At 38.8% G+C, this 72089-nt stretch overlaps 1 protein-coding gene across 1 annotated transcript; it reads right to left on the reverse strand.

The window, feature by feature from the left end:
- Positions 1-21329: 21329 nt before the first annotated feature.
- On the reverse strand, positions 21330-53955 carry znf507 (zinc finger protein 507). The gene is made up of 7 exons (XM_084722065.1): positions 53819-53955; positions 48003-50366; positions 40693-40810; positions 40408-40516; positions 32052-32156; positions 26573-26707; positions 21330-24129 (listed from the first exon to the last, which is right to left on the reverse strand). Exons 2-7 carry the CDS (start codon positions 50361-50363, stop codon positions 23697-23699), a joined length of 3261 nt encoding a protein of 1086 aa, XP_084578191.1. The 5' UTR covers positions 50364-50366; positions 53819-53955; the 3' UTR covers positions 21330-23696.
- Between the last annotated feature and the right edge of the window lie 18134 nt (positions 53956-72089).

A 72089-nucleotide genomic window follows, 5' to 3' on the forward strand; every position in this document is an offset into this window, starting at 1 on the left:
GTGCGTAGTTCACACACACGCACGAGCGTCTGTAGTTGTCATGGTAACAGACTGATGACCTCCTGGGTCAGGTATATAAAGAGCTGCAGATCATTCTAATTTCTCTGTTTTTGACTTTGATTCTGACAAGTTGATCTGTTGACCTACTGTAAATTCAGACTGTGGAAGAATAAAACTCTCCTGGAAAATCTCTCTCTGAGAAGGAATATAAGTGGAAAGCGGATCTCGTCACTGATCACTGACCACTGATCGACGAGAGACACCCAGCTCATGGTGACTCCTCTCAGCAGGTGTCTCTCGTCGATCAGTGATAGGAGTCACCATGAGCTGGGCGTTTACCATACAGATAAGACACCTTTTATACTTATTATTTTATTTATAATTGATTAATTGATGCGTCCATTCAAAACTAATTGCAAGCGTTATCAGCCCACCAGTCAGTGTATCTTCTTCAATTTAAAGTTGGACAGTTCACATCAGATTATTAGACCTGTTGGATTTTGTGAAAGCAGACTTTCGATGATTTCTCCATTTAAAATTAATATTTATGGACAGAATGTCTTAAATATCCCAGGGCAGGTGTGGAGTGTGTTAACAGTTAGTGTAGTGATTTGATAACAGTTATTTTGGTTTGAGGGCACCAAACTGTCTAAAATTTTCATCTAAATTACAGAAAAAAAGATGGTGACTGGGCAAAATTTCATAAAATGCTAAAAATACATTTTGCTCGCGCATCATGGAGACGATAGAACTGTTAGCTCCGAACGTCAGGACGTCACAACGTCAGGTAGAAACAAACCAGGGCACGTTCTCAGATATTAAACCAAGAAAAAAATGTTTATTGAGAATTATGCAGTTTAATGTGTCATTGTACTCTGAAATGAAAGCGTAGAACAAATAAACGATTGAAGTTAAAAAAGAAATCATGGAATCAATTCATAAACCAAAATGTATTCTAAACGTTTGACTCATCAAAGTAGCCACCTTTGGCAGATATAACAGCTGAACACTCTTGTGGCATTTTTTCTACAATGGAAATCAGATATTCTTCAGAAAGTTCCTCCCAACTCTGTTGCAGAACTTCCCATAAATGTGTGGCACTTGTAGGTTGCTTTGCTTTCACTCTTCTGTCCAGTTCATCCCAAACCAGCTGGATGGGGTTTAAGTCTGGAGACTGTGTTGGACACTCCATGTTTTCAAGCTTACCATCTTGTTGTTTTTTCCTAAGGTAGTTCTGGTATAGCTTGGACTTATGTTTTGGCTCATTATCTTGCTGTAGGATGAATTCCTGACCTATAAGGTACATACCAGAGGCTACTTCATGGTGCTGCAGAACGCTGTGGTTGCTGTTTTGGTTCAGGGTGCCTCTCTCTCTCTGTACAAGTCACCGACCCTGGATCCAGCAAAACAGCCCCAGTTTTGTCGTCAGTAGTCCATTGGCAGTGTTTCATGGCCCAGACAAGCCTCTTTTTCTTATTCTGACGTCTTAGCAATGGCTTTCTTGCTGCAACTTGACCTGTCAAACCTGCAACTCGAAGTCTTCTCCTCACAGTTGAACTGAGACTTGTTTACTACGACCACTATTAAGCTGTGCTTGAAGCTGTTGTCCTGTGAGCCGCCTATCACACAAGCTGTTTCTCTTAGAAACTTGTCTTGTGATTCTGTTGTGGCTTTGGGTCTGCCAGACCTCTCCCTGTCAGAATTTCCCCCAGTTTCTGAGTGCCTTTTGATGGTGAAGGAAACTGTACTCACTGACACCTTGACTTTCTTTGCTATTTCTCTGTAGGAAAGACCTACATTTTTAAGTGTTATGATGGTCTGCATCGCTTCTATTGTTAATTGCCTTTTTCTCACCATTTTATAGCAACACACTACTTTCTGCAGTACAATACTGTTCAAATAATGCTCATGAGGGTGTGCTACCATAGTGTGTTCCAACACTACTTTTATGCAGACAGAGGGGGTTGTAAGGAATCAAGAAAGGTTGGGACACCTGTAGGAATTGGTAGCACCAACTTTCAAGGCTTGATCAACCTCCATTGCTGCAGAACACCTTTAAGTTTTTAACCTATTTCTTGTTCCCTGAAAAAGGCCTTTTGTATAATTCTGAAATGTACATTATTTATCAGATTTGGGTAGCCTTACTGTTTTGTTTTGTTTTTTTTTACCTCTGGCAGTTCAACACTTACCTTTGTACCATTTCAAACTATTCATTGGACTTGAACTGCTTGAATTTCAATAAAAAACTGGAGAAACTGGGGTGTTCTAAAACTTTTGACCAGTGTACATGATTAATATGGCACTGAAAAGTAATAAAAGTAATATTGCATGTTACATTAAAAGTAATAAATATGAGACAAACTTTCTGAATATTTCTTTATATTATCAAACAGTATAATAACATTTAATAGATAATTCATATATAATTCAGAAATCTAACAATGTCTGACATGTTAAATCAAATAAATATTGTGGACCTTGCTGTTTTAAGTGTAACAGAACTTTGGGATTTTTAATCATTTGGTAAGTGTTTAAATATAAATATAATATAATTAAATATATTATAATAAATAATAAGTATTATATTCATTCTATTACATCTGGATATAAAAATGATGTAATGTTGATGAGAATGTTAATTTTATACAACCACATATTTTCCTTATTTTTTTATATTAGTTTTAATATATAACAGATATGCATACTTAAACATTGACCATAACAGCAAAAAATAGAAAAAATACTAAACAGAAAAATTCCGCCCCTAACCAACAAGAAGTACTGCAGTATTAAGGGGAATTAAATTAGAAAAACAAACATAGACATAAATTGTACTGGAATATGTCAGTATATGAATAAATAGCACAAACAGATGAAACAATCAGTCATTGCTTTCCAAGGACAAGTGAGTCAGAGTTTGTGTAGGAAAAAATTCAGGGGTTTCCAAAGTCTCCAGAATTTGTTTGAGTTATGATTGAGATAATAAGTCAGTTTCACCAGAGGGAGAAGGGACGATATCTGTGATAACCACATGTTGGCCGTAGGGACATGCAGAGTGGTCCGCTGCAGCAAGATACACTTTTTAACCAAAATTAAAATAAGTATTAACAGAAATCTGGTGTCTGCATCAAAAAGATAGTCTGAAATATGGTTTAACAGGTAAAATGAAGAAGACACTGTGAACCAATAATCACATAACCAAAACAAATGGATAAACGTACCTTTGTGTGTTTTTCATACAGAATATGACAGTGGTTTGAGATGTTGGGGAACATTTTCAGGGGGCAAATGGGACACGCATATATTTTAAAGGGATATTTCAGATATTTTGAGTATGAGATACTTACCATAGTCGGTGTATTTTCTACAGTACATGGAGAAGCAGCAGGAGCACCAGTATAGGAAGCTAAGCAATGTACTACTGTGGACAGGGTCAGCAACAAAACATATATAGATTATCTATTCATCAGTTCAAGCGTGCACTGTTCTCAAAATATTTTCACCACTGTGCCTCGCTGTCACAGCTCTGTTCACGCCACCCGGTCTTCCTGTCACGACACTCTGCAAAGCCCTGCAAAAAACACACATTGTTCATTTAAATTAAAACAAACGTAACATATTTGCCTTGTGTCATTTGTGTTTTTGCGTTGACTTTGTTCGTAAATACTGTTACGAACCCTCGCCTGCCTTTTGGACTCCTGCTCTCCAGGCAGATCCTCTCTTAGAGAAGTTTGTCTCATCTGCCAGTTTAGGACTTTGACCTCTTGTAAAACTTTGAGTTAACTTTTTATTTTACTGGCCTGGTCTTGGAAACGTGCTTTTGGGTTCAGCCCTGTTTTTACTGAACCTTTCTCATCTACATAGATATTACTTTACCTACCTTTACTTTAGCTCAGATCTTTTATTCGTATTTATTTGATGGTCTTTCTTAATCTCATTAGTCTTAAAGGACGAGGTCAGAACAACTAAAAGGATCAACTGTTTAGATTACCTGAGGTATAAAACCATACACGTAGATTTCTTTAAAGAAACCCACCTTAAAGGGAGTCATGTTCGTCATGTCAGACAATATAAAGTTATCTCATATTCCTGTGCCACACATAAATTCACAGGAGTTCTTAATTATAGAAAAACATATCTATTGTGAAGCTCAGTGTGCTGATAACAGTGTTAGATTCAACAAAATTCTGTCACATCTGTGTGCACTGCTTCCCTACTTACCGTTACACCACTAAGTAATAATCCCACCATTAAAGATTACAACACAACAAGTGCTATATTTGCTTTATGTCTGAACAGAAAACATAACCGAGGACTTCACATGCTTGAAGAAGAAATAGGCAAAGGTGAAACTTCTGAAAACACCCACTTTGTTTATGACAGGCAGAGGGAGCTAAATAAGAAAAGATCAGACTATAGAGATTTATCAAATGTTAGAGCTGAATTTCTATATTTCTATAATATCAGAGTGCACAGCAAATCTATGAGAATGCAGTGAGGCTAAGCTGATTACTTGCTTTGAATTTTAGTCAGAACATTTGGCATCATTCGGCACCATTGTGAATTAAATGGTGATCTCCCGTCCCAAGACCTCTGAGTAGCTCAATAAAGACCTACCATCTTTTTCATCTGAGCAGGTAGCACAATTAGACTCTTTCATTTCACAATAGAACTGAAGCATGCTCTTGATCTGATGTCTAAAAGCAAATCCCCTGGGCTCGATGGTATCCCTCTTGAACAGCTGTCAGCGCTTTGGGATTTAGTTGGCCCTACATTTCTTAATTTAATCAACTGCTCCTTATTCACTGGCTTTTTCCACAGAGATTAAAAAATAGCACTAATCACCCTTCATGCTGCTCCAGACCCTTGCAGTTCTTAACTCAGATTTTAAATAATTTGCTGGTTAGGTTAGACAAGTGCATATGTTCTTGAGTTCATCCAGACCAAGTGGCTTTTATTAAAGGTTGTCGAGCTTCAATCGATATCTATCTTACCACACATCATTATTTCTACTTCATTTTAAACACAACCTTGTGCAGTTGTTTCACAAGATGCAGAAAAAGCTTTTGACTACTTCAGCCTGGATATATACATACATACACACACACACACATATATATATATACATATACACTCACAAGCAGACCTAAAACTTTACCAGCTTTAGAGCGGGCAGTTATGAAATGCTTCAAGTACTGGTCTAGGTGTATATGGTCAAAACTATTAATTGTTCCTTGTCTGTGTGTCCATACTGGTCATGGTGGCTCATCTGACTTTGTATTATTTAGATCTACCAGACATGGCTGTTCTTTATCACCTGCCTCTGTCTTTAGAACCTCTTGCTCAAGCCGACAACATTCACATTTCAATTCATCAATCAAACCAAACATCACTTGTCCCTTTATGCTGATGATGTATTATTGTACTTGTTTTGATTCCTACTACTCTAACTTTAATTGAGTACTTTGAGTCTTTGTCAGGTTACAAAGTCAGCTCAGGGAAATCTGTGCCATTAATGCTGCAGCCTTGGTCATCACCATCCATCAATGCTCTTCTTCTCTTAGGTACAGGTGGTATGACAACAAACTAACCAAGGTCATCTGGACATTCTTCTCTCCAGAAATGTATTCCAGCTCCTCCTGGGGGATCCCAAGGCTTTCCCCAGGCCAGATGACATATATAATCTCTCCAGCGAGTTCTGGGTCTACCCCAGGATCTCCTGCCAGTTAGACATACCCAGAGTGTGAGGAGGCACACAGGATGCATCCTGATCAGATGGCCAAATCACCTTCACTGGCTCCTTTGAATGCGAAGTAGCAGCAACTACTCTGAGCTCCCTCCAGATGTCTGTGTGCTTCGCCCTGTCTCTAAGGGTGAGTCCAGCCACTATACAAAGTTAAATTCATTTTTTCAGCTTGTATCTGTCATCTTATTCTTTCTGTCACAACCCAAAGCTCATGACCATAGGTGAGGAATGGCTCAACTAGGAAATCTATATCTCTCCGACACAACAGTTTGGTACAATGCTCACTTTACTGATGATTCTACACCAATCCATCTGTCCATCCCATGCTCCATTCGCCCGCACTTGCAACAAGACCCAGAAATACTTAAAACTCATTCACTTGGGGCAATATCTCACTCCCAAGGGAGGGAGCAATCCACCATTGTCAAGCAGTGCTTACCTCAGGGGTGTCAAACTCATTTTAGTTCAGGGGCCACATACAGCCCAATTTGATGTCAAGACCAGTAAAATTAAAGCATAATCTATCAATTATTCTGGTGATAAATTGAGTAATCAGACAAGAAATAATGCATGTTCTGCATTTTTTTCTATTACATTACTTTTGCTTTATTTAAGAACAATGGTAATATACAAAAGAGAAGATAAGACAGGTCTATTAAATGAACAGCTATAAGTAAAAATACTCAGTAAAGTAACTTTACTTTTACTGTAGATTTACTTTTACTGTATTTACTTTACATTTTACTTTTTTTTTCCAAGCACTAAGGTAAAAGTAAAGGTAGTAATGTTTGCAGAAACTACAAACAGAAGATGGAAGTAACTCTTAACCCTCTGCCCTCCTCTCCTCCCTCACCTGTTCACTCTGCTGTGAGAAGGTCTGAAAGTTTCTCACAGAGAAACACAGACTCTCCTGTTTTACGTAAAGGCCTCTTTATACATTTGTTTAATTTTATAAGTGCATCTGGTTGGTGTTGAAGTCATTAACCATCACGTTAGTTTCGACTGTTGTAATGAATAAAAAACATAAAACATCCTGCTGATGAAGAAAGTCAACAGATCAGATACAGACAGTCAGAGAATCACACTGACCTCCTCTGTGTGTCTGTACTGTACGTGTGTGTATGGAGGAGCTGCATTGATGCAGAGACGAGAGATGCTGCAGCCATGTGATAATAAATTACATCAAAAATTTAAATGTCAGTGCTCATCAATAGTCTGGTCTTTAATAACCCACACATGCGAAACAGAGTGTGCTGTACAGTTGTTCGGATTTAACAGATTTTAGTAATTGAATTACTCGAATTACTTGAGGAATGGTTTCAACCCTAAAATTAATGTCTTCTCTGTAAGTTTCACACTTTGCAAAGTCCTTGCAAAACATGATAAAATGCCTTCTAGGCTTCCCCTCCAGTGGACGAAATGATGTGGTCAAGTGCCATCTAAGGTGCTCCTCTAGTGGACAAAACATGACAAAATGCCCATTAGGATGTTCCTCTGGTGGGCAAAATATAGTAAAGTGGCCTTCTTGTGGACAAAATGTGGTCAAGTGCCCTTCTAGTGGGCTAAATGTGATAAAATGCCCTTTACTTGAAGGGGTGTGTATAAGACTGATATAACATCGTAATAACCATGGCATAGTTGAGATGAGGTTTAGATGAAATGCTTCACATCAAACTGGTAAAGATAAAACACACTTTAAGAGACTTGGTGACAAAATATTTTGAAATATGGTCTCTAACATGGTCTCTCTAGCTTATTATGAGAAACTACAAATACCAGTTTAGGGCGAGGACTAGGCTGAGAGCATTAACACCATTACACTATTACATAAGTATGAGTTTGTGTTTTGACTTGGTTATACACAACAATACATGTGAACATAAAAAAAACCCTCCCTTGTTTTTTCTCTCCTTTTTTGTTTTACTTTATTTATTTATTTTTTTGTTTTGTTTTTGTGTGCGCAAATATGTTTTTGTATACATATGTGTATGTGTATATTTGTGTGTATGTATATTTATATAAAAAAGGGAAATATATTCTTGTATTTATTTTTATTTCTTTATTTTGAACCGGTAATCACTTTATCAGGACTTTAACCTCTGATATCTATGCCCTCCTGCCATCACTATTTTGCCTCTTAGGATGCTGCTAAAATTCAATTTTTAGAATTTTGTGGTATAATTTGGATATACATATGTATGTGTATGTAGGCATATGTACATGTAAGTTCCAATTGTTGTGGTTACCTAAATTTTCTAAGTATATACTATATCTAATTGACAATTTAATTTAACTAGGAGTTTTTTTAAATAATAGATTTTCTTTCTATTTATTCTCTTACATTACAAGCCTATGGCGTTATTTAATTCTTATTCTTATTATTAGCTTTTTATTTGTTTCCTACTTGTTTGTGGATGCTATGAACTGTCCCACAGTTGGTCGGGGATTATAAAGGCCATGATTGACTGTAATGTCTTTTTTAGGGTGATGTTATTGCTTTATCCTTGTACTGCTAAAAAAAAAAAAAAAAAAAAGAAAGAAAAGATTGTATAAAAAAAACAACATGACATGACACCTGTCATGAACATAATGGAGGCTTTATGAATGTTTATGACTGTTGTCATGAAGCTTCATTCTGCCAATTATGTAATTTTTCATGTTAAGTTGACATTGTTTGAGATGTCTTTCTTATGACAACTTGACATTAACCAAGACAACATTTGACAGTGTAGTAACATCTTAATGAAAGGTCTAAATTGTTCCACTGTAGCTGATGTCAAGGAAAATATTCATGACATTTAGAAAAGCCTTTGACATTGTCATAACCACTGTTGAAAAGTAGCTAGTTAGTTACTTTTTAAACTTAAAAACACAAGACATACTTATATGATCTAATGTAGTGCTCTGCTCAGGAGTAAAGTATCTACAACTGGCTCCACATTGATGAACTACAACATTAAAATGCTCTTACATGTATTTGTTGTGATAAAAACAGCATAATATAATAATCTGTAATATACTGATCAGCTGGACAGGACAGACATGATCACTGATAGAAGTTTCCACTGTATTTGCAAAAAAAAACATGTATAAAAATATGTCAGAGTATCCATATGCTGAACACAAGCTCTGTAATAATAAAGTGTGTGTGTGTGTATGTGTATGTGTGTGTGTGTGTGCATGTGCTTGCATATGTGTAAATCTACCATATATGGACATAGAACACTGACATTCCACAAGTACAATCTGAGTTCTGTTCCATTATGACAAGTCGTGTTCTCCAGTCAGTGAGTTTACTAACTGAGCAGAGCCAGAGGACAGATCTACTCTGACCTTCGCCCAGAAAACCACAGGACAGAAAAGCTACAAGGCTGAACGGACCTGGCTGACTGAAGCAGTCCACCTGCAGGACGGATCAACAGCCCGCTTCAGAGGAAAAAGGGGAGAACCGCCCACTCTTCATTTTGTCTATCAACACATCGATGATAAGTATTGACTGATCACCTTTGACTAAACTGTGACTCCTGGAAAAATACTGACAGCAAAATTTATAGCAACGAGAAAAAATAGTTGGCTTTTTCTGGAATAGACAAAGTTAGATGTCTGCAGGTAAATATCACTTATGTGAGTTGATTGTGTTGATAACTTTTTTTATTTGTAAATTCCCTTCTAGGAATACATTTATTGTCAGTTTAGCTTAAAGTTGTTTGTGCATTCAGGATTAAATTGTCTTGCTCCATTGACATACTGTTAAATTTAACAGAGCTGATATATGTATATGTATATGTTTATTTAAGGCTGTATGTACTTTCATTGGTTCGTATTAGACCCTCTGGCCTAAACCCTAAAAGGCAGCTGCAGGATAACTAGGTTGTTTTCAGTAGCAATGTTATAGATTTTTTTGTGCTATTTCTCTCTTTTTTGGGGGAGATCGTAAGTTCAAGTTGAAATATATGCTGGTTAAGTGCCCTCCTTCCTATAAGTCTTTCTAATTCTGTATATAACCAGTATCTACAATGAAATAACTGACTAAATAAATGACTAATAGACAGTTACACCAATATCTTAAGTATGAGGCACCAGACGGTTTGCCAGAATCTCCTCGAGGCCGACCGGTAGTCCTCCTCCATGGCCTCCCAGAACTTTTCCCATACCCGAGTTTTTGCTTCCACAACCACCCAGGCCGCAGCGCGCTTGGCCTGCTGGTACCTGTCGGCTGCCTCAGGAGTCCCACGAGCCAACCAAGCTCAATAAGACTCCTTCTTCAGCCTGATGGCATCCCTCACCTCCAGTGTCCACCACCGGGTTTGGGGATTGCCGCCGCGACAGGCACTGGAGACCTTACGGCCACAGCTCCGAATGGCTGCGTCAACAATGGAGGCAGAGAATATGGTCTATTCGGACTCGATGTCTCGATCCTAACCCTCTCCCGGAGGTGAGAGTTGAAGACCCCTCTGACAGATGGTTCCACCAGACGTTCCCAACAGACCCTCACAGTACGTTTGGGCCTGCCAAGTCTGTCCAGCTTCCTCCCCTGCCAGCGGATCCAACTCACCACCAGGTGGTGATCAGTTGACAGCTCAGCCCCTCTCTTCACCCGAGTGTCCAAGACACATGGCCGGAGGTCAGTTGACATGACCACAAAGTCGATCATTGACCTCCAACCTAGGGCGTCCCCGTGCCATGTGCACTGGTGGACACCCTTATGCTTGAACATGGTGTTCGTTATGGACAAACTGTGACTAGCACAGAAGTCCAATAACAGAACACCACTCGGGTTCAGATCGGGGGGGGGGCGTTCCTCCCAATCACGCCCCTCCAGGTAACACTGTCGCCACCCACGTGAGCGTTGAAATCCCCCAGTAGAACAGCGTAGTCCCCAGTCGGAGCACTTTCCAGCACCCCTCCCAAGGTCTCCAAGAAGGCCGGGTACTCTGCACTGCCGTTCGGCCCACAGGCCCACAGGCCCCTTCTGAACCCTCCCGCGGGTGATGGGCCTACGGGAAGGTGGGCCCACGTCACTCCTGGGCAAAGACCCAGCCACCAGGCACTTGCCTGTGAGCCCCAACCCCAGGCCTGGCTCCAGGGTGGGGCCCCGGTAACGCCAATCTGGGCGACATAAACAATCTTGGTGTTAAACTCTTCATTCGGGGCTTTGGAACCGCTCTTAGTCTGACCTATCACCTAGGACCTGTTTGCCATGGGAGACCCTACCAGGGGCAACAAGCCCCCGACAACATAGTTCCTAAGATCATTTAGGTTCTCAAACCCCTCCACCACGATAAGGTGGCGGTTCAAGGAGGGGTACATCCCTTAAGTTCTTATTTATTTCCTCTTCAGTTGCAACTTGATTTTTTCCTTGATGGGTTTTCCTACATCGACAATGACTGGAACCTGGTGTCTCATGTCCTACAGACTAGGGCAATTGAAACCAGCCACATGGCTTTGAATATTGCACGTGCTGTGGACACGATGGACCTGTTGCACGTCAGCTGTTTCGCACACCTACACAATACGGATGCAACGGCTCGCAGTTGATCCGTGTCCCGTACGGATCGCCCTCTATGGTTCGGCATGCATGTGATCCACAGACTACATGTGAGCATCATAGTTTTACTGTCACTGTTACTTTTGTATAAGTTATAATACCCGACATCTCAATGCAGGGTTGCAGTGAAAAGAGGACAGATGCTGCTGTGTGCAGCGCATCTCTGTGAAGAGCGACTGATTTAAAAGCCGTCACGTCGCCTTGAGTGAAATCCAGACTTCATCCATAACTTTTTTCACTGATGTAACTATGCTATCACAAAAGAAACAGATCATAAAACTGTGATGTTTATTGAAACTTTGGTGATATCAGCTGTCTTAACTTCTACACAGCTCCTCTCTGCTCACCGGTGCAGCTCTGTTTCACCCTGTCTGTGACACAGTGTGTCTGCTGATTGATCATGACTTCTAACCAATCAGATGTGCTGAGCTGTAGGCGGGACGAACCATGAGTTTTTCACCCCTACTATTTACAGCATTAGTTCTCTGAGAATCTCTTCCATATTCAAGTAAAATTGGTATTGTGACTAAAATATCCCTTATTGAATCGAAATCGAATCAAATCGAATCACGAATCGAATTGAATCAGGACCTTGTGAATCGAATCAAATCGATTTGGGAAATCTGAATCAATACCCAGCTCTAGTTTTGACTGTACAGACTGGGATGTGTTTAAGGAGTTTTGTTATGACATTGATGATCTTACTGATGTTGTCAGCTGTTATGTTTCCTACTGTGTGGACAGGGTAATTCCGGGTAAGGTTTTGAAAGTATACCCAAATTCTAACCCTTGGGTGTCTAAATCACTTAAGGTACTGTTAAATAGAAAAAGGCGAGCTTTTAGAGAGGGCGACCTCCCACAACTAAACAGACTGAAAAGGGAAGTAAAATCTGAGATAAGAAGAGCAAAGCAGTATTACAAAGTTAAATTTGAGCAGAAGCTTAGTAACAATAATCTGGGTTCTGCCTGGGATGGTATGAAGACCATTACTGGCACATGGAAGAGGAAAAACAAGAAGGTAGCACTGGAGGGTTTCAGATGTGACAAAGAGCTGGCTGATGTTTTTAATAAGTTTTATCTTAGGTTTGACTCCCAAGATTTTAGAAATGTGATTCAAGAGCAAAAAAAAAACCAATTTAACTGACACCGTTTCCATCCCCCTTGAAAAACGTGCTGTGGTTAGTGGTTTTAAACACTCTAGTGCTAAATAAGAGTCCTGGGCCTGATAATATAGACAGCAGGGTGCTTATCTCCTGTGCAGAGCAACTAGGTCACATCTTTCATTATATTTTCCAGTTGTCCCTCAGTCGGCAGAAAGTACCTAAACACAATAACCCCAAGGTGTTAAATGACTTCAGGCCAGTTACCCTGACCTCCTTGGTCATGAAGTGTTTCGGAAAGTTGCTGAAGAAAGAGCTCCTTACAAAAACTGAGCATCTTCTTGACCCGCTACAGTTTGCTTACAGGGCTAAGCGAAGTGTAGAGGATGCTACTGCCACTCTACTTAACCTGCCCCTTAAGCACCTTGAAGGCAGCAAAACACATACTAGGGTTTTATTTGTTGATTTTTCATCCGCTTTTAATAAAATCCAACCACACATTTTAGTTGAAAAGCTCTTAAAATATTTTAACCTTGATTTTAATATGGTGGGTTGGATTCCTGATTTTTTAACTGACAGAAGTCAGCGGGTAAGGGTGAATGGTTGCCTGTCTGAGATGTCGTCCTCTTCAGGGTCTCTCTGGTGGATCGTATGATCCACCACATCATGTTGCGCTCGATTGAAGTCTCAGGTCGTCTCCCCTTTTCAACCTTGTTGTTGTGTTCCGGCCAGTAAATTTCATCCGTTTGTCATGAGGTTCCATGACTTTGTTCACACATGGCATTTGAACACATATTTTGTTTGTTTTTTGGAACTTGTTTACACCCATGGTGTTCCCGGTCAAAAATGACCAGTCATTGGAAATGAATGGGTAAGACTACAATTAATGTATAAAACTATTTTCAAAAAAGTGACTTTGGTAAACATTTCAGTGAAGTACTCTGTGACAAATAGTACAATAGGTTTCATCTTAGTATTTGTTATAGTCAAAATATTATCTATATATAATGTTTTATTCCCTAAAAAAACGAGTAGTATGAGCTCAGGTAAATGAGGCCTACAGGACATACACAGCAAATACAAGTTCAAAACTTAATGCTTACAAGAGCTGAAGTTGATGAAAAGATCTAATACAACACTGGGTAATAATTTATGCATTACTGTGGATTTATAATGAAATAAAATGATCCTGGTCAAAAGTCACTGGGAATACAATGAGTTTTAACTGAATGAACACAACAGGAGGGTTAAGAGGGATGGGGGCAGCACAGGAGTCCACAGGAAAAACAATTGAAGATTGGCTTTGAGCCCTCGGGCTTTCCTGTGTGGAGTTTGCATGTTCTCCCCGTGCTGTCGTGGGTTTCCTCCGGGTCCTCCGGTTTCCTCCCACATTCAAAGACATGCCCCATTCAACTTTTGAATGGTTTGAATCTGGACTTTAATAAATGCTGATTGTTAAATGTCAATAATCTTTTCTGTCATCATTTACTCTCAGAGGTACAACAAGAGTCAGAACACTTTCTCTGGAAAGATTTGTCAAGTTGAAGGTAAAAGATGATAATCTGCATGAAAAATACAGAAAAACTAGAATCACAACCTACAGTTGTTTGTCTCCAAGTCCAGACTCATATAATGTCTGTAGAGAAGACTAAGTAAAGACATGCAGCCTTCACTTAGAGAGAGCTGAAGATTATGATGGCATGGTGAAGATGACCTTTTCATCACCTCATTATTTTGTCCTATTAGACATTGGTGTGATATTTTGTCATAATTATATTAATATTTTGTTCAACTTTGAGGGGTCATTTGTGCCAAGTCTGAAAAAAAAGTTCCATCAAGTAGTTCTTGAGAAATCATATTTACAAGAGTGGGATGATGAAAAGGACAATCCCAAAACATGAATGCTATAAGAGGTTTCCACTGTAATAACACTGGTCAAAGTGTTATTCTGTTGAAAAAAAAAAAAAAAATAACTTCTGATTCTTCAAGTACATTTTGCAATTAATACTTAAATACTTTTACTCAGGTAACATTTGAAAGCAAAACTTTACTTGTAATCAAACGTAAGACTAAAATAGTCCAAACTGTATCACTGTAGTCAAGGAACATATTCACATCACATTTATAATGGTGTCGTAACAGCTAGTGTCAAAACCAACCACATATGACAGTTTACTCTGATGTACCACATAAAGCTAAAGACTTTCATTAAGATTGTTAATTAGGGTTACTATGACATGCTTATGACACATTATGTTGTCTTGGTTAATGTCAAGTTGTCATAACAAAGACATGATGCTATTTATATTTTATAAAGTAATTATTTTACATGATACAAACTAATGATAAAATAACATAAAATATAGGATTACTAATAACTAGTAATTATTAGTTGATCATTTTATTGTTTGTTACCAGTAAAATAACTTTTAACTTAAGTTTAATTAACTATCAGTTTACTGTTATTTTCATTGTCAATTAATCTGTTGATTATTTTCTCAATTAATCAATTAATTAATCCTGTCACAATCTTATCAGTACGTCCATGTGCTCCACATGTTTGGACATATTTCTCAAGTCATTCCTTTTAAGTTTATCTTCATTATCTGTCAAGTCACTTTCTCCATTAATCCATTACTTGTTTGGTCCATGAAATGGTAAAAAATATTGATCAGTGTTTCCCAAAGCCCAAAACAAATGTCTTGTTTTGTCCAAAACTCAAAGATATTTCATTTAGTGTCAGAGAGGAGTAAAGAAACCAGAAAATATTACAAAACATTATAGAAAATAGTTGGCAATTAATTTTATACTTGATTAATAATCGATCCATCAGTCATTGCAGCTCTATAATTTACCATTTATTAATGATGGTTATTATAAACTCTTACAAAGTCATGTCATGGTTATGATGTGTCATGCCAGTCTAATGGAGAAACACAAATGAAAAGCTTTTTATTGGGTCATTATGTCATCTTTGCTAGTTTTATATGCTTCTTATGTGAAAACATGTTTTTGACAATTACTGTCCACTGCTTAAGAAATCAGTGCTTTCTATTCTGTTGCAATTTCCCCTTTTGGCCAGTTGTCTAGAAGATTATCTCAACAGTTTCAAACTCAGCTGCAAACTCGCTCCAGTGTGTGCTGAGTTTTATGGTCTGATGGAGGCAATAGATCCACCTCATCTGCAAACACCAGAGACGCAATTCTGAGGTCCCAAAACCAAATACACACCTTCCCCTGGCTGTACCCTGAGATCCTGTCAATGAATATCACAAATTGGTGACAAGAGACAACGATGGCAGAGGCCAACGCCCACCAGAAATGATTTCACACTTCTAAAAATATATAAAATCATAAAGTCTTTGGCACATTTTAAGAGCTAGAGGAAGATGACTCACCTCCAGGTTCAACCTGGTTCTTCTATGATGCTGCACTGCTTTAAAGAAATCTGCCAACTGTCTGTCTTCTAGTTACTCATCTTAATTCCAAATCCTGTGGGCGTGTTGCTCCTGTTATTTGTTTTTGTACTTGTCATTCATAATTTTTAATTTTTTCATTCCCATGTTCTATGTCCGACTGACTGTGATATAAAACTCAATAAATAATTGTTCACAAAAAAAGAAAAAAAACTCTGAACTGCTTTGAATTCTTTTCCTTATGTGACCAACAGATTTAATTAAATGTTAACCTTGCAAAGAGCCTTGTGTAACAGTGTAATGAACTGTTCTCTGCATTACTGTTAAAAGGGAAGTGGTTAAGGCCTTGTCAGAAGACAGAATATTCCCTCAGTCCTGCGGTTATGTTGTGTAAAGAAGTAACAAGGAGAAACATGTTTCACACTCTCATGCCATACAAGCCAGTTTTAAAACCTAAGTCTGTGTGCAACTTGTCTGGAGCACAGCTTGTAAGGGTTAACAGAAACACACAACGTGTCTCTGCCAGAGGCCAACAGTCTGCATGGCCTCTAACATAAGTGAGCTTCCTCCAGTGGCGGGAGGTAGCAGATGAGGAACAAACTGGGCTTGCTTTGAAAAAAATAGGGCATGCACGGATTATGAAACAATGGGCCCCTGACCCCTTCACCCCCTGGGCCTGGGTCCACAAGGACCATTCAGTAACTCACCCATGCAAGAAAAGTGTTCAGACTCATCCTCAGGTGGAATAATTGATGTTTGTCATTTTAAAACGTGACAGAACGTAGGACCGTTTCTTGTTCGTTAAGAGTTCATTGAGTTTTTAGGGAACAACATAATGAACAGTGTGAGTTTTTGCTCGCCACTGTTCATGGTGGGAACTGTTGGGTCTCTAAATAATATTAGAAAGTATGGTGTATACGTGTTGATGAGATGAGAATGACATAACTTCTGTTATAATTTGGTGCTACATAAATAAAACTGACTTGACTTGTTTTGCATGCATTCAGTCCACCACTATATGTGCATCAAACCTCCACTGGTCAAATATTATCCCTACTTATTCAGCATTCTTTGCATCCATGCACCCTTGCACCAACTGCAGCTATAAAGTAACAATTTGTTGCCGTACTGTAATCTGTATGTAACTATATGTTCACATTTGCATATTTGATCTGCAAAATTTCTTGTATGAATCAAAATACTAATAAAGTTGTTTCTGATTCTTATTATAAATCACCCATTCTTGAGAACTGGGACAAATCACGCCCTACAGCCCCAATAAATATGAATACAAACAAACTAATTACAATTCTTCTACTAATTTATATATATATGAAATATGTAATTTATGAAATTGTTTGGATTGCTTTAATTTATTTAATTTCTAAACTTGCTCTGTGCCAGAAGACACTCATCACACACAAAAAGTCAAAACGTCAAAGTTTAAAAATGTATTACAAGCCTTCAAAATCTAAAACTAACAATACCTACTGATAACGTGTAAAAATGTCCTTATGATCATTTCCATTTTAAAATAGGCTATATTTTCAATTAAAATGTTGGTCCTTTAAAGCTGTGTCCAAGATTTCTATTAACTCGGTCAGATTTTTACAAAACTATAATTTAATCAGGCATGAAAAAGTTTAGCTATACCCTAAAGACCCCTGTCTCACTTGTCGGTTTAAAAAAGGTGGGAATATTTCCTAAGCAATGGTAAGCTTTCTATTTTTTTTTTTTTGACAAATTCATTACATAATATTGCTATCAGATGTGTCTCAACCACAACATGTCAACTCTGTAGCCCTTAGCAACTTTAAAAAAAATAAAATGGCTACCCACTACGACTATGCTAAATGAAAAATGTAACATTCTGTCAACTCCATTTCATAGAAAATCTGACAGAATTGATGTCTCCATTTAGTAAAAAAATTGATCTTTTCAAATACATTTTCCCAGCATAATTGAAGAGTACAAATCAACTCCCCCTCAAAATACAGTATTGTTGTAATTCTTAAGAATGAGTGAGATGTAATCTATATATTAATATCTTTCTTTGATTCATAGTTAATTTTCCCATTTTCATGTCCATTTTAACTTTGAGACATATTACAAACATGATCCGGGACAAAAAGCAGTCATTTGTTTCAGTCTTTATTACCAAAAATACAATGGCAAAGTAGTGACATAATAAAGCCTATGATGTTCTAAAAATAAATAAACATAAAGCAAGCGTCACACTGCTGTCTGAAACAATTCCATGTTGAACATCCATTACAAAACGTGAGCAAAAATACACTGATCAGGACAGACGTTATCTCTTCTCCACCTCCTTTGGTTTAAATACACATAGCTCATTTAGCTGTATTTAGCTTAAAACTGTCAGTTCCCTCAAATAGACTGGGAGTAAATAAGAGCCAAAATTAAATCTATCTTTATTTTTTGTCTCAATTGTTTTTTTTTATAACAAGATCATTAAAAAATAGATTTTATCTTTTTAAAAAAATGTCAGTTTTAAGGTTCTGTAGTCTTCATCTACAATATGTACACACTCAAAATACAGTACCAAGTGTTTGAGCTCTAGTAATATAAGACAGAGCTGTTTCACATTCTTGGTTTGTTGCTGTTTCTGTCCCCAAAATTGCTAAATAAAACCAAAATGTGGATTTGCCTCCTTGGAAAATATACCGAGGTGTTCACATGATAATACCCATCACTGTCGTGATAATAAAGTTTTTTGCTTCCATTTTTTGTCAGAATCAAACTATGGATCTATTGCTAGAACATTTAGATAACTCACTGAAGTTTTGGCAGAAAGGTCAAAATTCGAGTTTCAACACAAACAACACGTTGAACCAAAAGGCACAATAAACTAAAACAAGACAATTCTTTGTTTTCACATATGGCACAAATTTCTAGTTATCTTGTGACGTAACTGAGGGAAATGTGTCTGCGGTGAACGGGGATGATCTGTATGCTCTGACAGGGGGAAACAGAAATGTTTTCATACTTTGCTGTGTCTGCTGCTTGTGTTGACACACTTTTGCAATTTGTGACACCAAATGGGATATTTAACTGCCTGCAAAATCCCACTTGACCTACATGCGTTTACCAGCAGGAGAATGACCCAAGATGCATTTCCCAGCTGTTGGCTGAACTGCACAGTAATTCCAACACAATGTCATGGAAAGCTGCGTTTTTGCTGTCACTCGTTAGCAATTATGATTTAGTTTTACTTGAAATATTATCGTTAGCTATTTTTAAATCAATCACAACTCAGCACAGAGAGGCCATGTTCCAAACTACTTGTTAAAATGTTCCAGGTCTTATTCTTTTATTCCCAATTAACACATACTGCATTCAGTGAGTTCACAGTTTATTACTGCTCAGCTACTATTTTTTGTAGCTTTGAACATTTTCTATTAGTTATGATAACACACCAAAGTTGAAGGATAAGTCTGGTGGTATTATATAGTTTTCCAAACTCTGATTATTTGTCTGCCACAGACATCCATTGTCAAAAAGCTACAAAAAAACACAACAATGAGCCATACACTGTGTATGACATACCTCTACATTACCATAAATACAATCATTGTAGTTTACTTTCAGTCAAACCCCAAATACAACGCCCTGCAGCCAGAAATATTTGCATGTATTAATGCAAAACGGAAAACAGTCCCAAACAAAAACACTAATTACAGCTTGTTTGAGTTTGACTTGCTAAAACCAACAGTGTCAAGGTTTCACCCTTTTTTTCTCTTAGAATTAAAGTTTATGACAATTCTGATGAATTTTTGTTTGCGATGACCAATGGGCTTGGGCCTAGTGCCATAGACACGGTAGAGAGGCTGGAAATTATCAAGGGTTGCTGTTTTTCTTTTTGTCTTTATGGGACTTGTTGACAATAATAAAATATATTGCAGGCCTTATCATTTAATTGCTACAATGCAAGAACATAGAGACATCGTCATGACAAAGCACAACGGGGCAAGACACGTTTTAAACTAAGTTTAACCAGACTATCTGGACCACTTTTTGTACCAAAAATAAGACCACAAAGGAGCACATATGAAATATTGCAAAAAAGGTATGCTCATACCTTTGCTTTCACTTTCATTTCAGTTTGTCTGACCCACACAAGACAAACAAAATCAGGACTAGGCTCTACATGAAGTTCCAGTGACATCATTTGTTCATTGTGCTTCGACACTTCAACGTGGAGTTGCAGACCAAAGCATGACAGATAAACCGCTGGCAATTGTTGTATCGTCAATCATTGCACAGAAGTGTTTATTCATATATTAGTGGACTAAATTTCTTAATTTTTGGGGTAAAAGTGCAAAACAACAGGCTGAAGGAACCTTTTAGTTCCTTGAAAAAGAGCTTCCAGGACTAAAAGCTCTGGGTGGAAATGTGGATATAGAAAAACAGCTCCATAGCGCTACTAGAGGTCAAAATCTGCATAGGGAACCTTTTATCAGAATCCATTTCTAGAGAAGAATAATTACGGGGCATCAGACTACAAGAAGATCCCCATGTGACAGAAGGGGAGGGCTGGGGTGCGCCTGTGGTCCATCCAGTCTTTAAAACTCACTGCTCATTTAAATGCATGCCATGGTAATCACATGGGAGGGACATCGAAGTCCCACTTTTATTTCATTTTTTAAAATTCAGACATATAAGCAAGGTCCTTAATTCTGCCACATAGAATTGTAAATTAAAAACCAGACAATAATTACCAGCTTTGATAATGAGAATTCCAGGCCAGTAACAGGTCTCTGAGATAGAGATTTAATTTTGTTTTATCCACTACGCTACACACGTGCAGACAATTTCAAGCTGTTATGTCAGGCAGAGAAGAGGGGCATGAATTATGAATATTCCATATTATCTTAATTTCCTCAGCCTCTGTGCGCGTGTGGATGTAAGAAGGGGATGGCATACAGATGAATGAACGTGACACACTGTTCTGCATGACAGCACTGCATGGGTTGAGACTTTGACACTGATTGTTTGGTTTAGATGCATAATCAATGCTACTCAACCTCATCGTCAATCTATGATTTATTTTCTGTTAATTTAAATTTTTTATGCTCTTTATGTTCATGTTTTTTCAGACAGGGCTGTAACAAAAATCTGGTAATCAACAGCATCAGCTTTTTTTTTTTAACTTTGCGTCATGAAGGAATGGCACAGTTTGAAATAACATTAAAGTGCGAGGCATATTTTGGTTGTTCCTAACGTGCATCTGGGTGACTGATTTGTGTTGGTTCTCCTTTCCATTACATTTGTTTTTTCTGTACAGTCAGCATCATTTGAGATATTAGGGTTCCGGTATGAAAATATCTCCGGCACAGCGAGACAATCCATCACAGTAAACATGAAGCCTTCACAGATCCAAGTTTCCGTTTTATCCTCATTACACTGTGCTGAGGTTTTCCATATCAGAGCTTGCAGTAATTTTATTACACTCCTGCCTCCAGTCAATCACATGAGAGGACATAAACCTTAAAAATGTGTCACCTTCCAAACTTTATTTTTACATCCATGTCTTCTTATTTCAGGCATGTTTATTAGCTGGGACAGCAGTCATTTCAAGTTGCATTTGACACTATAAAGTTTGTATTTTAAAAACACTGACAAAAAAGAATAAAGGTTATTATAAAAATGTTACTATGTACAACAGTAATTGCATGGGCTATAAAAAAATGGACTACACCTTTCATGACAACTCTTAAAGGGCTGTTTGGATTATTTTAAGTGGGGCTGTATGAGGTACTTATCGATAGACAGTGTATTAACTACCGTTGATGCCTGTTGACACGCCCCCAGCTTGAAGAAGCAAAGACAACTGCCAACATGGATGCTACGCAATATATGTCTGTGGACAAGTCAGCAGCAAAATGTTTTTCAGCCAATATGAGTTGAGTGAACACAATATTTTGAACATTTTTCCTACGTAGGCCTTGCTGTCAGCCTTTTCCTATGGGAAACCACTGTTATACAATGCAAACATCACTCTCTCCAAACCAGCCAGGGTCCATTCGCAATATCAGTATTTTATCTTGTAGAACACAGGAGTTGCTGGTGTACAGCTGCTTTGATTGGTTAGTTTGTCAGTGTTATTTTTTGACTTTGGCATTTTAAAAGGTTTGGATTTACCAAAATCGCACAATAACTCAAACAAACTAACCAATCGAGGCAGCAGTTGTCCAGCAACTCCCATGATCTACGAGGTAAAATTATAGTTTTTGCAAATGAGTCTGGTTGGTTTGGAGAGAGCCATATTTAGCTCATGTAATGTCAGCTTCTGTCAGAAAAGGCTGTCTGACAGCAAGGTAAAGTGGTGAAAATATTCTAAATATAGTGTACACTTAAACTGATAAAGATTTTTTTATGTGTCTAAAATACTTGCCTGGCTTCAAGTTATCCGTTTCTGTCTGCACCAAAAGTGGTGGACAACTGGCAGCTATAGCTGTGATTTTAGGTGAGACGGCAGCAGAGAGTGTCCATGGAAGTGACTCATCTCAAACAAGAAGTTAGCATAGATATTGTGATAGCATCAGTTATATCAGAACTGGAGAGAACCTCTTCATTGAAAGAAGAGCAATTGGCTAAAGTTACCCTGTGTTTGATGTGACAGACACACAGATGGTTCATCCAATCACCTGCCAAGTGGTTTTTGGAAAGTGCCTGCCCTTTTCCAAACAGTTTCTAATACTCCTGCTGCTTCTCCAAATTGGGGATGTGCTGACTGCCATTTACTCTAGGTAATATACTGACTATGGATAACTACTTCATACAACCACACTTCAAACTCCAAACTATTCCTTTAAAGTGAATCTAGCACCACAATCACAAGTGAAAACAGGTGATTCAATACAACATATTCCTGCTTTTGAATATCTAGGCACCATTCAATTAAATGAAAAGCCCAACCTCTACCAACTTCCCTTTTTATCATTCCTTTTGTCAACATGCCCTAAACTGTCTCTGTCGCCGGCAGACTACAATCAAACACCAATTTCTACTTTGCTCTGGTCACCTTCCGTCCTTTGAGAACTATTACCTTCTCCTCTAACTACTTTATAAATGATTCAACAAGTAAAATTACAGTCATCCATACCAACAAAAACAAAAAACGAAATGCAAAAAAATAAACATTTGCCTCTTTAAAATTGGCATAACGGAAACTAACATGCATAAAATTCAACTGATAAATATTAAATCATTTTCAAGCTGTGATACATGCCTTTTGGCATTGGTGAGTTTGCACATGTACCTCCTTTAACTAGCCTCGACTGTGTCGCATTAAATACATTAAATATTACAGTAGCGATAAAAGAGCTGCCTCATGGTCAATATATGAAATTAATTACTGGAAAATATGTGAATCTTTTTTTTCCATTTCTGGTGAGGGATTGTGTGGTTTTGTGAGGTATGAACTTGTCCCTGTATAGTGAAAGAAAGGAAAAAAAAAAGAAAAAGACTTGGGTTAGAGCTCGGGCTTGTCCCTTGAAATAAGAATCACTTCCCTCCGGACACATTCTGTGTCTCTTGAATGTCAAATTATTTGACACAAATATTAAGGGCTTATACATTTTTTACATTTCTGCAAAGGATGTGCCACTCAGAAATCATTTCATCATTTTTCTCCACAGCTGTTCAAGGTGTCTGTGTTGGACAGAAGTTATTGCAGCCTTGTACACCACACCAACCACAACAAAACATTCTGAGAATTACCTATGTTACAGTATAGTGATTTCCACCACAATCACCTTGAGGTAAAGAAACATCATGAAATACTTTAGTGGGCAGCAGATCATTGTAGGAGCGCGGGTCAGTGTTATTATAAAAAGAGGGAGAGGGGGAGGGAGGAACACGGCTCACTCTGTTGCCTGCAGGCCTGGTTGGGCTTCTGCCTGCTGCTGCTCCTTGTTGAGGATGATGCTGATGATGTCGCCCTCATGCTCCTTCATGTGCTCCATCAGCCGCTCCTTACTGGTGGACTCGAAGCCACAGATGCAGCAGCAGAACAAGAGCATGCAGTATTCCATGCCGGGGCCTAGTGCAGGGGCCTGGCCTACACGTGCCTGGATGTGGGGCTGAGACTGGAGCTGTGCAGGGTCCCTCCCCTGGGGGCTCTGGGATTCAGCAGGCCACTGCGAAGAGTCTGTGGTGGGTGCGGGGAGGCCAGTTGTCATAGATGTTGGTACCGGCAGTGGTTCCATCGGGCTCTTTGCTTTGTCCCTTGAGAGCTGCGCCAGTGTAGGACGCTCTGCTGCCGACTCCAGGACAGAAGACAATTTCTGAGGAGCTCTGAGGGAAATAAAGCACGGAATCATCAACAACAAGAGAGAGAGCAAGAATGAGGCCTTGTTCAGACTGCCAGCCCAAATTTTTGACATACCCACACTGTATCCATGCTGATTTTAGAAAGTTTGGACAGCGAAAAAAACAAAAACAAAACAAAGCAAAAATTTTTTTAAAAAAATCAGATCCAAAGCCACATTTGGATGTGGTTTGAAATGTGATGAGATTTCAAAGCTTCTTTTGTGTCACTTGCAATGCGTCACTTAATGATATCAACGATCTGAAACAGCTCGTTCTTAAGGAGTGTACTACTGTGTATATGAGGTGTGAAAATACAAGGGATGTGTGCGATCAGCTGACTACAAGATTAAAAGTCGCCATCCTCGCTAGATGGCACCACAAATACCAGTCGGTTAAACTATTCAGCAATATGTCATGCAGCCGCCCGCCACTAGTCGGGGCTATGGCACTGTCAGATGGCTACCCCTCTTGCCATATGCCATAAGTGCATATGCCCTGATGGCCCGTGCAGCCCCAGGTGTTTTTAATCAGCCAAGTTGGACTGAGGACACCTCGTAAAACCAGCACAGTGTGACAGTGTTTTAATCTGAGTGTTTTTCTTACTGTTAGACTAGTCGACTAGTCTGAATCAAATGTTGCGTTTAATCAACAGGGAAATTCGCCAGGAACATCCCTAGAAAATACTGTATGAGTGCAGACCAAAGATACTGATTTTTACCATTGTTTTTATTTATTCTTTTCTTCCTCTGTTCTTCTTATTGCCTGTATTTTTTGTTGAAAATGTGCTCTCTTCTTTGTCTTAGTTTCTTTAGATACTTGTCTGTGTTTGTACATTTGTGACAGTGTGGCAGTCTTTGTGGGTGGTTTCTTTTACAAGCCCTTTGGCATTTTTTTCATCCCACCTGTGCATTTTTATTGTTACTGTATACTGTTTCTCTTTTGTTTTATTATATGCACAAATGATTTTTTTTTTTGACAGAAGAGCATTAAAGCGGAGGAGCTACTTGCAGAGCAGAATGGAGTACAACATAGATAAATGTCTATGGACTTGACTGACAGTTGTTGTGCAGTCTTCGGCCTTGGAAAGCCAACTAATGCATGTAGTTACTGACACTTACATCATTACCACAGCAACTCATGCAGATAGGTTGGTGATGTCTGGATACACTAATCTGATCTGAGAAACAAATCTAGTTTGCCTGCAGTTTAAACAAAGCCTAAATGAGCCCACTCTTGGAGCAGTGTTGGCCCATTGAGGAACATTGATAATTGCCTATACAGCATTTTTATTTTTGACATCTGTTGGATGATAGATGTATTAAGTTACTTGCTTGCCCTTATCTTGAGCATATTACGGTTTGATTCCACTGGACACGGCTGTGTCGCAGGCACCAGAGCTGATCGTGGATCGCGGATAGCGGATCAGACAGACACAGAAACGGCAAAGACAATCTGGTCAGAAAATAAACTATGTACCTATGTAGCTAGCTAGCCGTACCTACTTAGCTACAGTAGAAGCACCAAAATGACCAAATCAACAAAATATGAGCACGTCAACATAATCAGGCTGCTTCTGAATCGCTGCTGGTGGGGCATAGAACTGTGTGGAGGACGGCTCAAGACCGTGGTGCAGACACAACGCAAGGTTAGTGACACGGCTGACAGCATCTGGTGTTATATTATATCCTTCAAAACATGAACTGACGAAAACAGTATGGAATGAACACGTTTAAGTTCAACTTTTCCATTTAGCTGAATGTAACATTCAACTGTTTAGTCAACGAGTCAAAAAGGAAGCCACTGAAATTGTCCAACCACTCATCTCATTTCAGAATATTAAGAGTGCTCCCCCAGAGGTTAGAAACATCTGGACACCAGGGGGCACAAGACTACAAGAGTACATGTATTGATATTTTTCTTGTCATAAGAAAGCCCTGCTTGATTTAAACGTCTGTTTTCATATATCTTACTACTTCTCTTGTATATAGTTACTAAAATTAGAAAATGTACTTTCCAAACATTGATCCTGGGACTAGGGATGGAAATTAGTTTTTGGCTAAATGTGGTGCAATAAATGAACTGGATCTGACCACAATTTTCAACTATTAGATCCAACAATGTGCATTAATTGAAAGGGCGCACATATAAAGTTCCATGTTTAGAAACCTGTCAAGTGACTGACATAAAATACTATTTTTAAGGCTTCTGGCTATAAATGGTTGCACTAGCAGATCAGGCTTTTGCTAAAAGAAGCACAACATCATTAAGAGGAAGCATTGCATAATGCTGTGTGTAGTTAAGACAGTACATGACAAAGCATTTTCCAGGATCTACAGTGTACTGCCAATGAATATACTGGTGATATAAATGCAGAAATGAAACCTGAAAGAAGCTCAGAGTGCAGAAAGCACTGTGTTCATGCATTTACCGGCTGCTCTGGGAGATGGCCTCGTTAATGGCTTTGTTCACTTGCTCGTAGTTGTAGTTCTGGTCTCCGGCGTGCTTCCACATGTGGGATTTGAGCGACGGTGGATGACTGCACACGTAGCCACACAGAGAGCAACTGGAAAAAATAAGAGAAACAGGAGAGACAGCGAGCAGCCGAGTGAGAGTGGATCAAGTCGAGGTTGATTTAATATGCATGCCGAGGTTCTACTAATCCTTCTCCTACTTTCTATCAAGAGGAATCATCCTGACTCAAGACTCCACAGGGGACACTGAGCTTGAGAGACGGAGACAGAGTGTGGAGAGAGGAAATCGGATTTGCAGCACACCTTTGAAATAATTTGTCAGAATGAAAAGAATCAGGGATTGTGTCTTTATTAACTATTCAAATGCTTGGACTAGCTAATATCATTAAGGATGAAGAACTCCAGAACTCTTCGCCCTTAACAGCAGACTGGACAAGATCCTGTGAGAACAGGTGAATCCTAAAACCAGCCATGTTGAAAAACTGTGAGAGGAAAATCAAAATCTCACCCAGCCAGTGCTGATATGCATATCTAAGGTACTGCACTCAGCTGCTGTGTGATGCTGCTACAAAGTTTTCCAAAATGTGCTCTCACATTCTGAGTACACCACTGACTGCAGACAAGCTGAGCTGAGACTCAACTTGATCACACTGAGCTAGAAAAATCCCAAAACCTAGCAAGTGACTTTTACCCACTAGATGACATATTTATCTTCTAAAAGGAAATGCTTAGTTTTTATCATTGTCTTTAAAGGAATGGTAAGGGATCTTCGATGTGGGGTTGGTTTGAGGAACTTATCCAATAGCCAGAAGCAGAAGGAGTACCAATCTAACAAGCTAAGGTTAGCAACAAAGCTAATTTTAGTCTTTTCCAATAGTGCCCAGTTACATAAATGTTGTATTATTCTCTCCAGAAGGACAAACCTCCATTTGCAAAAACAGCAGTGTTACCTGGCAGAACACAGGAATTACTCATTTGCTGTTGCTTCAACTGGCTAGTTAATTTGTGTTATTGTGAGACGTCCATGTTTTAAAGGGTTAGTTCCATCAAACAGCCCTCTTTGGTGAGTCAGTCCAACTGTCAGTGGCTCTGATTGTGAACCATTAAAGCTAGAGTAGGTCATATATCTCAGGTGCATTTGTGTAAAAGGCTTTTCCATTGAAATTCTCTGCACATCAGGGCTCAACAATAAAGCTTGCTTGCTTGCCCAGGGCAAGTAAACCTGGCAACTCACAACCAGAAAAAAAAAGAGTTTTGATGAACGATTAATCACTGAAGTAATGTTTCATGCAAAAATGGCAGAAAATGATGTTTTCAGACTCTCAAATATGGAAATTCCCCAATTTTCTTGATTTATTATTATATTAAACTAAATATCCATAATTTTAGACAAAATGAGATATTTAAAGACCTCACCTTTGTCTCTGAAAAACTGGGATGGTCATTTTTCACTATTTTCTGACATTTTATAGAGATTGCAGCCATAGACTAAACATGTCAGTTTACTTTTGATAACTGCTAAAAACAAACAAACAAGCAAAAAAACAATTTGTACAATTCGTACAGGGGGAAGTAAAAATTGACTTTGGGCAAGTAGATTTCTGACCTACTTGACCCACAGGGCAAGTGAAAAAACTACAGCAGACCTTTAATAAGCCCATCATATCATTTCATTGGGCCTGAACGAAATGATTGGATACTCTGACTGCCTGTCTGTCTACGCAGCTGCCCACCTGTACACACTCAGCCTGTGCCCTCACTGCACAGTCTTCCACGAGACTAGGCAGATATGCTGCTCAAGCCACAGCAAGCTAGCTGCACAAGAATGCAAGAATGACAACTGTGAGCACTCACAATAGTCATGTTCATTATGATAATGTCAGGGTCTGTCAGGTGAATGACACATGAGGTAGTTGGACATTGATACCAGTAGTCAGGCTGTGTGCGTTCATTTGTTTTGAAGGTCTAGGTCAAGGTAAAGTTTATTTATATAGCACATTTAAAACAACCTAGGTTTGCCAAAGTGCTGTACAATCTAGAAAGCACTAAAGTATTAAAATACAACTATAGAAATAGAAAGTACAATATTAGAGTGCACAGTACACAAAAATGTAACAACATAAAACAAAATAAAGTGCACAATAAGCACAAAATTCGATAAAACAGTCCATAAATCGGCGATGTTCGGCTCAACATGAATCAAAAGCCAACGAGAAGAGATGAATCTTAATCTTAATCTTGAAGCAACGACTTAAATATCTCAAGAGTCTGAGCAGATCTAATATACAATGGTAGGCTGTTCCACAATTTAGGGGCAGCCACCGCAAAGGCTTGGTTGCCTTTGGTTTTGAGCCTAGATATCAGGACATCTAAAAGCAACTCATTTGATGACCTCCGTGCTTTAGCTGATGTGTGAACACGGATGAGTTCAGCTAAGTACTGGGGGGGCAGACCATTCAATATTAAAATCAATCCTGAAGCAAACAGGAAGCCAATGCAGAGAGGCCAGAACCGGTGTGATGTGGTCAGGGGGGTCTACAGAGAGAGGCTGGATTTTTTTCAGTGGTAAACTTTCAAAATCTTGCTTACTTCCCTGGTTTCTTCAACCTTACTAACACCAAACTATATAGCACATACACAATATGCTGTGTGTTACTTTTTTTGCCTCCAAAGTTCCAAAGTTTTTACAAAATCCCATTCAAATTTGATCAAATGTATTGTAAATGTAAGTGGTCTACAAAATGTATTAAAAGAAAATGTTAGAGGTTTTAGGCAGCGGATTCTTATTGAGATTGGGTGAAGGGAATGCCATCTGTTTTAAACATAATCAGCTTGTCAGGGGTGTAGCACTCAGCATTTGAAAACAGTTGTCTTCTTGTCAAGTCAGAGAAAATGCACTGTGATAACCCTGAAGGCATCGTCAGGGTTATCACAGCTTGGCCAAGGAGACTACAGATTCAAAAAAACAAAGCCTGCATTATAAGTAGAATTGGAAAGGAAGAACTGGGTCCAATGAAAACATACTATTATTTGAAGTATGGGAATTGTGGGATCCAGGGTTTTTGAAGCAGACTCATCAGGTACCAATGATGTTCATTTGATGTGTTGTCCTGAACCCTGACCCATCTTTTCAGGTGATCAAACCAACTCTGGTACGTTGGTGGTATGAAAGCAAAGAAGACCAATTACAGGACTGTGGTGATAGTAGATATGTGATTTTAAAATGCTTTAAGGAAGCAGTCTGTATGAGAAGAATATAAAATATATTCAACTCATCATTTGGTAGCAGGGTAACACACAGTATGCATCAGCATGTGAGTGCAGGGATTTTCCCTAATACATCAGGAAGTGAAAAGAGTTGGAGAGATTTAGAAGAGCAGTGTGATACACTTGCATCATACTCTGGGTGTTGTACCAGTTCATCAAAATGTGAGTGAAACACTTAATATTACCTAAAGAATGTCTTACTTTTGGCCTGTTTCTAGATTTTCACCATTATCCATGACACATGAGGCCAACAGTGTGCCTCAACTATAATCATGCATTTCCCTGGGAGCTCTTTTTGACATCAGAGAAGATAAATAAACACATTAGGTTTACTAAAGTGCAGCATGACTCAGGGTGTCTGTGTAGAGATAGGACGTAGGATGACAGCATAGGCTGAATAAAAGAAATGCATACAGCCACCATGATGTCACCCATTGGTTTGTGGACTACTGTTTTGAAGCCTCAAGTTTGGTATTTTCTTGGTTGCAATCTTGTTTTTTTGGAGCCAGAAGTGACCATATTTGGACAAGAGGGTGGAGCTGCAGAGGAGCACAGAATTAACAGTAACATATCAGCTAATTGTTAGCACTGGCTTAGGGTTGGGCGATGTCTATGGAATTGGAAAATCACAAAGTCCATAGTGAAACATTGTGAAGGACGATAACATTGTTGCTGGATCTAAAAGGTCTTCATCTCTTCATTACATACCCACTAGTTAGTTGTATTGAATAAGAAAATGATAAACACAACATGAAGCCATAGTGCAATGTATAGCAGTAACAGCTTCTTTTTAATATTCTCTCCTACGCATCAACAGCAGAACAATCATCCATTGGCCAAACCCTAGCTAGCCTGCTTGGTGAGCAAAGTGAATCCATAAGTCATGTCAACTGTTATATTAATATTTGTAGATATGATATTAAGATGTGGGTGCGATGTTAAGCATTTCTGGGAGATTCTACTGCAGAAACAAAGGAGTTCCTAAATAGAATGCTCATAACAATGTCCGTGGGCTACCTTGAGTAAATGAGACATGATTTTTGTAAAGAGATGCTGGTTTTGAATTTTTCAAATGTATTTTTTTGGCGTGTTGAGCAACACAAGTCGAGTGTCATTAATCCCACTATATTGGAGAGAGGACAGACATCTCTATGGATGATATCTTCAAACCTTTGCAACTCAAACCAAAATAATAGGCCAGAAGAAAAATATGTATTTTTGATTTTAGGGTGAACTGTCCCTTTAAAGCAAAATGTATTTACTGGCAAAAAATGAACAACTGACACCTTGGAGTGTTTTTTAGTACAAATGAACGCTGAACAGCACATTTTTAGGAAACTGAAAAGATACAACTAACTTTCATGAACTGAAAATAATGAGAGGACGGTAACACATATGAAACCCAAACCCCCCCAAAGGTATTTTAATGTACACAGTGCCATGGATACATATTTCTATGCCTCTTCAGGGAAATTTTACTAAAGCAGTAAATCAAGTGAGAAATAGGGTAATTTTCTCACAGACTTCTATACAATCAAATGTCTTTTTGCAACCAGTGAAGACACCCATGATGGCAATTAGAAAGAATACAGATTTAAGGCACATCAACATTGACTTCACTTTCCAGAACTGGAGAAACTGGCTAATGAACCAAGCTACAGGTGTGAATAAAGTGACCAGATGTCGGGGTATGTCATCCTCTGCCGTTTTTCCCTTTAAATTTCTCTCTCAAGTCACTCTACTTCATGAAAGTGCAGTAATAAATACTTTGAGCAGCCCTTTAACAGAGAAAGGACAGCATTGTGGGCCACTTCTGCTATAGGGAAACATGGACATTGCCAGCCCTGCAAACACTGATGGCTGTATAATACAGCACAAGCATTTAGTGAAGTGGAAATCAGCAATCAGTGCCTCGCTCACGGTTGATGATATTTAACATTTTAAGGAGGACAGGCTATTCACTCCCATTCACTTTCTCCACCCACCAAACACTAAGGTTGCAATCAGAAGCGCACTTCTTAAGTCTCCTGGCTGCTGACACCAAGAGAGCGAATGGATGTGGTCACACACAGGTTCAGACTAAAATAACCCAGGCCACGCACAGCTCCTGATTCTCACCTCAGAGGGGTCATCCCTCTCTGTAGTCGATGCATGTTTGATGTTTCTCACCTGTACTGCTCCAGCAGCTGCATGGCCTGGTGCTCCTGAGGATGCCTCTTCATGTGGCTTTTCAGACTGTTCATGTTGGTGGTGGCAAAATCGCAGCCGCAACACCTGGCGGATGGAGAAGGAAAGACGAGAACTGTGTGAGAACATGGAGAGGGAGCGGATAGTTTAAACTCAGCTCACAGCCATTTGCACAGCATTAAAACAGACAAAATAAGAGCTGCACTTTATTATGCGATGTTTACTGGGACTAGAATACTAAAAAGACTGATGTGACCAGTCGAAGCCAAGAATTTAAGAGAACAGAGCTACTGTGAATTGTTTTAATGGATTAAGGGATTGTTCAGATTTGTTTTATTTAGACACATTTGCTGCAAATGTTTTATCACAATAACCTTTTCAGAACTTGATTTTTATGCATGTTGTTCAGTCCACTTCCACTGAATATTTGGAATTAGATATTTTATCTTTTACCATACATATGTGGGTGGATAGAATTCCAAATCTCAGTATTCCAACAAATTTGTCCCGTGGATGCATCAGAATACAAGGAGAGAAACTGCTAATATATCATAATGAATACGTGTGTATAATTATTGTGCTGCATGTAGCTTGTGGTGTGATAGCTGGAAAATAAGGTATCCTTGCCTGAAGGAAATTGAAGACATTTTAAGACAGCTTTGGGCATTGGGGGAGGACTGTAGCATGACATGAATGCAGTGTCTAAGGCTGTAGTTTGGTTAAAAATGAATGCGTGCACACTAATATACAGTGGAGAAGTAGATCATGGTGCAGCAATAGCTTTTTGTTTGTGACTTGATTTTTGTTTCAGAGATAAAAACCATCAAATATGGCAATTTTGCACCCAAAGTTCAACCTTTGCTTGGCGCAGCACAAGCCATTGAAAACAACAGATTCCAAAGCGCAGAGGTACCGCTGTCACATTGTGATTGAAATGCCTCTTAAGCCGGATTTATACAACAAAGTGCCAAAAATGATGTCATATCCTGCGTCGGCTCGAGCACAAAATCTTCAAAAGCTGTCACGGCACTTTGTCATATACCTCTGAATTTTTGTAACTAGTCAGCCCAGACACTAGCAAACAAGATCACCTGTTCAAACATCATATGTCAAGACCATTGTGTAGTGACTGGACACAATGTCAAAGCTACAGAAAGATGCCTACACTCTAACACAGCATAGGGTGTTAAAACTGCATGTGTTCAAACAATGTAGAAAATACTTTTGATATAGGGCATATTAAATTCCCTCATTAAAAATCATTATTATGATGAAATACCCACCGATCTCCCCTCAGTGTTCCTACAGCTTTTTAGTAAAATTAAAATTAAAGCACTTTCAAGGTATCTGAACAGAACATTTCCAGACTCTCTGAGCCTTTATCATCACATCTGAATTATTATAAATGCAATTACAAATTCCTTTATATCCACAGCAATATAGTCACTTTATTTTACCAGCTTACATATTTAATTTGAATGTATGTTTTGATCATATGTACGGGATCGACAGAGGACTTGTCTAGCTATGACTGACAAATATGACAATGGGCTCTTTTCATTAGGAATATTAATTAGATTTGATAGTGACATTCCTCCAGTTATTCACAAAATATTTTGTCTGTACGCCCTCTGGTGTTTTGCAGAATTCTGCAACAAACAACACATTGAGCATAAACGTCTCCATGCCAGCTCATAGGTCATGGTGTCTACGGGGGCCCGCACCATGGTGTCTCGCACAAGCATATACAAGGCTATAGAGGCGTTGGTAACAATGTTGTTATTTTAGGATTGGGCCAGCTGCCCAACCATTTCAGCACAGAATTTGTAAATAAAAGTTCTAGCATCTCAATTTCACCAGTTACATCCTTGTAAATAACCTGCATAATGTGAAGAGTCTGCACAATGTATATAACCTTCAGAATATCTTAAAGCTGCCATCATTTGCTTTGTTTACTTGTCTGTTTCTGACGTTTAGATTTTTCTGATTCACGGAGAGAAGCCATTCATAATTTCATTGTACCTGAGTATAATATACAAAAAAGATCTTTCTGATTTCCTTGTTTCCAGTCTTTATGCTACTCTAAGCTAAGCTAACCAGCTACTGGCTGTAGTTTCATATTTATTATACAGGCAGACAGAGTGTGATCCATCTTCTCATCCAACCCACCTGGTGTGTAATTCAAAACAATAGTTTGACATCTGCTGTTTCCTGAGGGCAACACATTAAAATATTAATAATACAGAAAACAAGAGCAATTTCACCCTTAACATAAAATATACTGTGATAATGGTCAATAATATTATCAATGTCTAAAATTACATATACTCTTTATGCACCTTACCAGGCGCTCAGCCTGGAATTGAATGAATAACAATTTACGAGCCGGCCTGTAAAGCCATTACTCACACTGTCTGAAACAGGAACAGAAAAAATTAAATGCAGTATTCACTGACCACTAACCCGACTACACAGGACACATCAATAAAATGGTATTTACCTCAGAGACAATTCATACTACCAAGTGCATACTAACAAGCTGTAATAGTGTGCCAGACATCTCAATGCAAATGTAATATTCTCTCTCTTTTTACACCTACATTCACTGCAAGTGGGCACAATAAGCATCATTACCTGTTCAACTGGGTATTGTGAGAAAAGGCTCATGATCATTAGGCTGCAACCTGTGAGGTTTTCCAAACTACATCTCTCGTGCATGGTCTCTGGCATCCCTACTGTATAGTCCAGTCACACAGAACAGTACAGTGAGGACTTTAAATGGAAATGTTGTGCTTTTTGATTTCAGTGATGGAGAGGAATGAATACCAAAGCAGAGCTTCAGTCCCTGTAACATAATCACAATTTCTGCTCTCTTTGCCAATTACAGTGCTGTTAATAACAGATGGAGGTTTGGTTAAATATCAGCATTAGTCCAGCTTGTGGTTTGCCGTCACATCCTATTGTTATGCTATTCAAATCTGATCTGCAAATGGAAACAATGAGTATTATCATAAAATGTTGCCTATTGGGGCCTTTTACTCCAATTCCAATAATTATGTATCATAACTCCTGATAAACTAACAAACTAGTGCAGAGGTGTTTTAGCAGGGGGCGGTGTACCGCTACATGCTTCTAGCAGATGTTGGTGTGCACTGGCACATCTTTTGTCGTGTTCGCTCTGAACTCAGCAAATTAGATCTGAGATAAAACAATGAGTATGAGGGTGAAGTGCAAACTCAGCTTTAATTTGAGGGTGTTTACATCTGGCCTGAGTGAGAACAGTGTAGAACAGTAATTATCCGTCTGCACAGCACTTAAAGCTGAAAGTCCTCCAAGTGTAATTTCAAATCCAATGTGCTGGAGTTAAAAGCCAAAAGAACAGAGAACGTGCTCTGGTCCTGACACCTATAGATCACCCTGTACTTCTAATAGATGTGAGAATCCATTCAGATGTTAAGGTTTCTTTTAACGTCACTATGTTGTAAATCATGGAATAAATAGGTTCCAAGGTCAAGCTCAGTAAAAGTACACTTAACCTGCAAAGGTTAATATTACATTTCATGTAAAGCACAAGAAGTATGTAGGCACAAAAGGAACAGCACCTGCATGTTCAGCACATGTACAGTCACACTGAGGGTCAAAACACTTCCTTTATTGAGGCATCTACAGCATTTTCTTTGCTGCCAAAGTTGAAATTGATCTCGTTTTCAATGAATGTAAAATATTAATACAATATTTCCTACGTGGTTTGTACTCGAGCTTGTTGTCCAGTATTTTTTTGCAAAATATAATGAAGCACTTCATGTATAAATGATACTTTTTAATTCTTTTCTTCTTTTTTATTTATAGTTATTAATTATTATGAAAAAGACCAGAGAAAATGTACTTTTTGCATGCTCCGATGCATTTTTGGATTTTATATAGTGTGTATGTATAAATAAAGAATACCAGCCAATGTAACAGTTTGTTATTTGTTATTTCAGCTGTTCATATTGAAAGTTTCGATCATGATTCTTTAATGCTAGCTAATTGCTCTGCCTAGCTATGAATGATAAATATGATGACATAGGCCTGTGCAGTATACCAGTTCATACCAAAAACCAGTCTTTATTTTCGTTATTATATGAATTTTTCATATACCGCCATACCGGTGAATAGGCCAAACAACGTCTGGAACGCGTGCGGTGGGGACCCATTTCACTGCTGCACACCAACACCACAGGCGTGCTTGCTTCAGCATGTGCTCTAGGGATCTTCCTGGCAACTAATTTCCACGTCTATTTAGACCAGTCGAGTAGTCTAACACTAAGAAAACACTCAGAAAGCAGTTAAAATTTAGCAGAATTTATTCATTTATAATGTAAACACTGTCTGAAAAAATACTGTGTTTATTAAGAGCCATTTGAAGCCGTTTAATCACAGTCTACAATCGCCAAATCATACTTTAAATGCAGCTGAAATGTGCGCTACTTTGTGCTGTGCAATACAAGCCTTACACATTAATGTACAAAACATGACAACAACTCACTAAACTTCACCTTTTCAGACTGAAGAGGGTCACAGTGTCTGCAGGTAAATATATATGTATATATATATATGTATATATAAATATATATATATATATATGTATACATGTATAAGCTTATTCTGTCACAGTCTACATTCATCTGTCTGACTTTGCTGATATAAACATCTGGCGTTGCCACGGCGATTGGTTCATACGCACTGGGCAAGAGGATCTGCAGTCTGACAGAGCTGCAGCCCCGACTAGTGGTGTGCGGCTGTATAAAATCTTAGAGGCAACAGATAACTGGCATCACGCATGAATGAAAGATTGATAAATATTTAAAGTATTTTATTTCTAAAAATTTTAAACTACTAGTATTTGTGGTGCCGACTAGCGTGGATGGGGACGTTTAATCGTATAGTCGTCCCTGCCATGTGATGGTAACCATACTTTGAAGGGGTCATGCTTTTACCTGTGTCTGGACATGAAAAAAAAAAACATGATACAGTCCTTATAACAGTAAAATGGGCTATTTAAAGACAATCAACTGCAGTAATTCTTTTCTCATCAGAAGAAAATGTGGGTAAGAACACTGTTGCATGAAAAAAAAAAATACAGTCAAATCCTGTGAAACCGTTATGAGTAAAAAAAAAAAAAAAAAAGGTGATATGAAAATTTTGTCATACCGCCCAGCCCTATGATGACAGGATTGTTTCATTTCAAATGTTAGAAGATTGTTGGCTTACGTCAGTGATTCTGTAGATGAAACACCAGACTGTTGAAAATCAAGGAGTATATCCAAACTCTAGAATATATCTAACCTTGAAAATATAATGGTTAAAATAAAGCAAACTTTCTAACTCTACTTTTGCCCTCATACCATTGGCTATCAGGGTGGCTGACCAGTCTGACTAAAAAAACAACAATTAGATGCCACCTGACCTTTTCCAGAGCCGAGAGAAATCCTGCTCTCGGTGTGTGTATTTCTCGATGTACATTTGACCTTAGAGCACAGGCGACAGCATACTGTTAAGAAAGCTGACGCAAACACCCGCATGTGTTCACACCTCAGGGCAGCTTTCTGTTAACACAAAAGAGACCGAGTGCTAATACAGAGAGGGGGAGAGAGAGAGAGCGCGGATGCAGTGTGAGAGAAAGTGTGACTGCGCCTACACTTGTGAGAACACTGTGCTGGTCACAGCATTACTGGGTATGTACTGCCATCTAATGCACATTTCTAAAATGACATGTACAGCTCATGAACATCTTAAAATAAGAACATTAGCATTGGAACCAGCACATAAAGAACTTGGCTCAATGTCTGGTAATTATGCGGTGAGGTCACTCTGCCTGAAACAGGATCTGAAAACTAAAAATGGAATAGTCACTGACCACAACACTACTCCACAGAGCAACAACAAAAACATAGACATGTTACTGACCACTATAAAACATTCTATTCACTTAAAACTGATTGCCAACAACATCTTAGTTGTACTTTTAATATGTAGGGGAAAAAATTAAAGGATTGCAGATCTCTGAAACTGTTGTTAAGCTTCTATTCTAAAGCCCTGTTAAGACAGGATAATATGTGTATAATCAGAAGTCGATAACGCTCTTATCCAATTTGCAACAGATAAAAAAATATGCAATCAGTCTCCAAAAGTACAGAGATTACTGTTTACTTAATGAATGCGCTCTCATTATAGCTAAATGTCAAATGCAACTACCATTAACATATTCAAACAATAAAACCCCAGCAAACACAAACAAAAGGAGCAACTGGGTCAGGATTTAAACTTCAAAGTTGACATTTTGTTTGTTGTAAAAAGAAAAAACTAAAACTTCCAAAAATCAAAAACGTTTTAAGTTGGAAAAATAGAACAATCAACATTAAGAATAAAGCTATGGTATGTGCTGTCCACTGAAACCTCTGTCATGACAGGTTTGACTGTAATAACACAATATTAACACACCACGCTTAGTAAGTTACACTGTCTACAGTATATAGAGAACAAGTTTATTGATATTTAGTGTGGGTGCAGCAGATCACAGATGGCCCATGGCCTATATGGGTCGCACCCCATGGTTCGGCCGACGTGTGGTTGATGGACTGAACATAACAGTCATGGTGTGAAATACAATAACTCCCTCAATCTGCAATACAGAGTAAGACGACAAGACAGTGAAAAGATGAGACAAATGTGTGCTTTGAAGGGCTGATCTGTGGGACACAGAGTCTTAAAAAAAGGAAGAGACTGATTTAAAAGCAGTCACTTTCACCTCCATCAAGTGAAACTTGTCTATGATTTCAGGCATTTTCGGTGTTTAAGTGAGAAACTGGACATCCTTGTCACAAACATAGATCATAAGACTGTGATGGTTGTTGTAACTTTGGTGATGTCTGCTGCTGTGTTCCCTCTGACACACAGCTGTCACTCACAGGAGCAGCCTGCAGCCCGTCTGTGAGTCAGCCTTCAGTGTTGATTGACTATGACTTGTGATATGCAACCAGTCAAATAATGCTGTGAGTAGGATAGAGCGTGACAACAGAATGTGGAATTATTCTTCTTCATAGTGTATATAATGTGCATATCTATTATGTGTATTGTGGTATATTATATTACAATATAGTATTAGTGGTATACTGTATTATCATTGCCATTATTATTATTATTATTATACAGTATTTCCTACTAGTATAGTGGTAACTACAGACAGAGATAAGTGGCTACACAACAAGATAATTGTTTCACTTTTTTTCCTATTGATCCAAAAAGTGATCTGTGACTCAAAACTGCGATACCATCTGGGTCGCAAGTTTTGTGATCCATTGCACCCCTAATATTTAAGGTATTCCTACACATGGCTATGGAAGAAACATGTCTAAATCAAGTTTCCTGCAGCTAACTTTTGTTATTAAAACAAATTCAGAATTCTAATGAACCCAAACAAAGCTTGCTACGGTAATTGGTGTTACACAGTGTTCGGACATGCACTAATTATGTTACTTGCCCACTGCTGCCACTATATAAGCAACTTACCAATACTTACAAAGCAAATATAAAGTGTCTGCTCCATACAGCAGCAGTATTAGAGAGGCAGCAGAGTAGCGGGAGTCAGTTTTCAAACTTTAACACTGTAGGCTCATCATAGCTTCACATGGTTGCTTGACAACTGGATATGGTTGCCCAGATTGAAAGCCACTGAAAGGGCAATTATACGGAGCACAGCTTCTGTTGTTCAGTATAATAGCATGAACATGTTAGCTGGTGCTAATTTGTTAGAACCAAGAATATGTTAGCTCAAACAAGCCAGCCTTAACAAGGAGCAAACAACCAGCACGTACTTAATGTCAGTGTTACTTCACAATTCCTCTGTGAACATCAGCTACAGTTGTTGAGGTCAGTGTGGGGGATGTTTGATAGACCTGGCAACTTGGATTTTCTCATTAACCATCCACAAAGATCTAACTGAAAATAATAGTTCATAGGTATTAGAAAATTAAAAAAACAGCTCATTTTGCTGTTTAGACTGTTTCTAAAAAGTAAATCTAACATTAAATATCAAAGTAACCACTGCTGTTACAAGTTTATTAACTGGTGGGAAAAATTCATAACCATATGCATCCCTAACCCTACAGCAGTTGCTTCTAGTTGCTGCAAGAAACTTTAAGACCTTTAAAGGCCTTTAGTCTAATCAGTTCAGTCACATCAAGACTTCATTCAGGACCTGCGGACACTTAATTACTCTGACTTGGTCGGTGAGTGGCATGAGTACTTGCACTGAGGTGACAGTGGTGCATTTCTACAAGTCCATTTAACGACTCACCGATAAGGCTTGTCAGAGTTGTGAATCCGTCGGTGGTTCCTCACCCCGATGTATGTAGAGCTGGTGTAGTTGCACACATCGCACTTATACATCTTCTGCACTCCACATTCTGTAAGAGAAGTTAGTCTCTGAAAACACTGACAAAAATCATATGGCAATATATGGCAACAGAAGTGGCATAGAAGCAAAACTCTGATGAGAGAATGATGGGTGTCAGCTAGTCATTACAATATCCATTTATCTTCCTGTCTTAACAAGTAATGAGGCCATAAAAACACGTCTTACCTTCATCTGCTGCTCGCTCAGCTACCTCCACCATGCTCACAGTCTCACTGACCGGCGTGAGGGCTGCCATGTCATTGCTGAAGCTGTGGTGCTCCCTTTCATGATTCCTTAACTGACTCTAGGGAAGGAAAATGCACACATACCGTAAGATATCGCACAAAGAAATGACAATATATGTATGCAGCTAACCTTCAAAACTGTTTTTAAAATATACTTTATCAACTTAGGACCTAGTAGCAAAACAAAAAAACAGCCAAATCTGATGGTTTCTACTTTGATTTAAACATCAACTACAGGCAATAAGTAAAGAAATTGAACTCATTTACACAATACACAGAAACTATGTGGTTGCAAAAGGGGTCAGTTTTTGGCATGTAATGTGTATGTTATGTTATGTAATGTAATACATTTAAAAATGCATGAATGAATTGCTTATTAAATTACTTGCCCACTATTTTGATAATCGCTTCATCAGTTTCAGTCATTTTTTAAGGAAAGTCCAAACTCTCTGATTTCAGCTTCTTAAATTTGAGTATTTTCTGGTTTCTTTACTCCTCTCTGACAGTAAAATTGATTATCTTTGAGTTTGTGGACATAACAAGACATTTGAGGACGTCGTCTCTTATGGTTAAGATTTTCCACCATTTTATGGACCAAACAACTAACTGATTAATGGAGAAAAACAATCATTACAGAAACGACTAAGTGACAAGATTTTGACAGAATTGATTAATCAAGAAAATAATCAACATATTAACTGTCTGAGAATAACCGTTAATTGCATCCCTAGAAACTACTGTCTTCTGAAATATTCTGTGACGAACATGAGTCAGTCCCAGCAGAATATTTAAACTGTGGACACTTGGTGGTGTGTTGATTGACATGCAGTAATCTTCAGTGATGCACTGTTTAATTCACTAATGCCACCTCTGGAGCACATATCACAGCAGTGGGCCAGCCGTCTCCCTTCAAAATTGCAAACTTTCTCAGCCTAACTCCCAAATCTGTTGGATAATATGATGAACTTGATGAATGATGAATAATCTCTGCTGCAGATCTCTGCTGGAGTCCCATGATAGCAGAGGAATCAATAGTTTTCTCCTTCGCCCGTATCATCAAAGCAAGGCAAATTGTCACTGCAGTGCTTCATCTTTTACTAACAAGGTCTATCACTCCACACAGGTAATTTCACTTATCTCTTTAGGCCTTAACTCATCCTCACTGTTTGAGTTACTGAGAAACATAAACAGACGTTGACAGGAGAGGAGACTCACAGGGAATATCACATTAGTGTTAGGGGACGATTAAATACACACATGATGACTTCTGCCTCCACATGTATGCATACATCTGTGACAGGGGGCAAGTTGTCCCATGCACATTAGGACTGTGCATCTTCACCGATCTCACGATTCAATTCAATTATGATTATCCTGTCAACGATTCGATTCAATTTCATGATGCATTGGATCCTCAATTGTCTATATTACCGCACATGGCTACTTTTTCATCAATGAATACAAGCAGTCAGATAAATATGAGCTCCCTTTTTTACTGTTTAGGAAGTGCTTCACAACTCAATCATATAGAAGTCTGAACATTAAATTGTAAAATAAATGATTAAATTGTATAGGTCTAGCCTCCCTGTATTTGTGTGAAATTTGTCCATCCTCAAAAACAAAAACAATACTTCTGCAGTCTAGCTGCAGCTTCTGGCAACTGTCTTCTGCTCAAGTAACTGCTAATAAAGCTATAACAATTAACCAATTACTAATCCATTATTAAATTAATCGCCATCTATTTTGATAATTGATTAGTGGTTTTGAGTCATTTTTTTTAATCATAAAGTGTCCAATTTTCTAATTTTAGCTTCTCAAATGGAAATATTGTCTGATTGCTTGAGTCCTCTTATGACAGTAAACTGAATATCTTTGTGTTTAGACATAAGAAATTTGAGGACGTCAACTTGGGCTTTGGAAGACAATGCTCAACATTTTTCACTGTTTTACAGACCAAACCTGTGATGAAAATAATGAAATGAAATGATGATGTGATGAAAATAATTGTTAGTTTCAGCCTTACTGCAAACTAGAAATACTAGTCGGTTTAACTATTTATCAATATTTTATTCATGTACAATGCCAGTTACAGTTGCGTCCAAGGTGTTATGCAACCGCCGGCCACTAGTTGGGACTGTAGCCATATCAGACAGCCGCTCCTCTCACCCAGTGCGTATGCCCTGAAGTCTGTCTGTAACCGCTTATTCTGTAAGGGTCGCGGGCTGCTGGAGTCTATCCCAGCTGACACTGGGCGAGAGGCGGGGTCCACCCTGGACAAGTTGCCAGTTCATCGCAGGGCCGACACATAGACAGACAACCACTCACATTCACACCTATGGACAATTTAGAGTCACCAATTAACCTAGCATGCATGTCTTTGTACTGTGGGAGGAAGCCGGAGAGAACCCACGCAGACACGGGGAGAACATGCAAACTCTGCACAGAAAGGCCCTGGGGGATCGAACTCATGCCCTGAAGTCCCAGATGTTTTTTTTTTTTTTTTTAAATATTATATTTTGGGCTTTTTGCCTTTAATTATAGTGACAGCTGAAGACATGACAGGAAAGGGGGGTAAAGAGAGAGGGGATGACATGCAGCAAATTGGCCGCAGGCAGGAGTCGAACCAGTGGCCACTGCAGAGGAACAACAGCCTCAGTACTTGGGGCGCAAGCCCTACCAACTGAGCTATAGGGGCGCCCCCAGTCCCGGATGTTTTTAATCAGCAGTCGGACAGATGACAGCTTGTAAAACCAGCATGGTTTTGCAGTGTTTTGATATAGAAAATGGAGATAAAGTTGGCTCTTAATACACACAGTATTTTTCGGACAGTGTTTAACATTATCAATTTGTAAGCTATGTTCAATTTTAACTGCTTTCTGAGTATTTTCTTAACGATAGACTAGTTGACCAGTATAAATCAAATTTTAAGTTTAATTGACAGGGAAAGATTGGGTGATTCTCTTCCCTTTCTCAGAGTTGGGCAACAAAGTTGACAGCATCTCCTCAATTCTTGGCTGGGTTTGGTCCGCTGTTTTCTTTGTAGCACCAGGCCTTAGCTTCTTGCTTCGAGTGAGAATGGCTAACGTGGTTCCTCAAGTTAGTGGTATTTTCAAGGTATTTGATTTTTGTGTGGCACTCTTAACACACAATGTGTGTCATGTCCAGTTCATGCTTCCCAGCAAGTTCCTAAAATCTGAAATGTGCCCAGAGATCTGATTTTAAAATACTAGGTGCGTTTTTAATCACTTGCTCTTGATAGTCACCTCCCTCTACCATATTGCACTTGCCCCGTTCTCCCACAATTTAAAATGATGTTACTACGGCGCTGGTTGCTACCAGGAAGTCATTTTGAATTTTAGAACTTAACTGTCCAGTCGCGGCCGGAAAATAAAAACGGAATGTCTCTACGCTATCATCAATTATGTTATGTCACTGCATCGATGCAGAATCGTCAACATCCGCATCGCAATGCATCTTAGAAACGATTAATTATGACACCCCTAAATGCATACTCAAATGTAACTTTTGTGTCTTGAAAATATCACTAGGACTGGCTGACAGTAACAGGTGACGTGCTGATTAAAAACTGTTTATATGTCTCAATTTATGCCGATTTAGAAGCAAGCAATACATAAAAAATCCTTTATCATATACTGTGCGATAGGTCCAAAACTGATTATTTTTATTACTGATTATTCAGCTGATTATTTTCCCACTGAATCATTTGTTCATAAAATGTCACAACATAGTGAATAATGCCCGTAATAATTTTCCAGAACCCAAAGTAACATATTCAAACTGCTTTTTTTAATCACACCTAGGGCTGAACGATTTATCGTTTTCTGATCGAAATTGTGATTTCAGACAATGCGATCACGTGATCGCCAAAGCTGCGGTTTTTTGCAGTGCTCCTGAGGGCTGTACTACGAAGCAAGCTCAACACAGCCAGGCTTTCTTTGTGTGATCTGGATCGACAAAGCCTAAAACCGCAATCAGAGATAACGGGTATCACGACGGTGGTTATCGAGTCACTTTGTTAATCCAGGCTTTCGTCTTCAGACTCTGTGCGCGCTCACATAAAAGGGGCATTTGTTGCGTCATTTCACTCTTCTTCCGCATGAAGTGAAGCGATCGTGAGCCGCTTACTTAAGTCAAAATGATCAAGTTGTTATAATTATGAGCTGTGGAAAGTATACTAAATACATTACAGCAAAAAACAACATTGTTGCTGCAAATAAAGCAGGAGAAGAAGAATGCTGTCAGAAAATTACTGATGGACTAAATGCCGTTTATTCTAACATGAAAACTGCACATTTAACAATAAAACTCCATACAGCAGATTTAAACATGATAAAGTCTGTCTGACACTGTCCTATGGTGACAGAGACGTGGAGATCACTGAAGTTTTTGGCTAAACGAACGTAAAATGAGTGTAACTGATTTAAGATTGTCTGTGATAAATGATGATGAATTTTCTAATCAGTGATCTGAGCTGCAATATCACTAAGACAAAACAGATAATAGTAAAAAGTATTCAAAGTGTCTGTAGTTGCTTCATCATTATTTTACTGTGTGGATTATATACCATGTCAATTTAAAGTGTTAATATGATCTGGAGCAAACGGGAAAAATGACTCTGCATCACCAAACGGAGGTTACCATGACAGCGCGATGCAGACAGTTTGTGCCGCTGTTTCATTTTTACATTATATGGATTTGTTCGGTGATATAATGAACATACAGCTCAACAACTTTTAATTTTTAATGTCTTCCCTCAGTTTAAAAGCTATATCGCTTACCTAACCTTGTTAGGACAATTATAAGTTAAAGAACGGCGCGTTTTACAGACGATTTAATCTGGAACTCTTAACATAACCTGCTGCCGACCAGGTCATGAGTTTAGCATAAATTACCACGGTGATCTAGCAGGTTAAAAGAGAGCCACTTTCGTGACACTGAAAACCCTGGATTTAGACTCAACATAGCTCGCTAACCCATTAATCTCGCTTCGTAGTTATACTCCTCTGACGTGCATCATAACCAACAATGCAGCGAACGTCATATGGAACTTAATGAATGGACCAGAGCTGTGTGTGTGTGTGTGTGTGTGTGTGTGTGTGTGTGTTTATTAATTAATTTATTTATACGGATTTAATGTGATGATGTGTGCGAATTGTCTTCAGTATAGTCAGTAGTTTTTCTCTTAATGTTATTTTTCTTTGAAGCCCTCACAAATACCTAGTTTGAATAATTAATAATGATTGTAAATGTTACTATACATTGTGAATATTGCACTGAATCTTGATTTGAAGAAAAAATCGTGAATCGAATTGAAATCGCAATATCTGCCAGAAAAATCGCAATTAGATCTTTTCCTAAAATCGTTCAGCCCTACTCACACCAAACACTCATTAGTCAAGTTACTGTTATATTTGAAAAAGACAAGCATCAAATTGACACATTTGCCGAGATGGGACAAGAGAATATTTGAAATTTTGACTTGGGGGGTGGAGGATAATTCATCAAAGTTGTTGTCAATTAATTTTCTGTCTATCAACAAATTGTCTCATTGGCTCTCAATTTAGGGTTGTTCCGATACCAGTATCAGAAATGGCTCTGATACAGCCTAAAATACCGAATCAGGTGTCAGCGAGTACCCGTACGCAACGATACAATATCAGAGAATTTATTAGCTTCAAAACAAGGCCACTTCCCAGCAGTGTCTTGTACCCCGCAATTTTTTTATAACCCGAGGCAGGCCATGCAACAATTATACATACAAATCCATACAGGGAAAACTGGTTTGCAACACACAACATTCAGGTATTGTAATCAGTATTGAGGAGGATAAAATGGTATTGGAACATACCATTACTAATCACTTAAGTTAGAAACTTTACATTTTTGAGGTATGAAAAGGATAGTTCGCCTAAAAATGAAAACTCAGTCATTATCTATTCACCCACGTGCCGACTGAAGGTCGGGTTTAGTTTTTTAGTCCACAAAACACTGCTGGAGTTTGACAGGAAAACAATGTTGCAATAATAAAGTGCCTCCATACTGCTCATCTGGATCCGGTGTAGTCCAAGTCTCCTACAGCCCCAGCATGACAAGCTGACTTGAAACACGTCATTTATTCCATATTTTTAACCTAAATCTTCACTGTAGAGCCTCATCTTGGAGCCACATTCACATGTGCATGCACACTGTCTGAACTGTGTGTGTGGTGTGACTGTGTGTTTGCAAGTGAACGGCATGTTGGGGGTTTAGGAGATTTGGATTACGCTAGATGAGCAGTGTGGAAGCATTTTGCAATACTATTTTCCTGTGAAACTCCAACAGTGTTTTATGGACTACAAAATGAAACCCGACCGTCAGTCGGCATGTGGGTGTGCAGATAATGACTGAATTTTCATTTTTTGGGTGAATTATCCCTTTAATGTGCATGATGACATAATAAATTATTTGAAATTTGATTTAGGATAAAATGGCCAGATGTGAATACCTGCTTTTGGTTAATCCAGTGAATTGAATACTTGAGAAATTACACTGATGAGAAAAGAAAGATTAAAACAGTCCTTCTCACTGATTTGCAACATGGCCCACGGTGGTGTTATAAAGTGGCTCTCAAACTGTGGGGCATAGAGCCACTGCAAGTGGAGTGTGGCTGACCAGGGGAAATACAGAATGGCACTAATAAATATCATTTATGTAGGAAAACTAAACATGTTATTGTCTTGATGCAAACACTCCGATTCAGGGTTCTGTAGAATGTGTTTTGAGAAAAATAAAGACGACATAGACAAAAATGCAAATTAGAACTGTAAAAGTCCAGTTATCGGTGAGGGGGAAATTTACACACAAACTTGGAACATTTTATTTGTTTATTAATTTTTTTTATTTTAAACACCAGGGTATGATGCAGCCTAGAGCTTGTGTCAGAACCACCCCACATTTGAACAATTAAAATGATATTCCCTCATGCAGCAATGTAGTAACTTCATTTGAAATGAGGACTTTTTCTACTGTCCCAGAATTTCCATGACACTGAATCTTTGTGTTCCAGCTGCCATTTTTATTGTCCCTGGGACAGAAGGACATCCTTAATTTCAAGCTTTCCCCTGTGTCAGATTGCTGCCGATACACAGCCATAAATATTTAGATAATATATTACTTAAATAATGTGATTACTGGATAAGATATGAAGGAACAGGATTAAAATGTTGCATGTGAGAGTTGAGGTCTGCTCACCTTGTAGTGAAAGGCATCTGGACACAGCTTGCACTGGTACATCCTGGTCTTGCAGTGGTGGATCATATGGCTCTCCAGGTCCTTACTGTCTGAGGCAATGTGCTCACAAATGGGACACTGATATGGCTGCCTCTGCCTGTGCACCCGTAGGTGCTGTTTAATGTAGCCCTTATTGCCGCTGCTGTAGCGACACAGGCGGCACCGGTACGGCCTCTCGCTGCCGGGGATGTAGTCCACCAGACCGCCATCAGGAGAGGCGACCAACCCGTCCACTCCTGGGATGCTACACATGTAACTCCCAGTTCCGTTTCCTGTGACCACACCGGCCACAGCTCCATTTTGGAACTGCGCGTTGTCCTGAAGCTCTCTTAAGATATCCTCATCTGAGGTGTTCTGGTCCGAGCGCTCTCTGAGTCTTTCGATGACAGTCAGCAATGACAGGCTGATGCCGGCCTTAGTGGCAGGGCCCTCCTCATCTCCATCCCCCAGACCCAGGGACCCCAAGTCTTCCTCTTTGACCTTGCTGTGAAGCTCTAAGTCCAGTAGAGCTGCTGCTGTCCCTACATCAGAGGCCTTCTGTCCAGCTGTAGTCACCTCGACAAGTTTCTGGCCCATGTTTTGGTTCTGTGTCTGGACTGCAATGCTCTTCACACTTACCTTGGCGCTGGAGAGCTCGGGGGTCCTCATCGGCATAGTTACCAGAGCCTCAGCAGCGAGAGAGTGCAGGCGGAGGGACTCTGAATGAGTCCTCTTGCGACCAGCTGGGGGAATGTTTTCATCCCTTGGAGAATCGCTGCTTACAGCAGCGGAGGATACCTCATCTTTCGCTGTTTCCACATGGTCGCGCCCTTCCTCCTCTACATTCAGTAAGCTCTTGTCCCTGTCCACATCCGGGCTGAGGAGGAGCGGGTTAGTAGCCATGACCGAATCCTCAGCTGAGGGAAGGCGTTCTACGATCACATTGATGTGACCTGCACTGTTGGGACTGCTGTTGATGATCTTCTGAGCTGATGACAGTAAGCTGTCCGTGATCGAGGTGCTATCATGGTGACTATCAATCTCCACTTCGGAGTCGGCCTCTGTCGTCACCTGCACCTCCACCACAGGCTCCTCAGAGGTCAGGTCTTTGATGGGGTACACACTTTCCTCTTCTTCCTCTGCTGTTTTTGGACTTTCACTGTGATTAGAAACTAGATGAGTCAACACATCCTGTTTGTTCTCGACAGCCAACGGAGCAGCAAACAGTTGGAGCTTGTAGGCAGTGGGCAGCTTTTGGAGGCTTTTATCTTGAAGGGCCGGGGAAAGAACGACTAATCCCTCTCTGGTTCCGGCGGTGTTAACAGCAGCCTGGGCCTCTCTCCTTGCAAGAGTCCCATCTTCGTCCTCAAAGATGGGGTAAGAGCAGTCGACGAGACCAGCGTGCTTCCAGGCGTGAGTCTTGAGCATTCGCTGCTGGCTGCACACATAGCTGCAGATCAGGCAGCGGTACAATCCATATTCCTCGTAGCTATACCATTTCTTCTTCTGTGGTAGCTCCTTGGAACCATCCACTGAGCTTTTGATCACCTCAGTTCCTATACTGCCACCACTCCCAGACCAGTCCCCATCCTGCTTTCTTAAAACCTCACCCGTGCCTTCACTGTAGGTATTTGTGGAATTCATCTTCAGGTTTTCTCCATTGTTTAAGTGTAGCCTGACATGTTCCTCCAGCTGGCCCTGGTCTCTGGAGGTAAAGCGACACTCGGAGCACATGAGGATGACGTCACTGTGCTGCTCATTGTGTTGCTTCAGGTGTGCTTTCAGCAAGGGCAGCGCTTGGGAGACATAAGGACACAAGCTGCACTGATAGCATGTTACTATACGCTTGTGGTCTCTGCTGTTGGGGTTGCTGGCTAACTCCGTTACTGTGGAGGTGACGTTATTGTTGCTGTCACCTGACACGGGCGAAGAAAGAGCACTGTTAGCCGTGCTGCCTTCTAACATCACCTCCTCTACACTTTCCTGCTCCCTACAGTTCCTCTTAATTTTCTTATAGGGAGAGCTGCCTCTGCTCCCCCTCGCCCCGTCTACACCTCCTCCTACCCCCCCTGCAGAAGAGGCCTGTTGGATTCCTCTTTTCTGTCCCACCAAGGTGCATCGGCGCTGTGGCCGCTTCTCCACGATTTTGCTGAGCTTCTCAATGACCTGGATGAGAGAATCTGCAGCTTGTTTCTGCTGGAACCCCTGTGAGGTGTCGTCCTCTACTGCCTGCTGCGTTTGGGTTTGAGAGAGGGATCCCAGTGCCGACGGCGTGGAAGAGGAGGAGGAGGAGGCAGTGGAGGAGTGTGTGATGAGTACAGCGACATTGCTGATCTCCTCCATGACCTGGCAGACAGCAGGGAACAAAGAAATGATTGTGTAAACTGGTTTGTGCTATATGCTTCATCAGATACAGATAATCTTAAACAGTGTTTAACTGTTCTTCCAGAACTTTATTTCTGTCGGGGTGTCTGTGAAACAGAACTTAAACAATTAGGCCTAGCATATTTATGTAGGTTAGCATATTCTTATAGCAAAGAGGGGCAAAACATCTTATGTGCTCTAGATGAGTTACATTATAACTGACAATCTACCTGCTGTTTGAGCTTACAAATGACTTTTCTTCTCAGTGGCACAACACCCACCACTATTTAGGAGTAAAATGTCTGTGAAACAATTATTGTCAACAGAAGCTATCTACAGTTAGCCTACTTTTCTCCACCTAATCAGTCATTTTTAAAAAACAGTGACTCCCTTTCCAGAGACCACAGTGACATTCTCAAATAGCTTGTTTTGTCAAGTTCAAACTAAAAATTATTAATATACAATTATGGATAACCTGCAATGCAGTATTTACATTGGATTATGAATATCAAAGCAGTTACCAATACATTTTTGTCCCTGAAATAATTAAATAAACATCTACATTCAGTAGTAATAATATTAGATACTGTAGGTATTGTATAGCTCTACAGGCTAGTTAAAAGTGTGATTTGAGTTGCCTTCCAGTAATTTACAATTGCTTTGGGTCTATTTTCACACCAAAGCTGAAATTTGCAAAAACTTTAGACACAAAATTCTGTACTCTTAGGTAATATATATTCACAGTTTATTAAGCCACCACAATTGTGTATGTGGGCGTGTTCACTCCTAAATTTGAACTATTGTTGCATTTTAAAATTGAATTAAGCGACTGTAAATATAAATAATTCAGTCTAGAGTCTGATTTATCAGCAAAAGTAATTATTGTGACTCTGAGTTTCTGTTGTGTACCACAGTTTACACAAATGAACAGTGCAACATTGACAGTAATCAAAAGAAAATGAATTTTTGTCTTCATTGCTGCCTTACATTTGAAATATATGGCAGTAGTGCTGAGCACTCACTAGGGCAAATAATAAAATAAAGGTTAAAATTAGGGATGTGCCACTTTGATAGCACCAGTATCAGTCCAAAACCTGCTAAACTCACTGGCTCAGATACTGGGGGCACAGAAATATAAGATCAGTTTGATTAAACTATCAGGTAAGTGCTTAAATAAACTTGTGAGTAAGAAGATATGTGTCACAGTAACACAGATCATGTGTCACGTGAACAGTAGCTAGAAGGTGAGACCTGTTACCAGCACTGTCATCATGTCAGCTATGTTGAGATATTTTAAGCTCAAGGAAGAAAAAAAAGCAAAACAGCTGAGTGCAGTTCATGCAATCTAGATTTAATTTAAAATGTTTGAATGGTGCAGACCAATTGAACATGCTGCTAAAAGTTTAGTGTCTGAAAAACTTTAAATAAGAAGAAGCAGCAGTACTGCATAACTGAGTCATGTTGTGGGCTATGTATTTCTTCCTTTGTGGGAGTAGAATATTTGTTTCACGCAGCATGATGATTTGTACATGGCCAGGTTAAGCAAAGTACAACCATACAAATGTATTATTAACTGATCAACAGCTTAGTTGTTTAGGAGAGGGAAAAGGCAGTTTTATATTGGTACCAAAAGATATTAAAGGTAGCCATGTTGGTACTGGACATAAAGAAGTGGTAACAAGCTGTGCCTGGTTAAAATGAGGATAAAAGCTTGCAAACACATGTTGCATCTTAACTTTACTGAACACACTGAGCATGTGATTTATAGTTTTGCACTTTTAGTGTATTAATAATGGGAAAAATGATTTCCCGACTGGGAAAATTCATGTGAATTCCCCCTGAAGTCAGAACAACATCTCAGAAAGTAGGAGAAAAGTTTGTTACACAAGTTGCCAAGTTATTTGTTGATGTCACATACAAAAATATGGTGGACAAGAGTAAATATTTGATCGATACTTTTGTATTAATTCACATATTGCATATAACTTTTCATCACATATAATTTGTAATAATAGTATTAAGTTGTAACTGTTATTTGCTGTCCATGTAGAGTGACCTAGATTAAAAACAAACGTTATAAATTAGAATTAACCCTGATAACAAGTCCCTTACATTACACTTCTTCCTTCTACTCTTAGCAGCATCAATGTTGTTTCCACTCTACGGCCTAAAAAAACAAAAACAAACCCAAGTTGGAATATACCAACTTCCTATCTTGGAAACTGGGACCACCTGAGGAGCACATGAATGCACCTTTTGTGTGTAAGCACAGCATTCTGAGTTAAAAGGTAAGGATTTAGCGAGTCAGTCTGAGTTTTACACAGTGAAACAGAGGAAAAACAACTGAAAATGTCAAACAGTGACCATTGGTTCTAACAGTTAAACTTCCACTATTTACATCTCTTGAGAGTAAATCTATATTTTTTTGCAGCCAAAAAGACATAAATAGCTAATCAGTCTTACATCTTTAGTTTTCACTCAGTTTTGAATTCAAAAGAACCAGCCCAAATGACCCCCACCATGATTAGTGTGATTGCTTAACACATTCATGATAAGCCCTGCCACTGCTGCTCAATACACAGGCTTTCAAACACGTACACCATGTGCATCTGTTTACAAACTGAGCTGGAGGGGAAATTATCCAACTCATGTGGTTTTATTCCTTTCATATCTACAAATCCACTTTCCTCTTCCTCGCTTGCTGACCACAATTCACCTTCCTCTTTCTGCTACTTCCGCATCAATATTATGACAATATGAAAACAGTAGGATGCACATTTGGAGAAGGGTTACCACATGCAAGAATTAGGCTGCTGGCTATTATCCAGGTTTGAAAGGGATCCAAGAATAATTCAGGCAACAATGGTGGACTTATTCTAATTGAAAATGTCTTAACCAAACAAATAAATGACACACGATCAAATAACTCAAAAGTTTGCCAATTGCAAAGACAAAATCTAGGCCCTGTGTAGTACATTTAATAGACTTTTTTATGGAGCTGAATGTGGCAGTGGTCTGTAAGCTCCCTGCAGACACCCTCACGTGCTGTAACCAGTCTCAGATGAGCAACTGCTATGTCAGAGTCTAAAAATATTTCATCCACTTTCACTCCTCTGTAGAATGAAGTTGATCGCAGCCTCCCAACTCACACTCAAACACCGAATAACAACTCGTCCACATTTACTAGCTAATGTTAGCTGACATGCCGGAGCTGCTACGACACTACAGGGAATTTCATGTGGAGAAAAAACGACATTTGAGTGAAAGGCAGCAGGACACACACTGTTAGCTTCACTATTAGCCTGCTATTCAAACACACACAGACACACGAGTCTGTCGAGTTACACACGTAACTACAAGGGCATTTTAATGATCTTTTCAGTAAATGAGTGACGAAAGAACGTGTGGCTGTATTTTAATGAAAACATACTCACTGACAAGGAAAGGCTCGACGCTCTTTGTCCTCAACACATAAAACTGCTTTGTTTTATTCGTTAGCCATAAAAAGTGGCCTCCCTCTCTCCCACATTGCAAAATGGCGAGGATGGAATATCAGTCACGTGACTTGGAGTTTGGGTCAGGTGACCAACGCGGGCCGCTGATTGACAGGTTGTCTGGTGCTGCATTCAAGAGCTGCTCGTAAAGCACGACGTCACATTTTCGAACTACATTTTCGGCGTTTTCAGGTCAGGGGTCACGTGACAATTTATAAAGAAAGTCTTCAACTTCCTCATTGCAAGAAACAGTATTCATTCCTTTTAATAATCTCGTTATATTTAGCATCTGGTAAATATAGTTTTCCCTTTTATTTCTGCCTCTAGTGCTGTTTTTCTATAGTTTGCTCTGTCTGCTTTATTGTTTCTGTTTTGTTTTAATTTCAATATTTGAAAAAACAATCTGTAATCTTTATTTGCGTGTGTAACATTGTGGAGGTACAACTGCATTTCATTGTGCAATGCTGAATAATAAAAACCTTGAACCTTGAACCTTATGGTATTTTACAGCAACGCCCTGTCAACAGTTATCAGAATTAAAATAACAGCAACAGACAGACAGACCTGGGCCTTTTCAGTAGGTAGTGCTCAACATGCAGCACCTTGACTCTGTTTGACCTGAATGGAACAGGACATTAAGTCCAAGTATCACACTATTTAAAGTATTGCAACTTACTACAGTAACTTTTGGATTTCCTCAATAAAAAATATGGTTACACTGATTAGCCTGATATAGTGTTTTTAAGGCTGCAACTAACAATTATTTTCACAATCGATTATTTTTTCAGTTGATCAGAAGTCCAGGATGACGTCCTCAAATGTTTTGTTTTGTCCACAACTCAAAAGTATTCAGTTTAATGTCAGAGAGAGGTGAAGACACCAGAAAATATTCACATTGAAGAAGCTGAATGTATTTTCTTCATTAATCAATCAGTTATTTGGACCATAAAATGTCGGAAAATGATCAAAAATGTTGATCAGTGTCAAGATGACATCCTTGTTTTTTGTCAGTTGACTGTCAGAAAGGAGTAAAGAAACCAGAAAATATTCACAGTTGCCAGGCTGAAATCAGAAAAGGTGGATTTTTTTTTTTTTTATTAAAAAATGATTCAAAATGATAAATTGATTATCAAAATAGATGCAGATTAATTTAATTGTCAAATAATAATAGAATAACTGTTGCAGCTCTTAGGAATTTATGTTCACTCTTGGGTTTATTAGTTTGTTCAGTTATTCCTTCCACTGTTGTGTGCAATTCATTGATTTTTTTAAAGACAAAAAATGTTGAGAGTTCCACCCAGTGAAGCATTTTTTCCCATGATAATGAATTGGCAACTGTGTGCGCACTGTGTATCAGTACATCATTCTTTATCTCAAAACTGTAATCCTGCTAATAATCCCCATTTTCATTATCTGATTATGTATTTTTTATCTGTAACTGTAATGGAATACATTCATTCATTCATTCATTTTCTGTAACCGCTTAGTCCGTAAGGGTCGCAGGGCTGCTGGAGCCTATCCCAGCTGACATTGGGCGAGAGGCAGGGTACACCCTGGACAAGTCGCCAGTTGGAATACAGGATTACTTAATCCCATTACATGTAACCTGTTACTCCCCTAGTCTCTTTTTTATCAAAATTTTCAATCATTCTGACCACAGTTAGTAATATTAAACATGATGGTTTCTCAGCACTACTTTTTCTGGAAAAAACGCACTTATTGCTATTAAAAATGATTGAACTTTGACATGTAAACAAGTGTTATATTTAAAATGAAGTGGTCCTGTGCAATCATCCATCATGCTCATAAGTGATATGTTAATATAGTGTATATAGCTTTTTATTGGAACATTTTTTATTATTATTTTATTTGTAATTAATTTATCATTCAAACACTCTTTTCAACCCCTGCTTTTTACGGGTGGCCCACACCAACAACGATAACTATAACAGTAACTATAAATACATTGTTTTAAAAATCATTGTAACTCAAGTGGAGTCCACAGTGCAGCTATAAAGTTGCAGTCCAGTCCTTCATCATCCACTTGAGTTTTAATGTTTTTTAAAACAAGGTATTTACAGTTATTTGCAGGGGTGGAAACAGCTTATTATAAATACTCAAATCAGCGTAATTAAGTAGTTTTTGGTGTACTTGCACTTATGAGTTGATTTTCAAGCTTGTACTTTTACTTGTACCTAAGTAAGTATGCATTACACTGTGTAATCTATTTAGTTACTTTAAAAATCATAATTGCGTACTGTGTGCAATTTGAATTCATTTTCAAACATATAGACAAAAAACTAAACACTGCAGCAGCACAGGTTTAGGGTATGGATTTTAATGATTAATCATCAATCAATTAATTGCCATTAAGAGTTTAACCAATTAAAATCCATGTATCTTTAATCAATAGTCTAGAAATGGTAATTGCAACTCATTTGACATTTGTTGAACAGTGAACCTTACACTTTAAAAAAAGACAAAACAAAACAGAAAAAAATTGAAAATGAGGGGGAAAAAAGTGTTTTGGATCTTTATAAATTGTACTGATTTATCGATTGCTATCATTTTCAGCTATCGGTTAAGAAAAATGAACAAAATTTGCAACCCTATTTTGCAGAGGTGCCTGTGACCACTGTGTAGAACAGAGCAGTTAAAAGTATAGCCTAAGTACCAAACATGTCATCTCAGAACAAATTCAATTACTTATGTTAAACATCTCCACCTTTTCTGCACTCTTTCCTGTTTTATTCCAAGTAGTGTAGTGCCCTTATTTTATTTCAGATACCTTTATATTAACCCTAATTGCACCTTTTATACGCACCACAGTCACACCAAAGCAGTGTTTTGAGTCCAAGTACTCCTCTGGTGAGCTCAGTGCTAGTCTGCTGTGATCAAAGGACAAAAAAAAACCTCAACACAAACATAAAACACAACCTTAATCACCCTGCCCTGCGTGTGTCTCTTTTTAATTTTTGCTCAAAGAAGAGGAAGAGAGTAGAGAGAGGAGACACAATCAGCTTTAATTTAATCCAGTGCTCTCTCTGATACTAAAAACTGTCTCAAAAACAAACAAAAAATGTCTACAAAATCATTAACTGCTGTGGATGATTTTGTGTCCATCCCACGGACTGTGGTCCACCCCCTATACAAGCTGATGTGGGTAGGCCTACATTTCAGTTTTCAGTGGAAGCATGCAGCCTTCTCTACAGCTGAACGCTACCACCTAGTGGTGACTGTATGTTTGTGCAGCTAAACTCTCAAGAACAGTGGGGAAATTCTACTATACTCACTGTAGTACAGTGGTATGGTACAATGCCCAGGGAAACGAGTTAATTCTTAATACAACTACACATGTAAGGTACCAAAAATGGAAAAATACAAAACTATTGGTAAATGAACTGCAAAGGAAGTACACACAGGCATAACTACACACACTGCATCAGTCACTTTTTGATGACTGAGTGGATTTTGGGACAGAGACCCACTGGAAGCCCTCTTTCTTTTTCTTTCTTTCTTTTAAAAAAATATTATTACTCAAACAAGGAATGTACAAATATTAAGGCAATTCACTGACTTATCATCCTGCGGCAGTTGGTCAGACCTTCCTATATCACTGGACCCACATGTCATAATGGACATAAAGGCTGAAAATGGAGCCAAGAAGAGGTGCAATTAGTGTAGTTCTGTCTCAGACAGTCTTTATTTACAATATGCTGAACGGTATTTATGCCAGTGTTTCCCCTAGCTTACCCCATTTGGGCCTGAATAAACAGTTAACACTGATTTGTGTTCAATTTTTTTTATTTTAGCAATGGAACACTGTTTTTATTTAATTATTCATTCATTTATTTATTTATGCATCGGTCCATCCATGACAAACCATCGCACCTTCCATCTCACCTGATCTGTCGTAGGTCAAATGCGGTGGAACGTCATGGTGGCAAAGACCTAAAAAAACTTTTCTTTCCTCAAGATGAATGCCATCAATAGACCTTTCTCACAGTGGGCATTTTGTGTTCCATTTAGGTGTCTATGAGCCACATCTGACAAGTCAAACTGTCCACTGTGAGAGACGTCCAGCCACACGGAAGCTCAGTGTTTCATCACTGTGGCCTCACACAGCAGTGGTCAGGGTTGGACTCCCAGCCTCAATCTATGCTGTATGGAGTTTCTATACTCCACCGTGTTGGCGTGGGTTTTCTCCGGGTGCTCCAGTTTCTCCCACAACAACAACAACAACAGAAAAAAATTATAATAAAAAAATCAAATAAAAATAAATAAATAAAATTCAACAATTAAAAAAAAACAAACTGTTTCTTGTATGTTGTGTTTTAAATAGTGATAAATACTAAGCTCAAGTCGACTCTAAAAAGAAATGTTGGCATTAAAGCTGACAAACCCCTGGGCTGAGCATGCTGCTCATTAGCTGAATTCTTTTTAAGATTCTTTGTCTGATAATTCCATTTTATGGCAACTTTTTCCCACAGGAGTTTCTGACACTGAGTCAGGGTCTCACCGACAGAACATGCACGTGCAGCTGCACTAGTACACTAGTAGGACAGCCAGTAGGAACACCCGTTTGAGAAGACCTGTGATTGGTTTAAATCTACCGTCATGTGCCAGACTCTCTAAAGGCTGAAAACGGAGCCAAGAAGAGGTGCAGAAGTGTAGTTCTGTCTCAGACCACTTTATTTACAATATGGTTATTATGGTTATTATTTACAATGGTTATTATGCCAGTGTTTCCCCTCAGGGGTGTCAAACGTATGGCCCGCGGGCCAAAACTGGCCCACCAGAGGGTCCAGTCCAGCCTGTGGGATGACTTTGCAAAGTGTGAAAATTACAGAGAAGACATTAATTTTAGGGTTGAAACGATTCCTTGAGTAATTCGAGTAATTTGATTACTAAAATATGTTTAAACTTGTACAAGTGTACAGCACACTGTGTTTGGCATGTGGGGGTTATTAAAGACAGAGTTTATTAAAACAGTCGAAACTAAGGTGATGGTTAATGACATCGACACCAACCAGATGCACTTATAAAATTAAACAACAGGAGAGTCTGTGTTTCTCTGTGAGAAACTTTCAGACCTTCTCACAGCAGAGTGAACAGGTGAGGGAGGAGAGGAGGGCAGACTAATCACTAATCAATCACTGATACCGTCGTCCTCTCGGCCTGATTAAGAAATAATAATGCCAAAATTGGTGACAAACCAAACCTGTGTGTCCACACAAATAGTCTTTGTGTGAAACACTGCAGAGTGAAACATCCTGCTGTTTAAAGACAGTCTGCTATCATTAGTTTGACAGAGAGACAGAGAGAAATAACGGACACAAATCTCGCGAGAGTTGTGCAAATAAAGAGTTACCTTCTAGACACGACTGAAAAAGGTGCGTAGCTCCAAAAATAGAAAATCATGTCGTGGTGCAGATGTTTTTAATGTGGCCATAAATAAAACACTATTCACTGATCCACAGAGAGTCACTGAAACACTGATCACTGACCTGCTGTGATGAAAAAAATACTCACAGTCTTTATTTAAGTAAAAACACTAATACCACAATGTAAAAATACCTAATTACAATTTAAAAATCTTGTATGTTATTGTTTCCATTTTTGAAAAATCAACATTTTTATTGCTTTTGTTGTACTTTAATATATTCTTATTGGTATTTTTTGATGACTAAATACAGACCTGCAAACTCATAAGAGGAGAAAAAGGTGGCATGTTGGTAAACCAGTCCCCTGTCCTCTGTCCCCTGTCCTCTGGGGGTCTGGGAGCGTCTGTCTTGCTCCAGAAGAAAAATGTTGTGATTTTAACATGTTAACAAAATATTCTGGTGACTGTTTCAGTTAAAAGAGTTAGTTCACTCTTCTGTTTGTGGTTTCTGCAGACATTACTACCTTTACTTTTACCTTTGTGCTTGGAAAAAAAAGTAAAAACTAAATACAGTAAAAGTAAATCTACATTAAAAGTAAAGTTACTTTACTGAGTATTTTTACTTTAGCAATTTTTAGTTGTTCATTTAATATACCTGTCTTATTTTCTATTTTGTATATTACCATTGTTCTTAAATAAAGTAAAAGTAATGTAATAGAAAATAATGCAGAACATGCAATATTTCTTATCTGATTACTTTATTAATTGGCAGAATAATCAATAGATTATGTTTTAATTTTACTGGTTTGGCCCACTTGAGATCAAATGGGGCTATATGTGGCTCCTGAACCAAAATGAGTTTGACTACTACACTACTTCAGTATATATCACTCTCATAACACAAGTTAGACATTATGATGTTTTGGACCCTTGCTTTAGCAAATTGTCTCTAACTGGACCTCTTTGAATTTTAGTTGAATATCCCTGATCTAGATCCTTGTATCCCTGACAACCCCAGTAAAATACTCACTCATACTTCTACGGACTTTTACAAAACAATTGGTCATACAGTTATAATTTTATATCATTTTTATAATTAGTCTTATATAGTACCAGGAATCACTAAAACAGTTTGCATGATATTATTTTGATGGTGGATATATATCAAAAATTAGATTTTTTTTATTTGTAAATGTACAGAAGCACATGAGCAACACAACTATAATTATGTTAGTGGGGTGGCACAGCCCATAGACAACTAGATAATGAGAGTAAACTGCAGCAGTGCTGAGTACAGTTGCCTATTATCACAGGCCATGCAACAATGTTCTGTCAAAAGACCAGTGTGACTGCTGTATACTATTTGAACCATTCTACCAACAGATTTGATTATGTTCATTGGTCCTCATGGCAGGACAACATGGACCATGGCATGGACCTTTAATGTTGGAGTAATGAGAGATCTTAGAGATGAGTTGGCACATTCTCCCTCACAGAGGCAGAGGCATGTGCACTGAAGCAGCCTTAAAGGGAAACTTTGGCAGATTTCATGTAGATGTCCAGTCAGTGTTGATGGTAAATGTAGTGAACTGAAGAAATAAATTCCTCAGTGCTGCTATATTGACCTAGACAAGCTAGATGATTTGTTACACAGAACCATCTGGGAAGCCATACATAAAACGCTTTTCACTGTTGGCACACCTGAAATCATGCTTGTAGCTGCCAGTAGTGCCCCCAAGGATGCTGATTGGCCTGCACCCCCTCAGATGTGGACACAGCTGGATAGCTTGGAGCCTGGAAAGATGAATTCTTGTGTGATCTCACAAATTCAGCTGCCTTGCAAAGTAAATATTGATCAAGAAAGCAGAGTTCTCCTGCTTATGGAGCTGTGCAGTAGTTCCCACATGTACTAAGGTACATTGCATGTGAGCTTCTAGCACATATGCCCAAGTTGCCGTGTATCACCACGCAAGCCTGTAGCTGTTATTGTGTTGGCCAGAAAATAGCATTAGGTGGACACCCAGAGGAGAAGACCAGAAATCCAAGCTGAAATAACCTGTAGTTCTTCCTGCATCCAGTAATGTATCATCTGGGATCTCCTTTGGTTCATCCACCAGCATCAGTAGTGTATCTGTTAGTTCTGTGAGTGACTTTCACGTTGACCATGCTGTCTTCTTTCAATTAAGCAACATTGTCCAGTGGGGGGACAGCAGGTGAAGAGCCATCATGTCTGTCACTGAGGCAGCTGAAATGGCTTCAAGGTAGCTGTGGATAAGGAGATGAAGCGCTGCCTGGACACAAACTAGGGCTTGATCAACCCCGTGTGGGACCCAAAACACCTGATGACCCCAGGAAACAACACTGATGATGTGTTCAGTTTCATCGCAAGAGGTACTCTACAACAGATCTTAACACTAGAATAGCCAAGGCAGTCAATTTGACAATTTTCAAATTTGTATGTGCAATAGCTTTGTTGAACAAAGCAATAGCTTTTTATATGTGCAATAGCTTTGAACCTCTCCGGAGGACTGTTGCCTTATTGTTGTGGAGAGGTTTTGCGTGTCCCTATGAACCTGGGAGCTGTATTGTCTGGAGCCTGGTGCTCCTGGCAGGGTCTCCCATGGCAAATTGGTCTCAAGCGAGGGTCCAGACTAAGAATGATCCAAAGACCCCATGAAAAAACAACGAAGCAGCAAAATGACCCTGCCCCGGAGAAAGCCTGGGGCCCCTTTCTGGAGCCAGGCCTGGAAGGGGGACCCAACAGTGACATCCACACCACGGAGCCCAGCCGGGCCCAGTCCAAAAAAAGTATGTTGTCAGCGCTCCTTCATCCTGTGGGCCCACCATCTGCGGGAGGAACCGCTGGGGTGGGGTGCGCTGCTAGTTGGGTGGCAGTGAAGGCAGGGGGTGCTGGTGGACCAGACCCGGGTGGCAGAGGCTGGCACTGGGGACATGGAATGTCACCTCTCTGGTGTGGAAGGAGCTGGAACTGGTGTGGGAGGTGGCTGGCTAATGTAGCTGGGAAATGGAATGTCTGGGGTCCCCTGCTGGAACTGTTACCTCTGCGACCCGATTTTGGATAAGCTGTTGAAGATGGATGGATGGATGGATGGATAGAATAGCTTTGCTGAATTAAAAAAAAAACCCCACTGCTGCTGGTACCTGGCTTTTCCTTGTACTGTCTGTATTTTCATTTAAAATGTTTTTTTTTTAAATATAAATGACACAAAAATGTGATCATTTGCCATATTTTGCCACTGTTATGTTGTTATTTTTTGCAAGGTTGGAGATCCATTTTGGTTGCTTAGCAACTATCATTGTCTCTGTCAATAAAACTTAACAAGTGGTCGTTATTTCCAATTTTCTGACATTAAAATACTAATAATTAATTAATTAGCCTCAATTAAAAATAAAATAGGGGAGACCAGGGATAGTTGTAACAATTTTAGTCTTAGCACCTATGACTCACTGATTTTTTGTGTCAAAGATCTCAAACTTTAAAACAAAGTACCCTCAATTATTACAAACAATGTTTCCAGCTTTTTTAAAAAGATTTATTTGTGTACTCTTTTCCAGCCTTTTCCCATAGGCTATGATTATTTTTGTGCTGGTTCTAGATGGAAATTTGTTATCATATATGTTAAAATAACGTTTATAATTGTATAAAATACATTTAACTGCTCTGAGTAATTATAGATTAATCTAAAATTTGAATCAGATCACTGATGGTTATTATCATACAGAAAAATACTGCTGTGAATATATGCAATAATTATAGTTTACTACACACAATGGCATGCATATTGATAAATGTGTAAATAAATATTACAAAATTTACATTTACATCACAAAACTAACAGCATAAATGCATTAATCTTTTAGTGTGGTAATTGTCATTAGCGATAATAGAGTTAAAGATCAAAATCACTGCATATGGCCATTCTAATAGTTATGGAATTCTGGCCCTTCTAGTGTTGATGCTGTTTTACCACAGTGGAGCCATGACTTTAGTATTAGCAAGTTATTATTTGTAACTAACAGTTTTTGTTAAACAATAAAGGACATGCTGTGAGCATGCCACATAACCTTGTACCTGGTATTAAAAAGTATAAAATATGATGGTGATGGTGATCTCCAAATTGGGTAGAAATAAATCTGTCCATTATACACATGCATACATTTTAAAGAATTACTGGTAAAACAATATTTTGGCATCCAAATAAATACTGCATCACAAAAATAATAGTTCCTTGTTGTCTGAAGCTAAATTTAAGTGTAATTCATTTTCATTTGTAATTATACTACAACTGCAATTTACTAGAATCAAATTAATGCTTGGCTCCAACTGTCCATATTATTATTTTCTTACACTGACAAATATGAGAGAAGAGAGAGCACTGGGACGCAGAGAAATTTTTGTAATGAAAAAAATGTTTCAAAATGAATATTACATTATTGTACAGTATGTGATTAGTGAGAAAAACACAATTTTTCATGTATATTACTCTGATATGAGAAGACAAAAGGAAGGAAAGACTTTCATTTAACTATAATCATTAACAATAGTCTCTATATGATCAATGCTCAGTCAAAATCTGAAAGGAATGTTACATCTAATCTTGAACATGAAAGAAAACACAGAACAATATGACAAACAAAGATAGAGATAGAAGATATTGTTGAAACACTTTCTAAGGAGTTAGGAAATGTTACTGTACAACTATCAGTTGAGAGAAATATGATTTTGGGGAGGATTTTCACACCGTGTATACCCAATAACCAAATTGGGGAAATCAGTTGTGATATACATTAAAATGACTGATTAGATCAACTCAAATATTTTCACTAAATTGAACTTAGAATTTTCATTCACCCATCTAACTGGATTAATTTAATAGAACTGAATAATTTTAAATTTAAATTTTGCTGAACAACTTAAGTTGTCCAGTGGGTTATCGATTCTGACGTATCATATATGTGACAAACAGACATTTTGGTGATTTTGGTACTGGTAGAACATTTAATTCACCCTTTGCAGCTTGAAAACTCATCTGAATGACTGGGTGAGGCCAAGACTTCTGTTTCCGAAATGCATGCAGCTTTTCAATGACGTCAGCTGTAAAAGGGTCTATAAACACCAGAGAAAAAAAAAACTCCTCTCGGAATTTTCAACTTAGTAGAACGCTGAAACAAATTTGAACTTTTCACGACTCATTACAATTAATTTATTTGAGCTTTTGGTTTTGCAGTGTATTAAATATTCCACATTTCTAGCGTGAGCTCCTTTACATTACAGATTATTAAAAACCCCTAAATGTTCACAGCTTTTTTTATTTACTGTGCGGTACTTTGTGTTCAATATTTACAAAATGAAAGTATGAGGACATCTTTGACATAATGTCTCTCTACTAAATGGTCTGCTGCTCTCCTGACCATTACTGTACAACTTCATTTCCAGTTTGGCAGATCGCCTGATCCCATCTGACGGGCGCCCGATTCCCCAATTACCTGATACCCCGATTGCCCTATCCCCCAATCCCCTGGGGATCTGATCCCCCGATCGCATCTGACAAACACCCAACCCCTGATCCCCTGATCGCATCTGATGGGTGCCCGATCCCCCGATCCCCCAGTCACATTTGACGGGCACCTGACCTTGCCGCAACTGTTTTCTGAGGGGCATGGCAGTGACTTAGTGTGGAATTTTGATATCTCGCCATGACACTTTAAATTGCTATAACTTTAGTATAAATGATCTGATCTGCACCAATTGCCCGATCCCGTCTGATGGTTTCCTGATCCCCTGAGTGTCCAATTTTGATGCTAAATGATCCAATCTCCACCAATCGCCCGATCACATCTGACGGGCGCCGATCACCTGATTGTGTCTGACGGGTGCCCAATTGCCCGATCCCATCTGATGGGTGCCTGATTGCCTGATCCCATCTGATGGGCGCCCGATTGCCCGATCCCATCTGATGGGTGCCTGATTGCCCAATCCTCCAATAATTATGACATAAAAAGTCATAATTATGAGCTTGGCTGAAACACACACGTCTTCACAATCACAAAACACCTTCATTTGTGGTCATTCTATTCCTCACATGAGAGTGAGAATTAGTTGTGTTATTTGAACATATTTTCTATCAGCAATAAAGTGTAAATATTGAAGTTAAAATCATGTATATCTTGCGCTTGGCTGAGGCGCACACACATCTCCACAATCACAGACCACCTTTCATTAATGTTAAACAGTCGTGCGTGCATGTCTTTATCACTTAACTCACTAATAAGGAAGAAAAAACATAATTATAAAGCCTAATCTAAACCAGTGGCAGATCTGATTGGCCACCCTGTGTGCCCCCCCAAATCTTCATTGAAAATTTACATTACTGCAACTCCGATTTCCGATGCTCATGAATGCAACTTTGTTGTCTGACTGCAACTGAATGCAACTGAATCTTGACAACTTTCCCTCGCACACAGCAAGGATGGGGTAGATCGAGAGCCTTTAACACCTCCTGGTACAAAGACTACACATGGCTTGAGTATTCTCAATGCCAGGACACTGCACATTGTTTTGCATGCAGGCATTTCTCGCCGCTCTGCTCCTGAGACAACATTTTCCTCGGGTATTGGATTTTCTAACTGGAAAAAAGCCATGTACAAGGATGGAGGGTTCTAGATGCATGCCAAAGCAGAACACCATCTGAATGCCATGGTGTCATGGACAGAGTATAAAAGGGGTAATGAAAATAATACATCTTTACTTCAAGAAATGGATAAACAATACCAAAAAAAGGTGGAAGAAAAGAGAAAGTATATAAAGACAATTGCTGATGTCCTACTCTGCACAGCCACCCAAAACATTGCACAGCGTGGCCACCGAGAGTCAGAAGGCTTGGGCAACAAAGGGAACTTTTTGGCTATTTTAGAACTGATTGCCAAACATGACCCTTTGGTAAAACAAAAAATGGGGCATGGCAATGCTGAATATACAAGTCACAACATTCAAAATGAGATTTGAAATGAAATGGTTAGGAAAGATATTGTTGAGGAGGTAAAACAAAGTGGGGCATTCAGCATCCTTGTTGATGAGACAAAAGACTTAAAAAAAACAGGAGCAAATTTCATTAGTGCTCAGGTACTACTACAAAGGAACAGTACATGAAAGTTTCATGCATTTTGAACATGCTGATAAGCTTGATTCTGGGCTAAAAGAAAAAAATGTGAATAGCCTCCAAAAATATGGATTGGAATACAAAGAACAGCTGGTTGGGCAAGGCTATGATGGGGCCTCGGTGATGAGCAGTAGACACAATGGTGTATCTGCAAGGATAAAGTCTCTGGCTCAGCAAGCTTTTTATGTGCACTGTAATGCACATTGTCTCAATTTTGGTAATTGTGGACACTGTGAAAGCAGTGCCAGAGGCATCATGCTTTTTTTCTTTGATGCAGCGCCTGTATACATTTCTGTCTGGATCATATGTACACCAGAAGTGGCAGGACATACAGCGTGCAATGTTTGAGGATCAGCCTCGAGAGTTGCCCAGACTAAGTGATGTTAGGTGGGCTTGCAGGTTCCATGCTTGTCGAAACCTCATGGACCAGCTTCCAGCTGTTCTCCGTGTCCTCCGTGACATTCATTGGCCTTCTGGTAATTTTTCATAGGATACTGGGAGACACCAAGTTTCTTTCTGATATGCTGCAATCACCATCACTGGACTTAGCCAGAGCTGTTGGCCTCATTGAGGCACTACAGGACACATTTGAGCAATACAGAGATGAAGTGTTTTTTGGGGAGCTGTGGACAGAAGTACTAGACATTGCTCAGCAATGCAACAAAGATCAGCTCTGCTCTTCATGAATCTGTCGTTACATCCACAATTGGTTAGAGAAACAGTGATAAAGACAATGACTCTTTCTGTAAGACTGTTTTTTATCCTATCTTAGACACTGTGAAGGCTGAGCTTTTTTCCAAAACAAACTGTGACATCATGGGATGGGATCCAAGCTCTCAACCCCAAAAGCAACAGCTTTTTGAAGGAGACTCCTCTGTTTTGTTTGGGAAGTATTTACAACACAAACCTGGATGATCTTAAGCATGAGCTACATCAAGCCATACGGATCTTGGATAGAAAGAAGGCAACTGGAAAGAAGGATCTCACCAGTTTGCTTGAATTCACAGTTTTCTTGGAACCTTGGGGTGCTAAGTGTGGAGTCCAACAGAGCCAAGGCCTTGGATATGGAGGAGTTCATAAGGTTGTTCAGTAGCCGACATGGAAATCGCAAAATACAGTTGTTTTGAAGTGTTTGAAGTGTAACCTTGCTTTTTCAGATTTCTATGCAGAATACTATGATGTTTACTGAGCTGTGTACTACTAATAAGTGATTTAAGAATATGGAGTATTGTTACTGTTTATTATTGTTCTCAGGTTTACAATAAAATGTATAGAGCGATGCTTATTTTATTTGATTTATTATTATTTTAAAACTGACATTACTGCACAGAACATTTAAGATTATTTTATTAAAGGTCAAGGGTAAAGATTGTTATTGTTCACTGTGATGTATTGGGTAGTACTCATTTTGATTAAGACTGATTAGTATACAGAACCCTATGATGTTTATGGTATACAGTTGAGAACTGGTTGCTAAAAGTACAGAATATTATTTCTTATTTTATGTGATAATTGGCAGTAAACATTCTAAGAAGTGGAAATTGACAGGGTTGTAAATAGTGTTGTTCTTGCACAATATTTGTCACTTAATTGCTTTCAGGATACTGTTGTTGAGCTTATCAGTTTAACATAACAGGAAGATGTTGCAGATGATGATGTTGTTTTAATTCACATAAACAAGGAAACATGTCCATCATAATTTTAATGTTAACAGTCCAAAATGAAAAGGTCATATACACCTTTCCTACTGGGTTAAAGAGCCAATAGAAACATGAAAAATACTTTGTAAAAGCGAGAGGTCGGTAGCAGCTTTCATTTTTTCTTATAACTTTTCGGTGGCCCTCCAAAAAAATCTGTTGTACCCTCTGTGCCCCCCCACTAAAATTAATCTGGATCCGGCCCTGATCTAAACAGACCTGCAAAGTGCACACAGGCTGCGATCACAGCTGTCAGATCGTCTTTATCTGATGAGTCAGCATGATAGTTGGAGCAGCTGTAGTGTTTGTGTCTGCGTGTTTGTCATGATCCAGAAAAACAATGAATAAACAATTATGATCTATAACAAAATATACAAGACACTATATTTGACCACATGAGTCTGGTCCAGCCTGGAGAGAAAAAGTTATGTGTGCTTCTATCAGAGCTGGTTAGATATATCCGTGCGTAATTTTATGCACTTCAAACTTCAAAAACTCTTTCTGATTGTTTTGCAGTGGGTCAGAGGAGCGATGATGGGAGGAGGAGATGAGGATTTGATGAGGTTCGCCTCCCCCTCTCTACCGCACCGTCTCTCTCCCCCACTCCTCAGCCAGCAGAGTTAATAATAATGATGATGATGATGATAATTCATTCTAAAATACAACACAATTTAAAGGTGCTTCAGGTTAAAACATAACCAGTTATATATCTACTTGACATTTGCAGTTCATTTATTGTATTGTTTTTTGTAGGCGTTTCTCTTTGTTTCCTCCTGGTAAATCTGCCATCATGCTGCCACTGCATGCGCTGCTGGTGCACCTGCCTCTTAAAGGTGATGAGAGTTGACTTTCTGATTGATTTATTGCATGTTAGGCCTAAACCCACTGGTAAATTAATGAGGGCACTTGGGAACACCTGATAGGTGTATCCTGCTTTGCGCTGGTGGCGCAAAGGGCAGGGCAAGGTAAAATATGACTCCTGCCTCTGGCACAAGACGGCAAAGATGGATTTAGACACACCTTGAATAAATTAAATCCATTGAGCCTCACACTTTCCACTTGCGCTTAAGATCAGCGTAATCAAAATTGTCATCAAAAACGACACCAGACGGGCTGTCATCGGAGCCAAAATTCATCGTTGTCAAAAACAACACCTGGCGTCCTCTCATCGGAGCCAAAATTCACCATCAAAGACGACACCAACCAGAGCCAAAATTCATCGTCATCAAAAATGACACCAACTGGAGCCAAAATTCATCGTCACCAAAAATGACCCCTGATGGGCTGTCATCTGAACCAAAATTAATTGTCATCAAAAACGACACCCCGCGGGCTGTCGTTGGAGCCAAAATTCATCGTCATCAAAAACGAAACCTGGCAAGCTGTCGTCAGATCCAAAATTCATTGTCGCCAAAAACGACTCCAAACGCAGCCAAAAGTCATCACCATCAAAAATGCCACCTAAGTAAAATTATAAACAATGGCCATCTCTCACGAAGTTTTTCATTATCTAGGCGTGTCAGACAGGGTTGCCCCCTATCCCCATATTTGTTCTTACTGGTAATAGAAACATTAGCGATAAAAATTTGAAATAACACTCATATTAAAGGTTTAGATAGTTATGGACATGAATCAAAGATTTCATTATATGCAGATGATACAATTTTCCTTTTGACACCGAAAGACAACTATTTGAATGCCCTCGTTGAGGATTTGGATGGTTTTGCAACTCTTTCTGGTTTGAAGCCAAATTATGATAAATGTAGTATTTTGCGAATAGGTTCTTTACATGGTTCTACATTTATAATACTATGCAATTCAGCACTTAAATGGTCAGATGGACCAATAGATGTACTTGGTATTCATATTCCAGAACAAATGAATGAACTTGTTAAAACTAACTTTGAACGTAAGCTTCAAAAAATGGAGAAGATCTTATGTCCATGGAGATCAACAACACTATCCTTATTTGGTAAAGTCACCCTTGTCAATTCGTTGTGTACCTCTCAATTTACCTACATGTTAATCTCTTTCATCCCCTGATGAAACATTTTACAAAAGATATATTCAAGTTGTATTTCATTTTATATGGAATAACAAACCAGAAAAAATTAAGCCTAAATATCTGTATAATGCTTTGGATGAAGGAGGAGTTCAGTTAATCAATCTTAAAGCATTAAATCTGGCATTAAAAGCATCATGGTCACAGAAAATGTATTGGAATCCCGAGTGGAACTCCTCACGATTAATTTGTGACATTCATCCAATATTTAAATATAAACTTTTTTCATTTGTCCAGATCTCAAAAAAACATTTTCAATATATACAAAAGATCTTCATCAATTTATCACCATTTTTTGAAGACAAGGTTCAAGCTTGGTTGCAGTTCCAGTATTTTCTACCAGACTCCATTGATGCCATTTCGCAGCAAATTTTATGGTTTAATTCCAATATATTATTAAACAGATTACCAATCTTTTGGGAACAATTTGTTCAAAAAGGCATTATTTTTATGAATGATATAACAGATGTGAATGGTAATATCTATTCATATGAATTATTTTGTGAAATAATTGGAGCGCTCTGTTCACAATTTGATTATCAATTGATAGCTGCAGTGCCTTTGGCATGCAGAAATAAAATGAGAAATGCTGGAAGGAAACTGTTGGTGTGTCAACCTTCAATGAAAAACTGTCTTTGGCTTAAAAGAAAAAAGATTAATGCTGTTATGTATAAATTCTTTTTGAGGGTATGTGATTTAAATGACAAGCCAGACAAATTTCAGTTGTACTGGGAGGAGATATTTGATATTCCATTGACATGGAGACAGGTATATAATCTAATTTATAAAAGCAGTTGTAGATTCCAAGTCACAATATTTTCAAAAATTCTATACAAAATATTGAAAGAAAATGCTCTTTGGTTGGGGTATGGAAGTGGATGGAAACTGTTGTTTCTGTGAATCTGAAATTGAAGATATATTACATCTATTTTGGTTCTGTCCTCATGTGGCGATTTTTTGGACAACTATCAAAAGATGGCTTGCATCAAAATCACTTTTTCTAACCATGTGCCCTCAAACAATAATTCTTGGTGAATTAAGAAATGGGTGCCCTTCCATCTTAAATACTATTATATTATTAGGTAAAAGAAATATTTTTGAATTGAAGGGAAAAGAGCGATTGACATTCCCGTTTTCTTTCCCTTTTAAAACATTACTTTATGTTATAAGGCATTATTGCTACAAGGCAGGAGAAGTTGAATGAATATGAAAAAAGATGGAATAGATTAAGGCCAAGTTTAGAAGGATGAAAATTATATTATTTGTTGTTGTTATTTGTTTTGTTGTTGATGTATGTGTATATGTATGTGTATGTGTATATATGTGAGTATATGTGTGTATTAAAAAAAAAAAAGCTACCTGGCAGGCTGTCGTCGGAGCCAACATTCAACGTTGCCAAAAACGTCTCCAAACGCAGCCAAAAGTCATGACGATGAACAGTGACACCCGGCAGGCTGTCGCAGCTCCAAACATGGCCGAAAGTCATCCCCATCAAAAACGACACCTGGCGGGCTGTCATCGGAGCCAAAATTGGACGTGGCCAAACAAAATCCATCATCGTCAGAAACAACAGACAGCGGCATGTTGTTAGAGCCATACTCCATTGTTGTCAAAAACGACACCCGGCGGCCTGCCATTGTAACCAAAATTCATTGTCGTCAACAACTACACCCAGTGGAGTGTTGTTGGAGCCAACATTCATCATTGTCTAAAATGACACTTTGTGGCCTGTCATCGGAGCCAAAATTCATTGTCGTCAAAAATGACAACCAGCGGCCTGTCGTCAGACCCAAAGTTCATTTTCGCCGACCACGACACTTGGTGGCCTGTCATCAGAGCCAAAATTTCTTCGTCATCAAAAAACAACACTCGGTGGCCTGTTGTTGGA

This window comes from Lutjanus erythropterus, chromosome 1 (assembly GCF_056507025.1).
Source record: "Lutjanus erythropterus isolate fLutEry1 chromosome 1, fLutEry1.hap2, whole genome shotgun sequence".
NCBI classification, from domain to species: Eukaryota; Metazoa; Chordata; class Actinopteri; order Lutjaniformes; family Lutjanidae; genus Lutjanus; species Lutjanus erythropterus.

Coding starts and splice junctions, on each gene's coding strand:
- znf507 (XM_084722065.1), bottom strand. CDS start 50,363: ATGGAGGAGATCAGCAATGTCGCTGTACTCATCACACACTCCTCCACT. Junction 40,811..48,002: donor CAGATGCCTTTCACTACAAG/GTGAGCAGACCT, acceptor TTCCTTCCCTAG/AGTCAGTTAAGGAATCATGA. Junction 40,517..40,692: donor TGAGCGAGCAGCAGATGAAG/GTAAGACGTGTT, acceptor CTTCTCTTACAG/AATGTGGAGTGCAGAAGATG.